General features: G+C 38.1%; 1 protein-coding gene across 1 annotated transcript; it reads right to left on the minus strand.

The window, feature by feature from the left end:
* Positions 1–34,736: 34,736 nt before the first annotated feature.
* On the minus strand, positions 34,737–58,691 carry MTPAP (mitochondrial poly(A) polymerase). Its single transcript, XM_037510515.2, has 9 exons — positions 58,509–58,691; positions 53,924–54,096; positions 53,178–53,411; positions 51,566–51,790; positions 49,015–49,226; positions 46,602–46,828; positions 39,912–40,004; positions 39,759–39,832; positions 34,737–38,171 (listed from the first exon to the last, which is right to left on the minus strand). The coding sequence occupies exons 1-9, from the start codon at positions 58,654–58,656 to the stop codon at positions 37,806–37,808; spliced, it is 1,752 nt and encodes a 583-aa protein (XP_037366412.1). The 5' UTR covers positions 58,657–58,691; the 3' UTR covers positions 34,737–37,805.
* Positions 58,692–60,948: the final 2,257 nt, after the last annotated feature.

A 60,948-nucleotide genomic window follows, 5' to 3' on the forward strand; every position in this document is an offset into this window, starting at 1 on the left:
TGTAGTTTGAGAAGTCTCCACTCCAAGGTCACAGAGCAGGACACAGAGGGTGGCCACAGAGCTAAGACAGTAGGTACATAAAGACACTTTTAGCCAACAGTATCAATACACAACCATTACCCTTACTTGAGATTTCACACAACATAACTACTTTCTTTTGCTCTATAAGTGGCATCAGTCTTTCTTTTAGATGAAGACATTCTCACCCTCTTGCCGAAAAGGTAAAACCTAGGGCCCAACTGGCATCTATCCATCTCAAGTTACTGTGAATTCCTCTTCAGGTTAGTCATAATATCATTTGAACTTATGTAACCTAGAGACAAAATTATGACATTAACCACTGACAGTAAGTTTTATATAAAATGGTGCTTTAACAAGTCAGGAAGACAAAGCATAGCTGCCATAGTCTACATAGCTACAACGAGACACAAGGCCATTGTTGATTTCTCTAACTTTCTTCATTCATTACTCATTCTATGGTTCATTTCCCCAAAACTAGAGAGCCCTTGGAACCTCTAGGGGCTTAAGTCTCAGCACTATCACCTTAACAGCCTGAGTTTGATCCCCAGCCAGGGAGCTAATCCACATAGGGCACAGCAGACCTCTCCTGTCTCACACACTGCTCCCCTTAGCAGTGTATTGCAGTCACTCTGCCTGTTCTGCTCCCCATTCTGTCTCTGGTGAATCCTCTCACCCCTGCACTTCTAGCCTATAGGCCAGTTCTTTTATGTATAAATAAAAATAAAATCTAAAAAAATAAAATAAAACTAGACAGCCCCTCACTTGGTCAGAACTCTACACTTTGTTTCTTTAACTTTCATTCCTAAGACACCGAATCGTCTACATTCCTACTGTTCTTAGGTTACTGGACTTTCCCATCAACTCTTGTTATAGAACTTAATGAGACTAAGTCTTTCCTCAGAAAATCCCCTTGCTTCCACACATGTCCTCCAGCTCTTTAAAGACACCTTATTTCTACATTGTAATCATGATCAATTGTTCCAGTGCCTGCTAGTTCAGTGGCATGAAAACTGAAAAGTGTCCAGGTAGAAGCCTCAACTTTCAATTCAATGGAACCATTGTGTCCCCTGGTGGAAACACACATCAGTTGTTAACTAAGAACTACAAATGCAAAGTTGTTGAGATGAGAAGAAAAAAATTTCCAATGGGCTTACTAGTCATGGAAGCCGGATCCATCCTTACCCTTTGTTTTGTAGACTCCTATACTCTGGTTAGCAGGGGAATAGCACCACGTATCGATTACCATACATTATATAATAGAAAGGTGTCCCAATATCTCAGGTGTTGTCTCTCAACTTGCACTCCACTTTTCTTATCTGATGACAATTCTATTAAGCCAGATGCTTCTGGGCGATGACAAGACTTGTAAATATATTAGGCAAAAGCCCACTGTTCATTTCTTTGCTATGTTTCTTTGGCCAGAAGCAAAGTTGTGTGGGACACCATGACTGTGAATCAAATATTCCATAAGTTCATGGATAATTATGTTGCAGAAGTATTGCAAACAAAAAACAAATCCCCATCTAGAAAAAAAGCTATTCTAGAAGTCTAAGCTAGAAAATGTTCCTTCCCCAGTCCCATAATAGAAGGAATCCAATGTAATCAATCTGCTGGTGGTGGCCTTCAGGAGTAGTGTAGTATCAGGAACTCAGTTTATACTTTACACTACAATTGGCAGGTTAGGTACTTAAATTGTTGGGGGAATGTCCATGCTGTAGAATATATACAGGGCTCCCATCCCAGGCAACACAGTCCCTTTGTGCATGGACCCACTGACTAAGTACCAGCGTGGTTGAGGGAAAAGTTGGCCAACATCCACTGAGTGTGTCATCCTACTCACTGACTGGTGAGTGCCTCTCAGAGATGCTACTCAGTGAGCACTGACATAGGAAATAGCCTCACTCTGGGACCGTTCTGAGATGAATACCTCCATCCCTCTTCTCCAGTTTCTAATGAGTGCAGCACTCAAGAGCAATCAGGATATCATCTCCAAAGTGAATCTCTCACAACTAGGAGGGTTTTAAGATTCTGGAGGCAATATGTGTCCTATATATTGTGTGCTAGTCTATCAAGAAATAGAACTGAAATTTTAAAGGTCAGCTTCTTGTTTTCTCTATGGTTAGAAGCAGTTATCTGGCTTCTAAAATTCTTGTCTTAATAGGCGTTTTGCTGCAAGAACAACGGGCAATATTAAAGAATCATGATGCCAGTGAATATGCAGGGGTTGACAGTGTCCATTGTTTCACTGGCAAGGAGCTCAGCATTGCTTTCAAGGCCAAAGATTGGCAAGTCAAACCCAAATTTCCTTCCTTGAAGTTCTGTTTCTTGGAAACCACCCCCCCCCCTAATATCCTACGTACTATACCAACCAGGTTGCAGTCAGGAAAAGAGAAAGCACATAAGATATTTCAACAGAGAAATTAGTAGCCTGAAAGAGCAATAAGCAGGTGCTAGAATAACTCCATGCTTAAGCACAGCAAGAAGGAATGGCCATGCAGATTTGGGAGGGTGATAAAGGAAGAAACTTAGGATAGGAGGAGGACTCACTCAAACCTACAGGATGGTCTCTGTACAGCTGGTGCTCTTGCCTGAGCACAGGACTTTATGCTCTGGAGAGCAGATTTTTTTGTTAAAGATTTATTTATTTATGCATACAAGAACTGGGGTACAGGCCAGAGGTATGGGGGGGTGAGAGGATTCACCAGAGACAGAGTGGGGAACAGAGCAGGCAGATTGACTGAAATACAATGCTGAGGGGAGCAGCAGGCGAGGAAGGAGAGGTCTGCTAAGCCATGTGGGTTAGCTCCCTGGCAGGGGGATCGAACTCGTGCTGCAGTGGCTGCGGACAGCTTTTTAGGTTGTGTCTTAACCCCTTGTGCCACAAGGGAGGCTGGAGAGCAGATCTTGAGGGGAAATATTTGCACTGCTGGCTCCTAGACCACCGAGTAGGGCATAGTGTCTGACCACCAGAATTGGATGTGTTGCTTCTGTTGTGGGAAGTGCTTATACCTCTGAGAAAGGGGTCTGGCCATGGCTAGGATCTCTGGGTGAAGGCACAAGCCAGTAGATACTCAGATCACTGATACAACTGGGAGTGTGACCTGCAGATGTTCAAATGTTCCCAGTGGCCTGGCCAGGGCATGAGAGAGTGTAGCCCAGCTGGCATCTTAGAGCTGCTGATCCTCAGCTGCACAGCATGACCAGCGCTGGCAGCAGGAATGACATGGGCAGCTGAAGCTTTCTCTGCTGTAAGAACAACATCGATTGATCAGAACTAGAAACAAGTAATGCAAGCCTCTTTCACTTTCCTCCCCTAAATGCACCATATAGGAAGAAACTAACAAGTAACCAGTTGACTAGCAAGTTGAAGAAATACAGCTTGAAGAGCTCTAGCCCCAATTTAGAAGGGTGAGCTAATAAGAGACAGCAGGTTAACTGAGAGACGAGAGCAGAGGATTTGGAGCCCAAAAGTGTGAGCTGTGGCTCCATTTCTGCCACTCGTTGGTTAAATAGTCTTTGAGAACTCATTTGACTTCTATGTACCTTAATTTCCTCAATTGGAAAAGTGGGTAGTATCACTGACCTTACATGGTAGTTGTGAAGATAGATGATAACAGGGACCCAGATCTCAGCAGATGAGTTCTAGGTGAATTTGGGAATGAGAAATCACTCTTAACTGATTTGGCCCAGACATGAAGTCATGAATGACAATGACATCACCAAGAAATGGATGAATATGTCAAGAGAAAAAAATAAAAAAATGGAGTCATTTACAGTTATGTAGTCCTCACAATACAATAGTTGCACAAACACACACACCCCCTCCCCCACCACCACCACCAACAACAACAACAAAACCAGGACAGTCACAGCTGCAGAAAACAAGGGAGACAGGATATAAAAATGCTGTTGAAGACACTGGATGGAAAAGTGTCCAGTGGGTCAGGTAGCTGGAGTTTACCCTGAACTGACTGAAGTCAAGGGGCAGGTGAGGAAAGCATCTGGCAAAGTGTAGATGGAAAAAAATCTACACAGCATGTGAGAAGTGTGGAAGCAAATGAAGCCTAGAAATGGGACACATACTGGGGGCGGAAACCAATTTTGGAAAACTTTGTTGAAGGTAGAGAAATCTGAGAATATTTGCAGGAAAGGGGGCAAAGCTACTGGTAAGACAGCAGCCTTGCAAACAGAATAGGAAGGGAGGAGAACTCATGAGGAAGAGGAGGAGCACTCAGAGGGACAGAAATGAGACCCAGCTGCAGCCTTACCAGCCTTACAAAGGGAGCCATTAATAACTGGTTTGTCAGTCCTGTCATATTTACCTATCTTGTTCACACTTCATATGTAGCTTCATGAATGAGAACACCTAACCACCCAGTTTCTATGACAATGATAACTGGCCTTGGAGCTGGAACAAAGGAGGGAGGCTCTAAGTAAAAGCCCTGATGTGATGGCATCTATTCCTACTTTCTCAACATTCCATTCATTCTTAAACTATCTTTAAGAAGGTGGGACAGGGCCTCCCCGGTGGCGCAGCAGTTGAGCGCTGGGCTGCGAAGCTGCCTGCAGCCTCTGCAGCGCCGGTTCAATCCCCGCCTACCAGCAAGGGTCCCACATGGTGGGCAGACCTCTCCTGCCGCCCACTGCTCCCCTCAGCAGTGTATTTCGTCAGTCTGCCTGTTCTGCTCCCCGCTCTGGCTTTGGTGGATTCTCTCACCTCCCCGCGCTTCTGACTGTACACAGTGCTTGTATAAATAAATAAATAAATCTTTAAAAAAAAAAAAAAAATGTGGGACAGGTATTGTTCTACCAGTTGTGAGCACCTGAAATGGAAGAGCAGATTTGGATGACCAATTCAAAGTCACACAGTGTAGAAAGGGGGCCACATTTCTTGTTTGTCTCCTGCATATCACCACATTGCTCTGTAAATAGCAATAGACACTTAACCCCTACACACACACACACACACACATTCATACTAAAAGAAGGTAGAACTACCTTCCTCTTTATTTACAAATGAGTAAACACCGTCTTGGAGAATGTGAGAAACAGATCAAGCTCATAGTTATTGGTGTTGGGATTTGCTAAGTCTCACACCAGAGTTTGCTTGCAATTTTTTTTTTTTAATTTGAACAGCAGGTTTATTAGGGAAAGGGACAGAAGAGTAAGAGACATTTGCATAGACACAAGCAGGCAGGAAGAGTTGCCCCAAAAGGGACAGGTTTCCTAAGAGAGGCCTGCATGGTTGCAGGGGAGAGACCTTGAGGAGAGCTGCCTCTGCTGAGGGAGGTCAGTGAAGAGAAGTCCCAGCATCACTGGCAGGCAGGAGGCTGCTGCCCTGTGGAGGTAGAGAGTTAGTGAAAGGAAGCACCTGCATAGTCACATGTGGGCGGAAAGACTGCTGCCACCAGAGCTTGCATCTTAACCACCATGTGAGACCATCTCAATAGACACATACGGATCACTTTTCTCATTATAAAATTTAATTTGAATTTTATAAGACTATTTCTACATATGGTTAGGAGCCACTTATAGCACAAATAAGTGTTTATGTCTTTTTTTTTTCTTACTCAATGAAGAATAGAGCAGGTAGGTCAGTCATTCAGCTAAAAAAGCTAACTCAGTGGCTTACCTGGCACATCACCACCATTCTTGCCTTTGGTATATCCAAAGACAACTAATAAAGGCTGTAAGACTTGTACTTGGGCAAAACAGGATGCAGTAGCAATTCCATGGGCTTGTCATACCACACGGGCTGCAGAGTGATGTCAGTTTCTAGAGCAGCAGTTCTCAAAGCGTAGCCTAAGGAAACTTTGCAACATACTTACTTGTGGTACTTATTTAAAATGCACACTGACCATCCATTCTTTTACATGTCAGGCGGGGGTTGGGGAATGCGATCAGAAAACATGGGCGTTAGAAGCCAGGTGATCCTGGGCCTCCCCGGTGGCGCAGCGGTTGAGCGCTGGGTTGCGAGGCTGCCGCAGCCTCTGCAGCGCCGGTTCGATCCCCGGCTGCAACCCGGCCACCGGAGGAGGGTCCCGCAGGGCGCGCAGACCTCTCTTGCCGCCCGCTGCTCCCCTCAGCAGTGTACTTCGGTCCTTCTGCCTGCTCTGCTCCCCACTCTGGCTCTGGTGAATTCTCTCACCCTCCCGTGCTTCTGACTGTACCCAGTGCATGTATAAATAAATAAATAAATAAATCTTAAAAAAAAAAAAAAAGAAGCCAGGTGATCCTTAGCAAGGCAAGGTATCCTTAGGCACACCCAAATTGTGACCCACTATGCTACAGTTTTGTTCTGAGTAAGTCACTTTTGAAGAAATATGGAAGTAAATATCATAAAGGGCAACACAGAACACTTAGTAAGAGCTGCATGTTTGGAATTCCTCACCTAGTCATTATAGCCTAAGGAGGATAAAGGACAAAACAACAATTTGCATTTACTATTTCTAACTAAACCGGGATCTCCAAAATGAATCAAAAAAATAGATGAATCAATAAATAAGAATATAATGACCAGGCATAGGAGTTAAGGAAAGGGTGAGGGAAAGCAATGGATTGTAGAAATAGAATTTAATAAATATTGACAGTGAGAAAATTTTTTTAATTGAGAAAATTAACTAAAGATATAGAAAGTTAAACATATTATAAAGCATTACAAAGGGGAAAAATGGGAAACTGAAAACACATCTATAAGCCATATAGGAGAATAAAATATAACATAAAATAATAAAGACATAATTAAAAAATTATACAAGGAAAAAGATAGAAATAAAGTACAGAAATGGAAGATATTAGGAATAAGACTGAATATGTCAATTATTAAAAATGCATAGATATCTCACCAGGAAAATACTCAGATTAGGTTAAAACAACTAATTTAACTATATAACAAACAAAAAAAGCCATATCTAAAATTAATTTAACCAGAAATGTTTAAAATAAAAGAATGGACAGACATAATGGTGCAATGCTAATAAAAGTCAGTGGAAATTATAACTTTAATACCAACTGAGGTTGAATTCAAGAGAGAAAGCATTAAGTAAAACCAAGAAGGCAATTTTTAACGATAAGGGAATGATTCAAAATTGGGATATAACTATCCATTCTTTGTGTACAAAATTACATAGCAACAAAAACATTTTATATATAGCCAGAACAATTAAGGAAAAATAAATAAAAACACAATAATAGTAGAATTTAGTTCATTCTCTTCAGTCCTGGCAGCTCTCATGGACAAAAGGGTAAGTTTCCAAACCTAATCAACAGTCCAATTTAACACACCTCCACAGTTAAACATACGCATGTATATAATTTATATTTTTATCTCTACATATGTGACTTTGTACCTGGGCAAGGAGTAAAAATTGTTTGCCTCTAAATTTACTCAGTAAGGTTATCACCAAAAAAGGTAAATCGAAGGCAGTGATTCTCAATCCTGGCTGCACGTTAGAACAACAAATCACCAGAGAAGCTTTGGAAAACGACTGATTCCTGCCTGAGCCCAAATATTTTGATTTATTCAATCAGAGATGAGACTTAGGGACTTTAATTTGTGTGTGGTGCTCGTGTGTGTGTGTGCACGCACGCCCATGCACACGTGTGCTCATCTTGATCAATTTTAATTCCACTGTCATCAGATTTTTCTCAGAGTGGGTTTCTGTCCTTAGAAAGGAGCCCTGGTAGACCAATTTTAAGAGTTCATGGGAACTGCATTGCTCCCACCCTTTGAGATTTGCTTAGTACAATCCTGTTGCATGGGATGGCTATTGGAGGAGCAAAACTTTCTTAAGTCTCTGCTGCTGTTCTTAAATTAATTCAAAGCTCTATTGATATTTTCAGGGTTGTCTGGTTTTTCAGGTCCCTCAAAAATCACCCCTATTGCTTCCCTCTGTATCCTCCTGCAGAGATGCTTCTACCTGCAGGTCTTGTGGTGATTGGTGTGTCTCTACCTGCTGTATCTGGGACTCATGGAGATTCCTTGTCATCCAGTTTATTGTAAATGTTGTCAACAGAATCTTGGTTTTGCTATCTAGGTTCTCTGTTTTAATGCAGAGACTAAAAGAACTGAAAACCTGTTTTGCCTCAGTCTTTCCAGTATCTCCCAAGTTACACTAATGTGCACAGATGAGAACCACGAGGCTGGGAGGATATTTAGAGTTTGGAGGCCAGTTGCTAGGAATAGGAACTCCTAGGTTTGAAGGCCATGGTTAAAAAGGTCTCTCTGGCTGGGGTATCTATCACATAGGACTGGAAACAAACTCTTAAAAGTCTGCTAATATTTTAAGAGGTACTAATGTTTTAATAGATTATCTCAAACCTGGACAACAATCTGCTATTGGTCAATCCTGAGGTTTACAGTCACATAGTTCTGCAACTCCCAACAACAGAGACCTGCTAAGCTGTGCAGACCCAGAAAGGTTATCCTGCCAATGTCTTTCTAATGGAGGGCAATGTACAAGAAAGATACTTTTCCTCTTTTCTCTTTACCCAAAGGGCAAAACTAGGAAGAACCCACCGATCCAGGATGGTTGAGGGAAGGGGTTCCAGCATCAACTTCCAGAATTAGCCTCAGAAAAGGGGTACAGATATAGTTCCACATGTTTGTACACTTTTGGTAATCCTGGGGTTTCAATTATCCGTATCTGTCACTGAGTGTTGGCCCCAACTTTTCTTCTACTGGAAGAGGCTTTGAGATTTGCTGTAATCTTTCTCTGAAGACAGCTACCTGCAGTTCCAATGGAAATTACTCCTCTCCCATGCAACAAGAAGTAAGTTCTTCCTACCCACAATATTTTGATTTTTTTTTTTTTTTTTGGAGGGAGAGGGGAGGGTTGAGTTGGTTTGAGTTGTTTTTTTTTTTTTTCTTGCCAAAAAAGGCAAAATGAAGTTCAACCACATTAGACACCCTATTATAAATTTATTTTGCCTTTGGTTAGAGAAAAGCAATCCATATCTTCTAATGACAATAATACAGTAGATTCTCCTTGGGAATGATTTCACTCAATTACTAAAGTTCTCTAAAACATTACCCAGAATGCTGGGCCAATGTAAAGTCTTCAAGAAAATGGTAGAGTAGGGTGGGCAACCCATAAAATAGCCTTTAATGGGTGCTTGTCTTGGTTATCATACTCTTGTATAAACCCCTAGATCTAGTGACTTGTTTTTAACAAAGGAATATGGCAAGTGGTGGGCTACACTTTTTTTAAAAAAAAAAAAGATTATTTATACAAGCACTGGGTACAGTCAGAAGCACGGGAAGGCGAGAGAATCCACCAGAGCCAGAGCAGGGAACAGAACAGGCAGACTGATGAAATACACTGCTGAGGGGAGCAGCAGGTGGCAGGAGAGGTCTGTCGCACCATGTGGGACCCTCGCCGGTGGCTTGGGGTCAAACCGGCGCTGCAGAGGCTACAGGCAGCTTCGCAGCCCAGCGCTCAACCACTGCACCACCAGGGGAGGCCTGGGCTGTCACTTTTGATATAAGTAACAAAAAGACTTTGGTTTCCCTCTTATTCTCTGCCTCTCTCTCTGTGTGTGTGTGTGTGTGTCTCTTTCTCCCTCTCTTTCCCTCTCTCTCTGCCCTTTCTCTGGGAAAAGCCACTTGCCATGTTGTGACAAGCCCTGCGGAGGAGCCCACACACTGAGGAACAATGTCTCTGGCTAACAAGACCCTGAGACTTGCTAATTGCCACATGCATGAGTGGGAAAGTAGATCTTCCTTCAGTTGAGCCTTAAGATGTCTGCAACCCCTGGATGAAACCTTGATTTCATTCTTGTAAGAGACCTTGTTTGCTTTATCTTATAGAAATACAAAATATCTTTATCTTAGAGAGATACTTAGCAGAAATGTTCAGAGTCTTGATCACAGAAACTCAAGATAATAGATGGTCTCTGTTTTAATTGTCTTTTTTTCGGGTTAGTTTTTAGGCCGGGATACTGACACACAGATATAAGTAATTCAAGGAGCTTGACTTTAAGAAAGATGCTGGTTTAAAGAGTATTTGCACGCTTCTGGCCATACTTGACTGTGAAGGAAAGATCAATGACTCTGGCCCAGGAGTCTTTCTCCGAGCCCCAGCTCCATGACTGGTTGGTCACATGTCTCTAGGTTAAGAATCTTCAGTTCTTCATCTTTTAAAAAAGGCATAATAATTCCTGCCCTACTTTCAGTGTTACCATAGCCACCAGTTAAAATCACACATGTGAAAACACTTCTAACAAGTAGAGTACTGTACAAACATGACATGCATAGTTTTTAAGAGTCAGTTCTGTCCCTATTATCATTTTTTGTTCTGTTCCTTTAAACACATCCATCCTTTGTAAAATCTCAACTGGGCTGTCAAATGTAGCCTGAGGAATATGACTGATTGCACCATGGGGCGAGGCTGAAAGACAGTGAGATGCCATCAAAATGCAGTGTAGTTTCAAAGAGTCCGTCCCACCTGCCTCTAGGGAGTTGGCTACATCCTGGCACATGAGGATGAGCACTTCCCCCTGGGAACTGGGGTGGGCCCACCAGGAGGTACTTTCTGGTGTTACTAGTACAACTAGTTCGACTCTGTTTAGTAGACAAAGAAAATACCTCATGACTTCCTGTATTCTATTCTCTGAGGTCTCATCCTTGTGAGGAAATGCTGAATTTAGAAAGGAAATGTGTTTGCTAAAATAGAAATAACAATTAAGTCATGTAAATCAAAATAATAAGATATGTATGGGATTTAAAAAACTAAAGAAAATTCCAGTGAACCAAATCTAAATATAGGCATTGAGTATCTGACTAAGCTTAGATAATTAAAATGAATTTATCAAACAACATGTGTCTAAGTTGTTTTTGTGCTGCTTAGGAATTTTTCTATATTTTGTGAAATGTCTGCAGTGAACCTGCAATACCTTAATGGTCAAGAACAGAGAAGGTTCAAAGAAACACAAAAATCTTAAATTCAAAAATAATTAGTGGGTAGGAACAGGATGGGGGTAGAAATGGCAGTGAAATTTCTTAGACTCTACCTTCTTAAATCCTTTTGATTTTTGAGCCATATAAATATTTTATATATGCAAAGGTAAATCAAAATGGATTTTTTAAATACTAAAATTGAATATAAACAGAACCAAATAGACTTAAATATTTGTCAAATTGTTGAAAACAACCATAAAAGGAAAAAAAAAGTAACTGCTTATTTCAAAGAACTTTTCAGGGTATTTCAGATGAGATTAACATTTGAGGAAAGCAGATTGCCTTCAAGAATGTGGACCTTACCCAGCCCACTGAGGGCCTTAATAGAACAAAAAAACAGACACTCTGTTGAGTGAGAGGGAGCTCCTGTTCTCTGACTGCCTTTGTTAGGGGGAAAGGATGTCCTGAGTTAATCCCATACAGGCTTTGTGGACCCCACCCCCACTCCAGACTAAAGCCATCAAGACATTAGGAAAGACAAATCCCATCACCACCAAGGGAGGGTGGCTGGGACCTGAGGGTGGAGTTGGGCAGCCAGGTTGGATATAAAAAACCAAACACGTGGGCCTTGGGCTCTCTCTGGCTCACGATCGCTCGCCTCCTGGCTTCACCGCTCCTGGCTGGCGGCCAACTCTGAGAGCGCCATTTTGGGATTCCTGATCGGCGGATCGGGTAGGACTCATTTAAAACTTTGTCTCCCACTTTTCTCCCAGAGCTGTACATTTCCTCATTTCCCCTTCCCTTGTAAATAAACCTTTTTTATTAACCTTTCACGTGTGCCTGCAGTAGAGCATTGATAAGTCCTTTTAAGCGCGCGGGTGAGGACCCACAGTCAGGCACCCCGTTTTGTATCGGGGTTGTTCTACAACACCTTCAAGCTGGGACATCAGTTTTTTTAATCCTGCCGTTGGACTCAAACTCAACAGCAGCTCTTACAAGGACAACTCTGTTTTTATTCTGGAGACAGTAAATACATAAATATATTAATCATTTTTAGGAATAAGAGTTTCCCTGTTAAAAGAAATGAAAATATAAAAGAAGGTAAGGAAAATCCTTATACAATGGCATTTGTATAGGAAATATTAAAAACAAACTCAAGATTATTTTGAAAAGATACCACCTAGCTCGGTTTACTGAAATAGCTAGTAGCAAAGAGCATACCCAACATCCAGATTCTGGGTTCTAGGAGTAATTCCTACCTAAGAAACCAGGGACTCCTAGAGAAATGGCTGATTTCATATCTGGGCCAGGAAATGGTGAGATCAGCCTAGAACAACTTATGCCAGAAAACAAAGCAGCCCACATAGACATGTGGGGTCACATTTGGAGGGCACAGGCGCAGCTGAAGGCACCTTCACAGTGAAATTCACAGTGAAATTTCTAGGGACCAGAAAATGATGGGCATTGCTTATAACAAATTAAATTGCAAAAACCATAAAATTTTAAAATGATATGCAAAGCATGTATCTGTGCATGTGAGAGAGAGAAAGCTCTTCTTTCATAGAATGCTAGCTAGTAAATATAGAAAAGATTATAGATTTTAAAAACCATCATTTATAGCCACCAACATAGTAATTTATTCAGTCAGGGATCATGAAGGATTCTTAAACAAAGTGAGAAAATATTGCCACTGACAACACTTTCACACAATCTGAAAGCATTAGTCCTCACACCAGATTATTTATCAATTTCAAAAAGAAAACCACATAAAATGGAAGGCTGTTGTCCACAACCTTAGCCAAAAAATCTAGCTTACATCACAGATATTAGGAAAACAAAGGAGAATATAAACAACTGGGACTTCATCAAACTGAGAAGTTTCTGTACAGCAAAGAGAGAAGAGAATGTAACCAAAACAAAGAAACACCCGACTGAATAGGAGAAAATATTTATATAACATACATCTGATAAGGAACTGATATCCAAGATCTACAAAGAGCTCACACAACTTAACAAAAAGAAAACAAAGAATTCAATCAAAAAATGGGCAGAAGAAGTTAATAGGCACTTCTCCAAGGAAGACATACCGGCACATGAAAAAATATTAATCACCACTTATCATCAAGGACATGCAAATCAATACGATACATATAAGAATGGTCTATGTTAAAGAAAAACAAACAAAAAACCCCAAGTTCTAGCAAGGTGCAGGAAAAAGGAACACTCTTACAGTGTTGTGGGAGTGAAGACTAGTCCAGCCTCTATGGAAAGCAGTTTGGAGGTTCCTCAAAATGGAATCTCTGTCATACAACTGAGCAATTCCACCCCAAGGTCCCTGCTATAAGAACACAAAAACACCAATTCAAAAGGAAACCTGCAGGGGCCTCTCCTGGTGGCTCAGCAGTTGAACGCTGGGTTGCGAGGCTGCCCGCAGCCTCTCCAGCGCCAGTTTGCTCCCCGGCCACCGGCGAGGGTCCCACCAAAAGGAAACCTGCACTCCTATGTTTATGGCAGCACAATTTACAGTAGCCAAGATATGGAAACAAGCTTAATACCCCAAAACAGATGAGTGGATCAAGAAAATGTGGTACATATACACAATGGAATACTATGCAGTGATCAAAACAGATAAACTTATGCCATTTGGGGAAACTCAGACAGAACTGGAAGGGATTATTCTAAGCGAAGTGAGGCAGAAGGAGATGGGTAAATACCAGATTGTGTTACTTACTTGGGCAATATAGAAAACCAAACAAAGGGTAAAGGCAAACTTTAAAAGCAACCCTTGAAAGCTGATCATAGATCCAGACTTGCAGAATAGAGAAGGGAATGGGAGGAAAAGGAGGGGGTGGATTATGGTGGAGGACTATGGGTGCTTTGGTGGTGGGTGAGCTAAGGTAACCACACATGAAGGAAGAAAGTTTATTTATATATAAATAAATAAATAAATAAATAGGGGCCTCCCTGGTGGCACAGGGGGTTAAGTCTCAGCACTATGAAGCTATCAGCAGCCACTGCAGCATGAATTCAATCATAGGCCTGGAAGCTACCCACACGGCGCAGCAGACCTCTCCTGTCTTTGCCTGCTGCTCCCCTAAGCAGTGTATTTCAGTAGATCCGCCTGTTCTGTTGCCCACTCTGTCTGTGGTGAATCCTCTCACCCCCCCCCCATACCTCTGGCTTACACCCCAGCTCTTTTATGCATAAATAAATAAAATCAATCTTTAAAAAAATAAACAAATAACAAAACAGAAAAGAAAGAAAAACTTAGGAGCAATAAAAGTCACATAAGTGTCTGGCCCTTTAATAGGATCATGGATTGAATAAAAGAACGTAGACTCTACATGAGATGATGTAATTAAATGCTCATTTTTAGGTATGATACCATTGAGGTATGATAATGATATTATAGTTATATATGAGAATATTCTGATTCTAGGAAGATTCATGGTAAAGTTTTTATAGAGGTGAACTGTTGTGATGAGCACAATTTGCTTTCAAAAGGTGCGCAGGGAAAACTGAATATAACTGAGAAAAAAAGATGAAGAAAGGTAGGGAGGGAAGGACAGAGCAAGGGGTGGGGGAGAGAACATATAAGAGTACACAGGAGAAGAAACAAATGGGCCAAAAATGAATACAGGCTTTGTCTTAAAATTTTTTCCATTTTTCTGCATGTTTGAAATTTTTTTAAGTAAGAGTTGGGGGGAAGTGTTGTTGATAATACTTTGAAAATTCTAGTTAAATTGCTGAAGGAAAGAGAAATGATTGATCCATGTTCTTTGATAAGAATAGTACTTCGCCCACAGCTGGGAGGCACGCCCATCACTGTCAAGGTTCACTCTGATTCTGCCTGTGCCTCATTAATTTGAAAGGGCAACCCTGATCCACCTCCTCCCAAGCAATTGCTACAAAAGCAAGGAGCACTTTTCCAGGGCAGCCAAGAGTTCCAGGGATGCAAAGCTTGCAGGATGAGAGGATATTTCTTTCAGAACAAAGGGCAGAGAAGGAAATAAATTAGGCTTTCCTTTGAAAGATTGCCATGTCGATTGCACAACTAGGAGGAGAAAACCACAGAGAGGACAGGAACAGGAATGTGTGGTTGAAGGAAGCAATGTGGGCTCTGAGATGGAAGTTTGGTACATTTAATGCATGAAAATGATGTTTCCCAATTTCCCCAAGAACATCCTCACTATGGTTAAAAAGGAAGACTTGGGCCTCCCTGCTAGCCTAGGGGTTAAGTCTCAGCCCTATCACAACTACACCTGAGTTCAATCCCTGGCCAGGGAGCTGGCACAACAAACCTCTCCTGTCTGGCCCGCTGCTCCCCTTGGCAGTGTATTTCAGTAAATCTGCCTGTTCTGCTCCCCACTCTGTCTCTGGTGAATCCTCTTCCTCTACCCCCACCTTGCACCTCTGACCTACACCCCAGTTCCTCTACGCAAAAATTAGAAAAAAAAAGGAAGATGTGATGTGGCCCCTCAGTGTTCTACTGCTTCATCTGTCTCTACTTGACCCCTGACCCCTACATGCTTTATTATCTCCAAGATCCTCTTGCTCTTCCACAGCACTCAAAAGAAATACTCAGCAATTGTTTTCCCCCTTGCTCACCCAGGTTTTCAAGTCCAGGTTCTGCCCCCTTCAGTTACTGGGACTTGAAAGAACCACATGGAACCCTTAGAAATTTCCAGTGAAGCACAAAGGATCATGGTTTCATGGCATGATCTGGAATTGCGTATTTTTCAAGATCCCTGCTAAATTGACTATTTTAATTTAATGCAAGCAAAAACCTCAATAATTTCGAAAGGGCAAAATATACATACTGGCGTTCAACTTTTGGGTAGAGTTGCTACATTTGCAATCCTATGCCCAGTTGCACAATGAAGGGAAGATTAGGTTGAGGAAAACAAGTAGGACACCCTGACACTTCATTAGCTCCCATGAAATCTTGTTCAAAATACCTTTCATTACAATTTCTCATAAACTTATCTCGGTAAGAAATCACAATATAAATGTATTGTGTTTAGGGATTAAAACTGCTACTCTTACATAACCCAATAAGTACCCATTTCCACAGACACCCCAGTATCCCACGGGCACTTAATACAGGCTAACACACTTTTTGCTCCTTCTCATCCTGAGGACTTGACTTTACTGGGTATTTGTGGAATGGCATCTCAAGTTAAACTGGCTTTCATTTTCACACAGTCTGCTAAGGCACCCAATCAAATTTGAAACCCACGTCTATCAGTGTGACCAAAACCTCCATCTCTGGATCTGGACCACTGTGCTTGCATCCTCATGACTGTTAACCTTATATGGGGTGCAGTTCTGTATGTGGCCTCTGCGGTCCATCTGTCTCAGGAGAGCGGGCATTTGTTCCACCAGTGCAGTGCGGGTCATGCTGCGGCACTTTCCTCCCCTGACTGGTTTCTGGGACAGGATAGCTCTGGTGCTGAAGCTACTTCTGTTCCACCCCTGAAGCTGTTCCAGTCCTGATGCCAACACCCCGCTTTTCCTCGTTTAAATGAATAAATGGTAACACACATCAGACAACCAGCAATGAACAAGTACAATTTTCATCTGACTGTTCTCCAAGGGGTAGCACGGGCATGTAAAACATTCACTGGGTACATGGGTGGCCTTCACAGAGAGAAGAGGCTCTGCCGTCTCATGGAACTGCAGTAAATATGTGACTTACCCTTCTTCTTTTGGAAATTATACAAAAGCAGCAAGTAGAAAAAGAAATAAAACCAGCCAGCAGTGATCTGTCTCCTGAACCAGTGTATAAGGAAGGGCTACCTAAGTGATGAATGTCAAAAAAAGGCACGAGACCCAGGAGAGAAGCATGTGGGCAGAGTTCAGGGCTCCAAGCTCCCCAAGGGACACCGGCATTAGGCCTTTGTTTTGAGACAACAGGAACTATATTGTGTAGTGGTGTCCTTCTTTGGACTTTATTTGGCCTCAAATTTTGAGATGCCTAGGAGCCTCAGTGCTGCACTGAGGGGAAGTATAGCAAGTCCTTATTCCAGGGGGCAGTGAAAAAGTGTTCTAGGAACTCACAGACCCTGGTCAAATGATTGCTGCTCACCTCGAACACAGTTCCAATGCTTCCAACACAAAACTCTAGGAAGGTTCAGGAAATACTTCACTCAAAGATGAGAAATACCTGAAAAAGAATAGCCAGCCCTTGGGTAACCAGATGCCAGGCTGCTCAGAGTTGTGGAGTAAGATGGCTGTGTTGCGGCTGAGGCACCTCAGCCTGCCTGTGGACATTCTCTCCTGGGGCCCAGTAAGGCCCACTATGGCCATGACTCCCTGGTGCCCACCAACCCACCAGACTGCCCTGACCTGAGTGCAGGCCTAACTGTACCTTTCTCCCTTTTATATCTGGCTCTCAGATGCTAAATGGACCAGTAAGTTGTGAGCAACACAGACCAATCAGGTACAAATTAAATGGACCAATCGTGAGCTAAAGGGACCAATCAGGTGTGAACTAAACAGCCCACTTCATTAATTATTCTGGTTGAAAAATGGAAAATGAGCTGATTGGTGCTAAACAGTCCAACCAGATGTTTAGGATTGAAAACAATCCAATCAGGTTTATAGGGTGCAGGACCCTGAAGGAGGTAGAAGGCAGAGCAAGAGCCAGCTTGAATTAGAATGCGGCCACATACTCCCCTCAGAGCTGCAGGCAACACCCTGTGTCCAGCTTTGCTTTGGACCTCTCAGAAAGGGAGATGACAGTGGGGGCTGAGGTTGGAGTCAAGGAAAGCACAACCAGCTCTTCAAGAGGACTCCATGAATCAGGCTATTGTTGAACACATCCTTGGAACTACCTGGAACCACCTACCTCTGAAATTATTGTTATATAAATAAACTTTGATATTTTAATAGGAGTGTTCCATTCCTTGGAGTCAAAATCTTAGTAGCTAAAAGTTGTACAGAATGTGCCATTTGTAAAACATAAACAGATAAGCAAATAAACAATGAAAACATGTTCATACATGCATAAACTATAGAATAATACCTAAGAAATGAATAAGTGTTGCTTGGGGTTGAAAAACTGGCTGTGTTGGGGATATGTCGAAGTAAAGTGCTTTGGCACATTGGAGTCTTATTCCCGATGTGTACACTGCCTATTCCAAATAATTATTTCTCAAATCAGGGTAGTCTTGCTTTTAAATCTTGCTGCTTGTTTATTCTTAGGGCTCCAGGTCCAGCTTGCAGCTTCTCCATTTGTCTCCTGGTCCTTGTGCTGTCAGGCTCTCCCTTGTGGCCTCTTTCCTCACCTGCTTCTGATCCTTCTCTTCCCAGCCTTCTGGTTTATTGTCCCATCTAAGTAGAGCATCTACTCCTTAGCAACTGGCCCCAGAGACAGTGCTTCCTGCTCCTAACATTGGCCACAGCCAACCCCTCAGACCCCACTGTCCTCTGGGAGCACCTGAGAAGATCCTGACTCCTCGGTGGACCTACCCTACTCGCTTCATTCTAGCTCTCTGGAAGCAAATTGGACCCTGTGAGAACTTAACTCTCCACTGTCAGTAAAGACACACCCAGCAGTTCAAGAGGCAGTCACAATACAGGACAGAGAACGCAGCAGGAGGTATGTGGATGAGCCTACAATGAGCTATTGATGGTGCTGGGGGGAGAGGATGTCCTGAACGAACTCTACAAACTCAGGGTTTTTGGACCCTGCCCCTACCTCAGGCCAAAGAGTTCCAGGGCACCAAGGACTGCAAATCCTATAATGCCATCACCACCAAAGGGAGGATTGCTGGGAACTGAGGGTGGAGTTCAGCAGGCAGTCTTGGTATATAACCAGCGACATGGGAGCCGGGGGTGAGGGTGGGGGGGTTGTTGGTTTTTCACCAGTCTTTACTGTGCTGATGGAGTCCCAGCTCAAGGGAACTGTAGGGTGCCTTCACTAATATGCATCTCTCTCTTTCTCCTGGGTTATTCCTATCTTTTCTTCATTTCCTCTTTTTGTAAATAAACCCTTTATTATCCTTTGTGTATGTGTGCCTGCAGTTGAGTCTCATTATAAGTTCCTTTAGGCCAACCCATTTCACATTGGGGTTGCCTTGTAACAATGGGGGATCCACTCCCAGAAAATAAGGTCTTTGCCAAACTTCTGTCAGATCCATGAGACTGAGGAGAGCCAGTATTCATAAAAAGAATGAAAATTATGATTTTTTTTTCATAATTTTCATTCTTTTTATGAATACTGGCTCTCCTCAGTCTCATGGATCAAAATTGGGCCTCCCCAGTGGTGCAGCGGTTGAGCGCTGGGTTGCGAGGCTGCGCGTGGCCTCTGCAGCGCCGGTTCGATCCCCGGCTGCTCCCCGGCCACCAGAGAAGGGTCCCACATGGCGCGCAGACCTCTCCTGCCGCCCGCTGCTCCCCTCAGCAGTGTGCCTCGGTCCTTCTGCCTGCTCTGCTCCCCGCTCTGGCTCTGGTGAATTGTCTCACCCTCCCACGCTTCTGACTGTACCCAGTGCTTGTATAAATAAATAAATAAATAAATAAATTTAAAAAAAAAAAAAAAAGAATGAAAATTTCCTGGAAATTTATCAGAAACATAAATTTGTGGATTCCGAGGTACAACACACTCTAAGAAAAATAAATAAAAGAAGTACACTCCTGAACACCTGAGCTGAAATTTCAAAACAAAAGGTAAAAAGACCTTAAAAGTAACTAGAAAGAGCATCCTTTAGACTGATAGAAAATGTACTATAATAGCAGCAATAAAAGCTGAAAGACAGGAGAATATCTTCAAAGTGAACATTCATTTCAAAGTAAAAGGATATGACTCTTAATTTAGAATTTTTAATTCGCTGAAACTATTGTTCAAAAGTAAGGAAAATAATATTTTCATACAAACCAAGATTGGGAGCAGTTAGTCCATTAATTCACTGAAAGAACTACTAAAGGATTTTCTGCAGGAAGAAGTTATCAAACCCAGAAGAAACAAACATGAATAGCAGCAATGGTAAACAATAAAATTGGTAAGCATTCAGGTAAATCTAAACAACAGTCATCATTGTAAAAAGAAACAATGACAGATTTTAGGAAAGAAATAACATAAGTGGGATAAAATATTAGGTAACATTTACATATTTGATTGAAGAGAAGCAGGAAGATTGAAGAGTATTAAGTATTCCAAGGTCCAAGCTTTGTGCAAGAGGAAGGCAGAAAGAATGAGCATAGACTTTGTTAATTCAAGTAGAAAGCTGAAAAAACCTTCAACTGAAAAAAACTGAAAAGTAGCCACTAAAAGAATACAGATAGAATATATAATTTCCAAAGCAGCAAAATAAGAAAAGAAAGTTAAGAATATGCAGTCATTTCAGCCGAAAGCCGAAAAAGGGAAGAAATCTGCATCTATACATATAAACAGAAAACAAAATATGGTAGGAATAGTTTTTAAATCACAAAAGGGATATATAAAATATGTATTAAAATATAACAAGTATAATATAAATGGATCATATAAACCATTAGATAGATTTAAGTCATGGAAAAGGATGCAACCACAAAAGATCTAATACAATTGACCGTAAACATATGGAAAGAATTTTCATTCTCACTAGTAATTAAAGAAACAATGCATTCACATAACGGATTTTAATTCACATATGGAATTCACATATGGATGACAACACTTAGTGTTGAAGGGGATGGATAAATAGGCATTCCTTTAAAATGGTGACTGTAAAACGAACTGGAATAAATTTTCTGAAATAAAGTTTGCAACATGTATCTGTGGAACCAAATTTACTTGGGCACAACAGTATCCAAAGCTTTAAATATGCACACCCAGCAATTATACGTTGAAGAAATAATCAGGTACTATATTCAAAAATGTATCTATAAGAATACAGTAATAAACTTGAGGTCTAAAAGCTGACAATTAGGAGAATTGTTAAATTTATTACTAATAGTAATGCTACATGTCAGGTATAATTCTAAACTCTATTGATTAACTCATTTTAATCTCAATTATAACTACATGAGATAGGCATTATAATCATCATTACTTTACAGAGAAAAGTTAGACTCACAGAATTTATTAAGTTGCCTAAAGTCACTCAGCAATCAAATGGAAGAGCCAGCATTTGACCCAAACGAGACTGTCTCCAGAACCACCAAGGTACAGGGGACACTGTGTTCTCAAAACACTAAACACATGAAACAATATGTATCATAAATCCTGATAAACATATACACATAAATGTATATTAGTGTAGTAATCATATATAAGTATATTTCCGATGCAAGAACAAGAATGGATACATCAGGTAATGAAACATTAACAATCTGTTAATGGGTACCAGGATTACGGAAAACTTTTTTTCTTTGTATTTTACTTCTCACATTCCTACAAGAAATAAATATTACTCATGCAATTTGAAAAAAGAATTTGCACTATCAAAGATAAGGAAATTGATGAGGCTGGTGGGGTGGAGTTAAGTCAGAGAAGAGGACCAGCTGGGGCAGTAGGAAGTCTCTTTATTTTTGAGATTCCTGGTTACTTGCTGCCTAACATCACATTCCCCCTGCCCCCAAGCTAGCCAGGTTGCTTTCCATCACCTCCCAGCATCTCCAGCTGCACCACATAGATATTTCCTTTATGTAATCTGAGGAAATGGGCCCAGATGTGCAGTTCATAGCTGGAAACAATGGTGATTCATTAAATTCATTCAACAAATGGTGACAGACAGCATCTTTCAGGTCAAGCAACTTAAATTCGAGGAGAGTAATTTTAATCAGCTTTTTCCATTATTCTCTTCAACCTTTTTTTTTTTTTTAATAAAGATCATGACAATAAAGTTGCCTTTGACAGAGATATAAACCATAATCTTGTCCTCTGGCAAGATTATTAAAATTTTTCATCGGAGAATAAGACCTCGTGCATACTAACAAATGTCCAAGTAATTATCTGATTGTGAATCATGCAGATTTCTCATTGAGTTCCTCAGTCTTTAATTGAGCTCTATGGCATCCATTCCCATCACCAAGAGGATTGAAGGTTGCAGCACACATGAACTCTTGACCAGCATTATTTTCTGGTCCCTCTTAGCAGTGACTGTTAGTCCCACTAGGGAAGGAAATATTCTGCATAAGGGAAGACTAGAAAATCTTTCTCCTGAAAGCACATTTCTTCATCTCAAACTCACCCTAGTCTGAACGAGGTCTGATGGAGGCTGACCGCCCATTCAGATTCAAACCATCCTCAGGAAAAGTCCTCAGCTTTTGGGATGCAAACCTGTGGGGATTCTTGAGCAGAATCACTTTTTTTTTAACTTTCCCCCTAGCACCTCTTACTACAGCTGCATAGTTCATCCTGACCCACAGAAGAATGTTCCAAAACTTCCAGCAGGTGCCTGAAACCACAAATATTACAGAACCGCTTTTCCCTATATACAAATAGTGATGATAGTTTAATTAGACACAGTAAGAGATTAACAATAACTACTAATAAAATAGAATAATTATAAGCATATACTATAAAAAATGTTAGTGAATATGGTCTCTCAAAATACACTTTTACCTATTTTCTCAGATGGCGGTTTACCACAGGTGACTGAAACTCCACAAACCATGAATCAGGGAGGGTGGGAACCACTGTGTGTAGACTGATAGTGTCCAGATACTTTATGACAAGTGCTCTATTCCTTGAATTAAAATGCTACTCGACCATGGAATTTAGCTTTTTATGTTACAAATTCTATTACTCTTAATTATTGAAATGCTCTAGTCATCTCACATTAGTTAAGCAGGTAAAAATTTCATCAAGAAGTCAATGCAAGAAAATGTAAGCACATTTTAAATGATTGTTTTTCCTTTCCCCGTGGCCTATGTTCCACACTTATTTTAAAATGTTATTTATGATTTATTTTTATAAGTTTTACTTCCTTAGAACCCCTTCATTGGTTTATACTAAATTAACATAAGTTCTGAGTAATTATTGACTGGGTTTTGTTTTGCCCGTAGTTATTAGACATACAGAAGATAATTTTAACTAAAAAAATGTTTACATTGTAAAGACTGAAAGAAGGGAATGTACTCCCTGCTCCATGAAGAAGTCTCCTAAGGTATTAACTGGACAAAGGAAATCAAGAAGCATAATCATTCTCAATCACTTTCTACTTTTCTTTTAATCCCTTTCTACTTTTCTCCCTCGTATAAAGAAGTAAGTGGGCAACTGGAAACCAGACTGAACAATCGTACAGTGGTCTACAGTGTCCATCCCTTCAAAAGCAGAAGATGAATAAACGTCAGATCACAAATGTGAAGGAACAGAGGAACTTGGTGCGTATATATCAATTTTCACTGAAGACTTTGCTGCTCAATTACTCTCTACCACTTACAGTTTCTTTTAGGCAAAGAAACATCTCCTCTCTCTGGGAAGTGTGGGTGATATATTTTTTTTTTAATTCACATTTTTCTCTCCATAGAGATCAGCAAATGGCAATGTTACACTTCTCTTTACCTCTTGCAAATACACAAGGACTGGATGGCCTGGATGGTGCAATGAGCAGACTTAGTGGACTATGTTCAATATGCGGTTCTCAATAAACATTTGTTTCATTAAAAGTTAAATAAGTTCTGTCATTCACAGGAAATCTCAGAGTTGTGACCAAAATTGTTCTTTGCCATTGCATAGACAGCAAAGGACTTATACATTAGCCTTTTAGTGTCTGGGTAGGATGAGCTATGAAACTGAAGCAATAGGTAGTACAACGTTCTATTAAGAGACTGAAGAGACTAGAAGGAAATGTACTAACAGTGGTTAGCTCTGGGTTGGAGATTATGGGTGACTTTTTTTTCTTCTTTAATGATTTTGATTTTTGATTTTCAGAATTGTCTACAATGAGTGTATACTACATACAAAATTTAAAAAAAAAAAAAAACCAACTGATTTGTACAGGGTATGGCGGACTATACAGAAAACAATGGCTCTTTCCAAACACCAAGGATGCTGAATTCTCAGGGAGCCAGAAGATTTCTTATGATCTATCCCTAGACGGGGGATTTTCCAAAGCCTTTCAGGAGCACTATGGAGTACTTTTGAATAAAACTCTCTATGCACTAATCTCAGTCCTTGGGTGGTAACCCATGCAAAGCAAAGCAGAAGGGAAAGGAGAACCTACCTTGACTCTCTAAAAATACATAGTTCATAAGTAATTATGTAAAGGATACACAGCTCCAAAATTTACTACATTAACCAACCGACCAGCAGATGCATTGGAGAAAACAAACAAACAAAAAACAACCACTGAGCTCCCTCTGCAGGTCTATGGTGGTATTAACTAAGCTCCTTTCCATTCTTGGCTTCCCTGAAAGTACCCAACACCCTAATCAACAAAGGTCTGGTTATTTTAAAATGAAATAAAATGTGCTGACACCAAAAACACCAAAATAAAAAACATTTCTCTTTGATTCTATAGTAGCAGAGCAAGATGGTATTTTAGACAAGTATAGAAAGTAGAAACAGCCTTTAATTTCAGTTCTGTGAAAAAAATTCAACAGGGTGATTAAAATAGCATTAGTTATTAGAAAGCAAAAATCAGGGCTACAATGCATTATGTCCAGCCCCAATGGAGAATGTGCTCAAGTTGCTATCTGGAAAAGAAATTGGTACACAGAGTTGACAGCATCACATGGCAACCTACTTTTCCTTGTAAATTTTAGTTAGCTCCTTGATAACACTGCATCCTGCTCATTGATAAAATGAGAGTGGGTTAGATCATGTCTTGAGATTCCTTTAAGCTCTAATTGGAAAGGAACAAATATGCAATAGTCATAATATGTATTTGCTACCAAAGTATATATTAAAAAGTGAATGATTGCTATGCAGAACCAGTGTGAGGAATATAATCAGAAAACCTAGAATCGAGCTCCATCTCTGCCACTTGCCAGTGGTGAGATTTTGAGAGTGTCACTTTTCTGAGTGCCAGTTTACTCATTTCTAAAAATGAAAATACTAAAAACGAGGACACAATAGAAGAAAAGACCCCATTGTCATAGTAGCAACTAAAATGATACACTTAATAGGAAATGGACACAATTTATGTCAAGAAAACTTTAAACACACAATTGAGGGAGACAAAAAAAATCTAAACAAACAAAAGGGTATATGCCATGTTCTTAGATAGACAGACTCACCATCAGATAGTTAACACATACTAAATTAATCTATCACTTTAATACAGTACAATTAATCAGTCAAGTTTTGTTGAAAGTTGGCAAGCTGATCCTTAAGTCCTATACAAAAGTAAACAAAAAGAAAACAGCTAGGGATTTTCTGGAAAATAAGAGTAATGAGAAGGAAATAGGCCCTTTGAATATTAATATATGTAAAACAATATTAATATATATTATATATATATATATATATATATATATATAAACAAAAAGAAAACAACTCAATCTAAAAATGGGTGGAATAGCTAAATGGGCACTTCTCCGACATACAGATGACCAACAGGCACATAAAAAAGTGCTTAAGGGCCTCCCTGGTGGTGCAAGGGGTTAAGTCGCAGCTCTGTGAAGCTGTCTGCAGCTTCTGCAGCAGGAGTTAGATCCCCAATGAGCCACCTGGTCCGCATGGCATAGGAGACCTCTCCTGACTCGCCTGCTGCTCCCCTCAGCAGTGTATTTCAGTCAGTCCGCCTGTTCTATTCTCCACTCTGTCTCTGGTGAATCCTCACAGCCCCTGCACCTCTGGCCTGCACCCAGTTCTTGCATGCATAAATAAATAAATCTTTTTTTAAAAATTCTCATCAAAATCACATTAAGATACCGCCTCACTTCTGTGATAATGGACTATATAGAAAAGACCAGAAGCAAATGCTGGCAGGAGTGTGGAGAAGAATGAATCCTAGTACACTGTTGGTAGGAATGTAGACCGGTCCAGCCCCTATGGAAAACAGTGTAAAGGCTTCTCAAACTATTAAAAATAGATAAACCATATGATCCAGTAACTCCACTCCTAGGTAGCAATCCAAAGATTACAAACACTAACTTCAAGGGAAACTTGCATGCCTATGTTCACTGTAGCACTATTTATAATAGCCAAATTATGCAAATTACCTAAATGCTCCAAATCAGATGAGTGGATCAAGATGTGATATAGATACACATCAGAATACTACTCAGTGATGAAAAAAGACAAACTCATGCCATGTGCAGCAACATGGATGGAGTTGGAGACTATGCTAAGCAAAGTAAGTCAGGAGAGAGAGAAATACTGGAGGGTGTCATTTACATGTGAAATACAGAGAAATCAACCAAAGGGTCAGATAAAGAAAGCCACAATCAAATTAAAGCTTGAAAACTGACTAAGGAACAGAGGCTTCCAGAAGGAGAGGGGGAAGAGAAGAGACAAGAACAAAGTGGAAGGAGAGCACAATGAATGACAGTGGGGGAGGGTATGGGCATTCTGGTAGTGGGTGAGCTACGATTACACTTGAAAGGGGTGGGGGTTGGATCCTATACTTCCAAAATACCAACAATGATGTAAGCCAATATTACCTCAATAAAAAAACTCAAAACAAATATGCAGAAAGCGCAGGCAAAAAAAAAAAAGTACAGAATCATTAAATTTCAGTGTTGAAATATAGTGTTCAGTATCTATGATCCAGTCCCATTCTTCAATTCTTCAGCTTAAAACCATGATTTGGTTCAAAGATGATGACCTGTGTTCCCTAATTTTTTTTACTTAGTCTTTATTATTGCAAATACCAAAAGAAAAATGAATTAACAAAGAGGACAATGATTGATAGTCTGAGTTTCTTATTCATGATACATGCACTGGATTCCTTTTACCTAATAGCTTGTCCATACCAGAGAACACACATAAGCACCCTCAAAGCAAAACAATATATCTAATTCAATGTAAATGGCAAGGCAAAAATCTCACAACTAGAGGTTTTAAGTTGTTAAAGTGACAATTAAAAGTACTTAATTTTACTTAAACATTCACTACCTACCGAGGGCCTCCCTGGTGGCACAGGGGTTAATGTCTTAGGACTACCACTGGGAAGCCCAGTGACAGCCTGAGTTTGATCCCTGGCCAAGGAGATACTCATGTAGCAGACCTCTCCTGGCTTACCCGCTGCTCCCCTCAGCAGTGTATTTCAGTCAGTCTGCTTGTTCTGCTCCCCACTCTGTCTCTGGTGACTCCTCTCACCCCACTCCCCCACCCTTGGCTTAGACCCCAGTTCATAAATAAAATTCAATCTTTTTAAAAAAAAAAGGACATTTACTACCTATCCAGAAACTTTTTTTTGCCAGATCTTAACCAAGTCTTTTTGAAAATTTAATGTCAGGTCAGAAAAATTCTTTGTATTAAAATTATTGCCTATACCACATCCTTATTTCTCTAAGCTAAAGATTCTCTTCAATAGCTATGGACATTTAAAGTTTTTAAGCCTTTGGATTACTAATGCCAAAAATTGTGGATTATATTAACACTAATATATTCCAGGCAGGTGTGGGGAGAAATGGAATACTTTTTCAGAAGCAAGTCTGTGTGGAAAGATTAGAACTTACTAAAAAAGTGAAAATAGAGATGATTCCCACAGTTTTCAATAAAAAAAATTATAATGCTACAATGTTAAAATAGTGAGGTATTGTTACATGAATGGGCAAATCAACAGAAGAACATAGACAGTCACAGAAAGACCCTAAAACAAATGGAATTTATTATAAAGAGAAAATTTAAAATCCATGAAAAAGATGTATTATTTAGTAAATGGCATTGAGACAACTAAGTAACATCTAAAAAAAATAATGGGTACCTATTTTATGTATGTTACTAGAAAATTCTAAGTTCATAAAAAATTTAAATGCTAGGGGCCTCCCTGGTGGTGCAGCGGTTGAGCGCTGGGTTGCGAAGCTGACCGCAGCCTCTGCAGCGCTGGTTCAATCCCCGGCCACGGGGAGGGTCCCACATGGCGCACAGACCTCTCCTGCCACCTGCTGCTCCCCTCAGCAGTGTATTTCATCAGTCTGCCTGTTCTGTTCCCTGCTCTGGCTCTGGTGAAATCTCTCACCCTCCCGCGCATCTGACTGTACCCAATGCGTGTATAAATAAATAAAAAAATTAATAAATTCTTAAAAAAATTTAAATGCTAGCAATAAAACATATTAGGGAAATTAAATAAAACTTCAAAATAATTCTGAAATGGGCAAGACTTTAAGCCTAAACAAAAATTCATATACTTCACCACGTAAAAATTGAAAACTCACAGGGCAAACACTTAAATAGCAAAGGCAAACGATGAATATCAAGCAAGAGGAAAACACAACTGCTATATGGTCAAAGAGCTAAGCTCCCTAATAAATAAAGAGTTCTTATAAAACAATAAAAGACAATTTTTCTTATCAAGGAAGTACATAGTTCACAGAATATTCAAGTGACTCTCAAACTATAAAAGATAGTCAACTTCACTCAGAAAAGTAAACACAAAACTAACAACATTTTTGACTGATATTAACAAAGATTTTTTAAAGTATACCCTTTTGGTGAAGATATAAAGTAATAGGCACTCTCATATATTGTTGGAGGGCATTTTGGAAGTATTCACAAAACTACAAATGCACCAACTGTTTGACCCAGGAAGTCCACTTCTATGGATACATTATCTGTACATTATACATTATTTATCCTACAGATACATTAATACATAAAGCAAATAACAATAACACATTGTTTGAAGCATAGCTTGCAATTACAAAAGATTGGAAATAAATGTCTGAATAAAGGAGGCTGGTGAATTTATAGCTTATCCATTCAATGGAAATTTATGAGGCTACAAAAATGGATGAGGAAACAATATCTGATATGGAACAGTTACTAAGTCATGACAAGTGGAGAAAAAAGCAGCAGAAATTATGTATACAAATGCTTTGGCATATGGATAAAAGATGTGTGGGGAGATACAAAAGAAAATATGAAATTGGGGGCCAATGGCAAGAAAACTTGAGTGGGTGGCATAGGGAAGTAAGAGTAAATTTTTCTGATACATCCTTTTGCAAATTTTGAAATGTGAGAAAATTTTACCTCAAAAATATATTAAAAAGGGTGTATTGTCAAGCTCATCTGGGGAGCAGGTTAAAGGTAATAATCTATATAAACATAGCAAAAATTCAGTACTCAACAAAAGGTTGCTGAAGAACGAGTAAGCACTGCTGCCTGGGATGGGGTCACTTCTTGTCACAGTGACTGTTCTCAATGTTATTCTTTCCCTGGAGGAGTTCCTTCAGGACACTCAACAAGGCTTCAGACAGGCTTTCTCACTGATCTTTCAATGTATGAATTCAATGTTAAATATGTCAAACTCTAATTCCCAGCTATGTATTTCTTTTAAAGACAGGAAATTGAAACCCTACTCTGATGGAGTTCATGCTAAGATTGAGAGGGCTGGCTCTGACTTTAAGGCTTGGAAAGCAAAGACAAAAATAGATTAACCCAAACTGAGAGATACTGCGGACCATACAAACAGAATTTGTGGTGCGTGTGCACAGATTTGTTTTCTGGACAAATTATACCTGCACTATTCCACTATTTACAGCAAAAGCAATGCTAAAGGCCTCACTGGGGATTTTGAGCAACAAATCACCAGTCATACTATCTTGTTAGTCAGAAGTTTAGGAGCTTAAAACAATATACATTTATTTTCTCACAGTTTCTGGGGTTTAAGTCAGAGGCCAATGATCTAGTCCTTTGCTCAGGGTCTCAGAAGGTTAAACTCAGGGATTGGCAAGGTTATGCTCTCACCCGAGGGCCAGGGTCCTCTTTAAAAATCATAATTTATTATCTCAGTCTCCTTTTCACTAAAACTGAAGTCTCTGCTTTCTTGTTAACTGTTGGCAGGGAGTGTTCCCAGCTCTTAGAAATCACCCTCAGGTCCTAGCCATTACTTTTCTGTGCCCTGAACAAATACAGGCTGATAATATGGCTGAAAAATCAACCCATATAGTCAAGCATTAGAGAAATAACTGATGCATAATACAGAAACACCTAAATTATTTCACTAGTGTAGAAGCTTACATTCATGAGTAAAAAGCACTTCAATGTGAGCCAGAATCTCTCTCCCCAGTCTGCTCAAGTCTTATATCATGTACAGAATCACAGAAATGATTCAATTATCACCTTTGCCATTAAATGCAAAGGAGTGACCATTCTATCCTACTCACAGGTCTGAAACCACACTCAGGGGAGGGGAGGGATTGGATCTTGGAGGCCATCATAAAGTTCTACCTACCATACCATGCACTGAGTTTGAATCTTTCTTTAAAAAAAAAAAAAAATGTTTAAGATTTAAATGGAAGTTGAGCTTATAAATTTTTTCTTGGCTCCAGTTTTATTTCTTAATCCTTTTTAAATCATGAGCCACAAATGTGAGGAGGAAAAGGGAAAGTGATGCTCCTTGATTACCAAGTATATATACTAGGTCCTTTATTCTGCATCAGAGCAAAGATACAAGGAGATTCAAATATTAGAGTGCTCTTATGGTTTTTGAGTATAGATAAGAAAATCAGAGAATAGCAACTATCCTTTTGCGAAAAGCTAAAACTATTATAAAATTTTCCCAAATGTAATTTTATATGCTTTTGATGGTCCTGGGAAATACATTTCCCAGTATAATGGACTTTTTTAAAAAAGCAAAATAGATTTAGTTGCACAGAACTTAAAACAGACTGTAACTTATATAACTAAATTTAGTGACCTAAAATATTTGCTGCTAAATCATGTTGCACATACTCAATTAATCTATGAATAATATTTATTCTCTGACAGTCAACTATAAATCAGAGACTTCTGCAGGGAAGGAGAGGGATCAAAACGGGGGAGAGAAGAGCACAAGGGATTATGATGATGGTGCACGGGTGAATTGGTGGTGGCAATTTTATAGTGACTATACCTAAGAGGAGAAAGCACACACTGCACAAAAAGGAAGAATGATGTAAAATATATACAAAATTTAAAAAAATAAAAATAAAACTTATTCTCTAGTAGTACTGCATATATTAAATAGTAAATCTTTCTTCATCTAGAAGTTCAAATTAGCTAATATTGCTTAGAAAATAGGAACAAAGGAGTTTAGAATTAAGAAACATTTTAAATCACATTTAAATTCAAATGTTACTTAATACAACTTTCATTCCGAAGCAGCAAGGAAAGTTTCAAAGTACTTCTTTGGCTAGAGGAATCAAGATAAAAACATCAATATTTCAGTTTGTAAATGATTTTATTAAAAATACTATTACTAGAATATTGGTAGCAAATTATAAACACAAGCTGAAAACCAACTCAAAGACAGCTATTTTTACCTGCTACTTCTGTTTCCTGAACAAATATAGACTGATAATATAGCCAAAAAGTAACCAAGCATTAGAGAAATAACTGAAATATAGCATCACCTAAATTACTTCACCAATGTTAAAATATGCTCAATTCTATATTCATGAATAAGATATGCTGATAATAACACATCCTTCAAGTTTAAAAGAGAATTTCTACAGTCTTAAAAATTCTAACATTTTCAAAAGCATATTGGCCTAAATCTTTTATTCTTGGTCTCAGTCCAGATAAATATTTTGGAAAACTGGAAGAAAAACTGTATTTTAGAGTTGTTTGAGGTACTCAGTATTGTTGGAAGGATATTTTCCCCATTCTCACATGGGCATTTGCACTCCTAGTCACACATGGCATAAATTTAAACTTTGAATTGGTATGTACAAAATCCTCTATGAGGAATTCTCAGTCCAGAAATAAAAGCAAGCCATTTCTGATTTCTGAAGCAGAGCACAAAACATTTGCAGTGCCCTGTTTGCTTAGTGGGTGAACTACATACTCATTCCAGCCAGGTGTTTGTAAAGTCGCTCAAAGGCCACCTAGGCACACACTGGCAACTGAGAAATCAGCTGAAAGCTCTTTACAAGGAAGCAAACCAAATGAATGCTATACATAATTCCTGTGAGATTAAAATATACACATATGGGCCTCCCCGGTGGCACAGCGGTTGAGTGCTGGGCTGCGAAGCTGCCTGCAGCCTCTGCAGCGCAGGTTCGATCCCCCGCCACCGGGCGAGGGTCCCACCTGGTGCGCAGACCTCTCCTGCCACCCGCTGCTCCCCTCAGCAGTGTATTTTGTCCGTCTGTCTGTTCTGTTCCCTGCTCTGGTTCTGGTGAGTTCTCTCACTCTCCCGCGCTTCTGACTGTACCCAGTACTGGTACAAATAAATAAATAAATCTTTAAAATAAAATAAAATATATACATATACAAAATATATTTGTTATATAGGGATGGGATTGGAAGCTGGAATCAACAGTTTGAACTCAACAGTTTCCCATAATGGCAAACTAGGTAATATACACTAACTCTTGCTGAAAACAACCAGAAAAATAGGGCAAAACACAGCAGAAGCTGAAAAGCGTCCGTGCTAACAAGGGAGTGAAAAAGGACTGTAGACTTTCCAGGTGAGCCTAACATAAAGAGCAGTTTTCCCGCTTGGCACATGTGCTGATGAGGCAATTCAAAGATGAGCAGAGCTTTCAAAAGACCAGAGGAACTGGGGACAAAAACTACAGTTCAGGACCTACCAAGAAGGGGCCATGGTACACATTCCTGGGTTTGGACTGGGTTACACTCAGGGTAAAGATGAACTAGAATCTGCAATTGAATCTAACTTCAAAATCTCAAGTCCTTTCTAGATTAAGGTGATATAGAACTGTGTATACTACTCATCCATCTTCCAGAAGCAAAACTAAAGCCATTATGAAGGAAGATTAACATCCTCCTCCCTCCCTCAAATAATCTATTATTTATAATACACATATCAACATACAAAATAACAGTAACTAGGCATATTAGGAGAAAAATCAGCATCATGGAAAACAGAAAGAGTCATTAAGTGTTGCTGAATGACTCCAATGCACAGTCACATGTGCTGACAAAATCAGCACAATCCATGTTGTGGGCTAACTCCATAAGACAGACAACACAGTATCTTCAATAAAATCCAAGGTGGGCAGAGAGAAAGAAGTAGAAACAAAGATTCAAGAGACTTCAGAAACAGACCAACCAATCACAAATATTAGGACAATTGGAGCATGATTCAAGCAAATGCGCTTGAGAAAAAACAATTGTGACATCCTTGAAACAACAGGACAAACTTGAATACTAACTGGATGGAGTATTAAAGAACTGTCAGTTCCATTTAGGTTTGATAGAGGTTGGTGTTAGGAAAAAACTCCTTATCTTTTGAAGATAATGATATACTGCATTTACAGATGAAGTGGCAGAATGACTGGAAGTTGCCGAATAGAGAAGGGGATAACTAGACGGGGCTGTAAACATAATTTGTCATGAGTTAATTGTTGAAACAGGCATTGAAATTTATGTAAGTTCATTATACTTCAGTTTACTTTTGTCTATATTCAAAATTCTCTAAACAGATTCATAGAATTATTGGTTAGCTTGGCCACTTTTACTGTTTATTGTCCATTTAAACAGCTATAATGTATCTTTGTTTTACCTAATATAGACTTGTAGAGTTCATTATTATTAAATTGGAGGGGAAAAGGGATATTATCACATAAATCATTAACAAAATGCTTTTCTAAATCACTAGAACGAACTTGTTAAAGAAAAAAAACAAGATGTAGGAGCCTCCCTGGTGGCCAAAGGGGTTAAGCACCGCACTATAAAGCAATCCGTGGCCTCTGTAGCACGAGTTCCATCCCCAGTTGGCCAAGGAGCAACCCACATGGCTAGCAGACCTCTCCTGACTCGCCCGCTGTTCCCCTCAGTGGTGTACTTCGGTCAGTCTGCCTGTTCTGTTCCCCACTCTGTCTCTGGTGAATCCTCTCAGCCCCCGCATCTCTGGCCTGTACCCCAGCTCTTGTATACATAAATAAATAAATCTTTAAAAAAAAAAAAACAACCAAGATGCACCTGGGGCATTGTGTCGATTTGTGTATTTATAGACTACTACTACTACTATTAGAGTAAAAAAATCAGGTTTTGAGTTTCAGTCTTTAATAAGACATCAAACAGCTTCATAACCCATTTTTTACTATCATTTGAGACAGTTTTTGAGTTCTGAAATTGGCAATATGATATTTCACAGCACTATCAGCCCATGTGTAAACTTAGCAAAGAGAAATTAAAATTCTAATTACGAATTTGCATTAATGCAACCTATGTACTCATAACTCTGTATAGGGAAAGTTTCCAAAATGTAAGACTTTCATTTCATTGTACCTAACAAGTTTAGCAAGTTAAAGGATCTGTGGTGGCACAGAATATGAAACAAACCTAATCTGTAATCTTTTTGTTAATTTGCTCCATTTTATTAGACAACATCCATTATAGAAAAGTTCATTGTGTCATGCTTCGAAATAAACATAGAAAAAAATAACAACCTGTAATTTATCGTTATTAATTTAGACACGGCCCATTCCAAATGTGGTATTTTACCATATTATGTATTCTTCATATTGCAACAATTCACTGCTCCACGTTATATACAGCTTTCTGATACTCATTAAAATATCATACCATGGGGCCTTCCTGATGGCACAAGGGGTTAAGACGCAAACTATGAAGCTGTTCACAGCCTCTGCAGCACGAGTTCAAGCCCCCTGCAGCCAGGGAGCAACCCACATGGCACAGCAGACCTCTCCTGACTCACCCACTGCTCCCCTCAGCAATGTACTTAGTCAATCTGCCTGTTCTGTTCCCCCACACTGTCTCTGGTGAATCCTCTCACCCGTCCCCCCCCCCCCCACACCTCTGGCCTGTAACCCAGCTCTTTTATGCATAAAATAAATCTTTTAAAAAAAAAGTCATACCACATTCTAAAAGTTTGCATCTTTCTGTGAAAAAAAGAACGGTAATGGGGCCTCCCTGGTGGCGCAAGGGGTTAAGCACCACACTATGAAGCAATCCGAAGCCTCTGCAGCACAAGTTCAATGCCCGGCCAGCCAGGGAGCAACCCACATGGCGCAGAAGATCTCCTGACTCACCCGCTGCTCCCCTTAGCAGTGTATTTCACTCAGTCTGCCTGTTCTGTTCCTCACTCTGTCTCTGGTGAATCCTCTCATCCCCTGCATCTCTGGCCTGTACCCCAGCTCCTGTATGCATAAATAAATAAATCTTTATTTAACAAAATGGTAATGTATTGATGTAAAAAGTTTGAGGGCCTCCCTGGTAGCGCAAGGGGCTAAGTCCCAGCACTATGAAGCTATCCATACCCAATGTAGCCACTACAGCCCCACACAAGTTTAATCCCTGGCTGGCCAGGGAGGTGACTCACATGGCGCAGCAGACCTCTCCTGTCTCGCCTGCTGCTCCCCTCAGCAGTGTATTTCAGTCAATCCACCTGTTCTGTTCCCCATTCTGTCTCTGGTGAATCCTGTCATCCCCCGCACTTCTGGCCTATACCCCAGTTCTTGTACGCATAAATAAGTCTTTTAAAAAAATAAAAATAGTTCAGAAAACTTATGTCCTTAATCTAGCTTTGACTCCACAAAGTGCTTAAAAAAATGGGTGGACACACACACACATACAGAGAATACCAGGATTCACACTTTAAAATACCAATAGTGCATTTTTAAATAATTTGTGATTTTATATATTCTGTATCACAGAATTAGATTAAAGGTGCTATCTAAAATAGACATTTTCTGGGAGTTGCTCCATGGGAATTCCAGAGGAATGTTATAATGTTTATATTCTTTGGAATATGTGTCCACAAGTAATTGAACTCAGAGTGGAAACCAAAATAAGTCTTTTAAGTATTTAAAATAAATTTTCCAACATCATACCAAGGTGAAAAGTGATTTCTCATCATGTTTTTCATTCCTTTCCAAGTATAAATTGCAAAGAATTTCTCATTATGAAGACTTTACATGAAACTATCTGTCATGACAAGATATTTCGTAGAGATTACTGACCTTTCTTCCTTGTTAAATATTGAGAACAAAAACTGAGGTATATGAAAGTCAGTTTCTGAAACTTTGTGGAAAATTTCATAGCCAAATTTAAACTAGCTTAATGCCAGGACCTATAGTACTCAAAATTTGTTAAAAAATAAAAGAGTAGTGATCCAAAACTAGTTTGTCTTGATAGATAAATCACCCAAAAGCACTGTTTTCAATTTTTATGAATTCACTTTTACACAAACTTTCAATGGTTTACTACTGAAAATATATTTAATTTTCTTGTCACTGGCAGTCCTTTCCAGTTTCACTCAACCTTGACTCTGCTGCGTATCAGAGTAAAACACAAAATCTCAGCCAGTCTGAATAATTTGCAAGTTATCCAAACAAGCTATTTCCACTGTGCTCTTTCCCCTGAATGACAGTGCCTGTGCCCGTCTGTCTACCCACTATCACTTCAATGCCTACCCTATCATATTCCACAAAGCCTTTTCTGATTACCTCAGCCAGAAATGGTTTTTCCTGTCTGTAACATTTTGATGGTTCTACTCCTCTGTTTCCTGAAAGACTAAGTTGAGACACAGACAGCTATCAGCCAATGGAATGTCAAACTCTGGAGAGCTGCTACCTGGACAAGCTGCTCCTGCTTGGTTGCTTGGTTGTCTTATCTGCAGATGGTCACTATATTGGTTTAAGTTATACATGCAAACGTGCCTTTCCTTACTATACCACCAGTAAGCTGTAAGGAATTAAACACAGCCACACTTTTAAGGCCAAAGAATTTCCAGAAATATGAAATGACTTACAATAATCTGATTCTGCTTTCACCTGACAATAGTCCTAGAGCAAATGGAAGAAGTAGTAAGTGGTAAATCACAGCAGAAGAAAAGTCATTCTAGAACTCTTTTTTTTTCTAAAGAGGGATCTTCTTTAAGAAGAAATGTGTTTGGTCCTAAAATGTGTTTGGTCAATTCTTTAATTCCCTAAATATGTGTAATAATTCCAGGAATTATACCAATGGGCTATATGTACCCTGTGCCAGACTCTTGAACTAGCACTTTCCCATACACTTCACTTAACTGTACAACAACATGTTGAAGTAGACACTATTATCATCCCCATTTCAGAGCTGAAACAACCAGGGCCAGAGAGACTGAATGACTTACCATGAAGACAGTCTGGCTTATGTCTGCGTTTTCAAGCACTATGCTATTTGCTCCTTAAACTGAAAGTGACTCCACAGGGAACGTAAAGGAAATCATATCTCAGTATCTATTTCCTATCGGGAAAAGAGAATTACCAAAAGAGATGAGAGAAGATTGGGAATATTGGATTTTAGTAGAAATAGGGTTTTATTTTTGAAAATAAAAATGTAACTACTTAAAAATACAATGTACTAATATTTTTATATTTCTAGCTTACAAAACCTAGAAGTAGTGACTGAAGTGTCTCAAAACATTAACATTTTTGGAAATCAGGAACAAGCTGTTTTAATTAATATGTGAACGAGTACTTTCTTTGAAGTATATAAAAATACATATTAAAGAACACTACCAAATTTTCAAGTTTTATTGTATTCGTTGCCTGGTTATTTACAGAAATCTTTTAAAATGATTTCCACTCAGGGACTGATGTGTATATCATAATGGTTTGATTCTAAAACTGATTTTTACAGTTCACTCTAGATAGTTTATCTATTTAAAGTATATTCCAATCTTCTTTTACTTGTTTTTTGCAGAGGCCATTTTAATAAGCTACCATTGGTTATAACACTGATGAGATCAAAAATATCCCATAACTCTGAACCAGGTAAAGAGGTCCACTGATAAGATTGTGAAAAGTGATATCCGATGAAAATTGAGATATATCAAAGTTTCAGAACAGTTCTTCTTAGTAGGATAAAACCAGTTAAAGCAAAGAAGTAGCCTCATTAAGCTTGAGTATTAACTGTTCTTTTCCCATGAGGGTGTGTGGAATTTTCTATACTTTTACTACCTTTTATGGATTCCAACAAGTTTTTAATTCTTTCACTTGCAGGCTTCTTCTTTTTCTTCTTAGCAAAAGACATATTATTTGCTATAGAAGGTAGTAGCAAGGCTGCCAGACCCCAGGGCTGATTGCTTGATGGGGAAGGACGATCTTTATCTTCCTGATGTAAAATCCAGGCACTTTCTCTGGCCAAATCTACAAATTTCTGCAGCTGGCTTTGACTTACATTTTTGCTGATATTAAGAGAAGTTTCAAAAGGATTCTGAATGTGCAGAGGAGAAGATTCAGGCTTGTTTTGTTCCTTTCCCTATAGATTATTACAAGAAAAAAAAAAGTAAAAATAGATGAAGGGTTAAGATGTAAGATCACTTTGATTTAATAAAATAGCAAAAACATACCAGCATCAATTTTACAGAGTAAACAATTTCATTCCTAAAAGGTCTGGGTGTATATGCATGTTACGTTTTTGTATGAGCTTCTGATTGACTTTTTTACCACTGCAGTTGTTTGAGTATTCTTCAAAGAAATATCAAATAGGTTTATGAGCTATGGATGATGATTTCACTGCTTAGAGCTATCTCTAAGCATGTCAGTCAATAAAAACACTTTTTAAATAACCTAACTTATCTAATAAGATAGGTCTGGGAAAGAAAAAAATGAAAAAGAAAAATGGAAGAAAATAAGACAAAGATACACTTATTTTTGAGACTTGCTAAAAACATATTACAGTGGAAATAGAAACAAAAAGAATTCTTCAATGAAAAACAGTAATTAATGCTTTCTAAGTATAAAATCAGGAAGGGAAGGAACAAAGGATTATTTATCTCTCACCTTAAAACATTAAAAGTTTCTTACTATATTACTAAAGATCCAACTTAAGGTTCTGCCAGGTAAGACAACATCTCATAGATACAAAAGGTTAATGACTCCATATGAACAGCTGAGATCCATTGGCCTATATAATCATTTCCTCTTTCAAATGCTATCACAAATATTACTTAAATATTTTAAAATCAAAGGTCAGGATTCTCCAATGTGAGCAGCACCCATTTACCCCCCAATTTCTCTCATGCCACCACCCAGCATGGGTCCTGTCTGTCTGTCATCTCTGAGCCCCATGGGTTAAGAGTACAAAGAGGATAAACTTCCCATGTTTGGTGATCTTTTTCTTCTAGATGCATTCCAGAATTCTATGTCCCTTCCCCCTAAGCCTTTTATTTTTAAAAGAAAAGCTCCATGAATAGGATAAAAGTTAGGAATGAATAAAATAAAGGAGACTTTAAAATACAACAAAAAGAATATCTGTGTGTAGTTTATGAAGCTAATCATATAAGGGTTGAAACTATGCATCCAAATTCTAGAAAGAGTTATTCCAAACGAGAACTATCTCAAGCATCCCACCGCCCTCACCCCGCTTGTAAACAAATTTTGTTTTTGACTTTTTTCTAAGAAAAAAGTGTCTAGCACTCCATCTACTCAGATGGAAAAAATCACTAATTCACCTGCCTATACAAATTCTAAGGGCTCAAATTGAGGGAATTACTAAAATTTATCTTTGGGACTATGTATTCAATTTTCCCCACAGGAACACAAATCCAATTTAAGAAGATCTATATGTAAAATTGTGCCTTTCAGGAAACTTTTCAGACTATAGTCCACATTTTGAAAGATACAGTATTAGATGTTAAAAGAGCTGACTTTTGTTCTTCCATGTACCTAGATGACATCCCTAGTCAAGTTATATAGTTCCATTAGCAATCAATTTCCTTACTACTATCTATTATTGCAGGAGTGAAATGCAATAGCATATTAGTGGTTTTAAAACTAAACAAATTAAATATTAATACAGTAGAAGACCACATACCTAATAACCAAATACTAAAATACTACTTACCTGTCTAATATTTATGGAATTTTTATTGAAAGCAAAATTTCCAAAATACTCAAAAAATTCTTTTAGTAGTAATTCTGTAAGAAAATAAAACAAGGAAAGTAAGAATAAAGTCTATTTCTACCCAAAAAGGGAACAATGAAAAAAACCACCTACCTAGCGTTTCTGTGTTTCTGGAAGGTTTAATTCTATTCAAGTCACAAGTAAATGTACAGTTGTGGCCTTCTATTATACATTTATCTTCTGCATCTTAAACATAAATGAAAAATATCTCACATTATATTTCAAACATATTCCCTACTTCAAAAAATCTATAATTAGATAAATCAGTTATTAGATCAATGTGTCCCATTATTAATATTATATATACTTGCAGTTAACAGCATTAAAAACGACATTAAAAAAAAGAATTGATATTGGGGCCCTCCTGGTGGCGCAAGGGGTTAAGACACAACCTATGAAGCTAACCACAGCCATTGCAGCACAGGTTCGATTCCTGCCCAGGAAGCAACCCACATGGCGCAGCAGACCTCTCCTGTCTCACCTGCTGCTCCCCTCAGCAGTGTATTTCAGTCATTCTGCCTGTTCTATTCCTCACTCTGTCTCTGGTGAATCCTTTCACCCCCCTCCCCACATCTCTGGCCTGTAACCCCATTCTTGCATGCATAAATAAATTTTTAAAAATATATAAATAAAAAATTTTAAAAAAGAATTGATATTACATTTACTTTAGCATACCAGAATTGTCTACAACAAATGATTCATAATTTATCTTTTGAAGTACTAAGTTTTTTTAGTTATAAATGAAAATGCAGATAGTTCCCATCTTTCACCAATTCAAATCTTTGTACTACTTCTGATGAATAATATTTGATTTATAGCTCCATTTCCATTCCTACCCCCTCCTTTAATGCATTTATTTTCAACAATTCATTCAAAACGCAAAATGTACGCTCTAAGAGTTTTCAAAAAAACCACAGGTAATTCACTACAACAAATGGACCCATATTCTGTATAAGTATTCTAATAGTATTTCTAGCTTTAGAGTTAATCATTTCCCTAATTATTGACAATGATATAGCCACCATGAAATCCCTTGCCTAGTCTACCTTCCACTGTACAACATGCAGGCAAATCCCCACTTTTCAAAAATCTAATCAAAGGTCATCTCATCCTGAACGCACTCCTAGCTCCAAGTTGGCACTCCATCAGCACTTATCTGACTGCATTTCGAGCACATGCATGCTATCTACTCCCCAAGTCTGGGACTACAAAAGGCATTGCCCTATTCATTATTATCCGCACCCCCTCTCCCCGGGCCCTCTCTGGTGGCCTCTCTGGTGGCCCTGTCTCAGCCCTGTCACTGCTATGGCCTGAGTCCGATCCCCCACTAGGGAGCTAACCCACATACAGTGGTGCAGCAGACCTCTCTTGTCTCACCGGCTGCTTCCCTTAGCAGTGTATTTCAGTAAATTTCATCTGGTCTCCCTGCTCTGCCTCTGGTGAATTCTCTCATCCTCCCGCGCTTCTGACTGTACCCAGTACTTGTATAAATAAATAAATAAATCTTTAAAAAAAAAAAAAAAAGCACTAAGCACAAAAGATAACAAAAGCCAAAAAAGAAACCGGAAAGCCCAAGAAAATAAGAGACTTTATGTTCTTTCAGGGAAAAGTACTTTCAGGAAAGTAGTAGAGATTATAATAAAATGCAATGCAACAAAAATTCAAAAGTAATCTAAACATGAAAGTCACCATCAAGCTCAGCTTACAAGTTTAAAATGTCCAGCTGAAATCCACTAACTGAACTATGGACCTAATACTATGCTAGGAATGAAAGATGCAAAGACGAATCAGAGCCTGCCCCAGAAGAGCTCAAGAAAGATCTAACAGCAAAGAAAGATCTAACAAATGAGATGTTCAACTGGGGTGGTTTTCTTTTTTCCCCAGCTTCTTATTAAGAAGTGTTTCGTGTGAAAAGAGGGAGGAAGAAGGTGGTGGTTTCAGGCAAAGGCACAAGAATGTGAGGACCATCAAGGAGTTAAGAGTGTTAAAGCTCCTCATCTGCATACAGGACAGAATGAAAGTAAGAGAAACAAAAGGAAAATCACAAAGAGCCCCAAGCATAATGCTAAAATGTTCAGAACTAATTCTAGGTTCATAAAATAGTTTACAAACTCCTAGTAGAGCTGGATGGTATTCCAGGAATTCATACTGCCTTTAACTAATAAAGAAACAAGCAACAAATGAATAATTTTCTCTGAAAATATATAAATCAATAGCCTTTATATGTATTATCAAATGAGACTAGAAGAAAATGATTGTACAAATGATTGTATAGTAACACTCAAGTCAGTCAGCTGATTAATCAGAATATTCAAAATTATTTTCACTGTTTTTATTTTGAGCCATGTACATTAGTATGGGGCCACAGATTAAACTTAGGAAGTATATGGGTTGTTTCCAGGTTTAACCCAAATGCCTGAAAATAGATGACTGGATCAAGATATGGTATATGTGTATATATGTGTGTGTGCCACACACACACACACACACACACACACACACACACACACAGGAATATTACTCAGCAATCAAAAAAGATAAACTCATGCCATTCGCAGCAACACGGATGGAGCTAGAAGGAATTATGCTCAGTGAAATAAGTCAGAGGAAAAAGAAAAATATTGGATGGTTTCACTTACAGGAGGAATATAGGGGAACCAATTAAGACATAAGTGTAAAAAAATAACAATACAAAACACAACAAAAGAAAAACAGACAATTATAAATCAGAGACACCCTGCAGGGGAGGAGGAGGGAGAGGGAGCAGAGGGAGGAGCACAGGGGACTGTGGTGATGGTGCACAGGTGCATTGGTGAAGGAAATTTTATGGGGACTACACTGGAAGTGGGGGGAGCAAATATTGTTTAAAAATGAACAGTGATGTAAAAAATAAATTTAAAAAACTAGGAAGCATAAGTAACAGAGTTTGAAAAATTAAAAAATCCAGAATTGAAGCCCACCAATGAAAAAAAAAAGAAAGTAACAGAATCACTAGGGAAAGCATCCAGAAAGAACAGAGAGAATGGAAAAAGAAACAGAAAAATATAACAACATGTATTATCAATATATGTAAAACAGCATGTATCAATTATCACCCCAAAAATAAATGGACTGAAATGACTAAATTGGGCTCAGACAGCTTAAACAGCTCAATTACAAGTGCTGAAGGAGAGTAATAAGTCTCCCTATAAACAAAAGCCCAGGACCAGATGTTTTCTGCAGTGAATTCTACTAAAACTTCAAAGAGTACCTACTACCTATCCTACTCAAACTCTTCAAGGAAAATTGAAAAAGGAGGAAAACTACCCAATACCATTCTATTCTGTTCTTCTGTGTAATCTGTTTCTTGTCCCACTACCATACTGTTTTGATTATTATTTCCATATTTAATTCCTTCTCCAGGTTTGGGAAGTTCCCCTCTATTATTTATTTAAATGAGTTCTCTGCTCACTTCGCTCTCTCTTCTCCTTCTATCATTATTTTTATATTGCCCTTCCTTATGGAGTTAGATAATTCTCAAAAGTGTTTCTGCATTTTGTTTCTCTTCATATCTTTCTTCTTCTACCTAAATTCATTGTGCATTATCATCCTCAAGGTCACTGATTTGATATCCCATTTGATCTATTTTGCTTCCATAGCTTTCTCCAGAATTTATTTCCACTATTGATCTTTTAATATCCTTCAATCATTATTTCTTTTTTAAGGATTCTCTTTCAACCTTTTTTTTTTTTTTTTTTTAAAGATTTATTTATTTATTTATACAAGCACTGGATACAGTCAGAAGCGCAGGAGGATGAGAGAATCCACCAGAGACAGAGCAGGGAGCAGAACAGGCAGATGAAATACACTGCTGAGGGGAGCAGCGGGCACAGCAGGAGAGGTCTGCATGTCATGTGGGACCCTCGCCATCAGCCTGGGATCAAACTGGTGCTGCAGAGGCTGCGGGCAGCTTTGCAGCCCAGCGCTCAACCACTGCGCCACCAGGGGAGGCCCTCTTTCAATCGTTTGACTGTTAATTTTATTTCTGATGATAATTTTTCATCACGGAAAGCTTGAATTCTATATCTAAAAGGAAGAAAAGATTGCTGTGCCCTAGTGGTGGTTGGCGTCTGGCGATCCGTTCACTCTGTGGTACAGAAAATATTTGCACATCACACATCTGACAAGGGGTAATCTCCAAAATGTACAAGTTCTCATATACCTCAAGAACAACAACAAAAAAACAAATCAATCATAAAATGGGCAAAGGACCTAAATATTTTTCTAAAGAAGACAGTCAGATGAAAAATGGTTCATTACTTATTATATGGGAAATGCAAATCAAACCACAATGAGCTCACAATGATTCTCATCCCTGTGAGAATAAAAAACAATGGAATCAACAAGTGTTAGTGGGGATGTGATGAAAAAGAAACTCTCATTGACTGCAAGAGGCAATGCAAGTTAGTGCAGTCTCTTTGAAAAATATGATTTCTTTAAAAAATAAAAAAGGAAATTCCTTATGATCCAGCAATACCTCTATTAGGTACTTATCTAAAAACAAGAAACCTTTAATATGAAAAGACTTAACGAGGGGGCCTCCCAGGTGGCATAGGGGTTAAGACTCAGCACTACCATGGCAATGGCCTGAGTTCAATCCCTGGCCAAGGAGCTAACCCACATGGTGCAGCAGACCGCTCCTATTTCGCATGCTGCTCCCCTTAGCAGTGTATTTCTGTAGATCTGCCTGTTCTGTTCCCCACACTGTCTCTGGTGAATCCTCTCACCCCCTCCCTCACCTCCCACACTTCTGGCCTGTACCCCAGTTCTTCTATCCATAAATAATAAATAAATCTTTAAAAATTTAGCTATAATAAATAAATCTTTAAAAAATATTTATCTATTAATATGCAGACAGCAGCACTGTCCATAATTATCAAGTCATAGAACTAACCTAAATGCCCTTCAACAAGTGAACATAAAAAGAAATTATAGAATATATACCCAATGGAACATTATAAAACTATGTAAAAAAGATTAAGTATTGGCTTTGCAACAAAATGGATCAACTTTGCAGTGATTATGTTAAATAAAACAAGTCAGAAAATGAAAAATAGGTATTAGATGATTTCACTCACCAGTAGACGTATAAAATAACCAAAAACATACACAGGCAAAATATAGCAGGAATAAATCTTGGACTAAGTCAAAGAAGTTAATGATTACCTGAGGGAACAGGATGAGAGAGGCAGGGGGATATTGGCATGGGTGTTTTGGTGGAGGGTAACTGGAATGTGTGTACATATGGAGAACAAAATTATAACCGCAAAATTAAAATAAAAATTATAAAAAAATTACCATGGATGGTACTTATTACATATTCTTTATTTTAGACATAATCCACATTCCTAATGGGAAAGTAGAATAGCTATTTCACCAGACTTAATTTTTTGTCTCATAAATGGGAACAAATATCCATTTAATTTTAAAAAAGGGCAGAAATTGTAAAAATAATAGGAGCTAATGAAGGATGAATTCAAAAGACATGAATTTTGGAAAATCCCTATGTTAGTTAAAATGGGTTAGGGGGAAGCAAGTGGAGGCAAGGAGAGTAGGCCAGGAACACCAAGGATCTGACTTTGGCATGAGTGGCATCACTGTTAGATGAGAACTTAATTTGAACAATTCAAATGTTAGGGGTACTCAAGCCTCTACAATAAGTTTGCCTCAGTTCTTCCTCCTTTTTATAGCTTTATTCTTTCTTAGCTTCTAAACTCCAAACCGTCCATGATTTTTCTCTCAAAAAGCTTACCAGGGGGGATTTTTTAACAGGAAGGAAGAGATGACTTCTAATTTAGATAATAAAAGAAGTTGGCATACAAGATAGAGCTTACAGAAGAGAAGGCACACTCCAGGCAGAAAAAAGTGTAAACAAAGAAACTAAGATGAAAAGTTATGAGAACAATCATAGTATTGGCTGAAATTTGGGAAGACAAGAGGATGACTACTGGGAGAAGGTGCTAGAAAACTAAGTATGACTAAATAAAGGTCTTAAACAGCAAGCAAAAATAAACAGCTTGAAATTTTATTATTGGAAATTAAATCTTTCAGTGTTTTTTAAACAGGAAAAATTTGAGGATATGCCTTTAAAAGAATTATCTGGTAGTATTATATAGAAGACTGAAAAGATAAAAGAATATTACATATACATTTTGACATACCCTTTAATTATCTTCCATTTAGAAATTACAACTATAACACTGTAGTATCTAGAGTAGTCTATCAAAATTTCAATATAATTAAATTGCATGCTAATTTGAAAACAATTCTAAGATCACTTATAACTTTTAACTGAAAAACACATCTAGGTTATTTAAACTTCATGAAACAATTTTTACCATCTCTAATACAAATCTGGAAATAGAATGAGAACTGAAAAACCATATCTGAAGTTGTGAGTCAATCAAAAATTATAACTGGAATTTTGAAAAAGATCATCTTAGGTTTGGTTAACTAGGGGAGAGATTTCAGTTTGTCTGACAGTTGCTAACAAGCTTGCAAACTGACACAAACATGACAGGACTGAAGGAATTCTAAAGACCTCAGCTTCTCAAATCTGCTGTCATGACCCCTGGTGGGCATTTAAAAATTAGAAGCACTTAAATTTTAGATTCACAGGGCTTTAAAAATACAGAAGACAAATGATGAATATTACACAAACACACATGATTTTGACAACACATAGTAATTATGTTGATTCAAAACATAAGGAAGAGAAAATAGAGAGGTTGCTTCTATTCTTACCTGCTAGGGTTTTTAGGTAGTCTAGTGTTGGAAGAATAGGGGGTGATCTCCTCTGGAGAAAAAAAATGACCATCATTGTAAGGGAGAAATTTGTAATCCAAGCTCCAGGAATACTGCTTGTTAAGGAATGTGCTCGAGCCCAGCATCGAATACTGAACACCAAGGCTCTCACTCGTGAGTCCAGGGCACCGTATATATATAGGAGTTCCGAACTTTTCAAGGCAATACTTCAAAAAAGAAAAAAAAGTTTTCAAACCTCTGAATTATGATCCAGGAGTAGAATAAAGCACATATCTGGAAACATATCTAAATATCTTAATAGATCTGAACATATTCAGAAAACCAATACTACTTATTTATAATATAAAATGTAATGTGAATGCTTAACTATTAAATACTTCCATTACATCCTTTAAAAATGTTAACAATGATGTTTTAAAAGGTTAATAATCAAAACTTATACAAAATCACTAAAAAAAAGGTTCTCTAACATCAATAAAAATATAGATGCATTTATAAAAAGGAGGCTTTATATCAGAATTTCTAATCTTGGCTTTCTAGTCCTGGTGGAGAAGTTAATTAGCCTAAGAATAGAGGAAAACATTTCATTTTATCAAGACAGTATAAACTGTCTTAAAATTCAGTCAAAATTACTTAAGCCTAATAGTTATAAAAACCAAAATCCATGAAGAGCAAGCACCTATTAAGAAATCAAACTTTAGAGTTTATTTTTAATATATTTTCTAGTCATAATGGTGTAATGCAAAGAATTAGTAATCCAAAAAAATTTTAAATTAAATTCCTATTGATCAAAAGTTTTGTAATTTCTAAAAGAACCAATAGAGGGCACAAAGTCATCTAACAGTATCATCTTCAAATGTCTATATAGTCCCACCATGGCATTCACTTCTTGAATTTAAAAAGAATACAAGAAATGATAAATTAGAAACACATGGTACCCAAATTGTGTAAGGCAGCTGATATACAGAAACACTACAAGAGTTTAAAAATATAAAGCGAGTTAAAACACATTTTTTAAAAATCTGTCCCAACAAAACTGGCAAGCTGACCTAGATCTGAGGCATACAGCAAGGGAGGGCAAGAGAAGGGGGTCAGACATGGGGGAAAGAGCACAAGGGACTATGATGATGGATCATGGGTGCTGTGGTGTTGGGAGAATTACGGGGACTAAAGCTGAGGAGAGAAATCAAATACAGTCCAAAATTAACAATCATATATGATGTAAAAAATTAACAATGTACAGCAATATAAGAAAATGAATTTTAGAAGCAAAAACCTGCCCCAAAGCCAAATTGAAATATTGAGAAAAAGTTACTGTGTCCTATTTTGCATACTAAATAGAAAATATATTTAACGATAAAGCATTTACATGTTTTCATTTATTTTAATACAACGAAAGAAATTCAGCAATACTTAGAACTGACTTGTTAATGAACACATGAATTTAATCAAAACTGCTCTAAACTGGATTTCTGGATCGATCTATTTTTACTTAATAGTTATCTAACAGATAATACGGTGAAATCAAATGCACACAAGATTACTAGTTAAGAAATAAACTCAACTGGAAAACATTTCCTCTTGAGAATTTTCTTGCGAACCAAAGAAAAGTATCAGAGTTATGAAAGAACTTGTTATTTTTACCCTTTTTTAAAAAGATTTATTTATTTATTTGTTTGTTTGTTTGTTTATTTGTTTATACAAGCACTGGGTACAGTCAGAAGCGCAGGAGGGTGAGAGAATTCACCAGAGCCAGAGCGGGGAGCAGAGCAAGCAGAAGGACCGAAGTACACTGCTGAGGGGAGCAGCGGGCGGCAGGAGAGATCTGCGTGCCATGTGGGACCCTCCTCCGGTGACCGGGGAGCAGCCGGGGATTGAACCAGTGCTGCAGCTTCACAACCCAGTGCTTAACCACTGCGCCACTGGGGAGGCCCTTACCCTTTTTTTTTTTTTAAAGCAAACATTTTTCTAACCTAAGCAAAGACTGCATGTTCAGTACACAAAGTTGACTATTTGGAGATCAGAGGTCATACTCAAGTTGCTCTTCTCACCTTCTAAGAATACTCATAAGACTTATACCATAAATAGGTATTTTCATTGTTATCAGGCTATATAAGGAAGAACAAAAAAAATACAGTTCTTCTTAGATGATATTAGTTAAGAAGATTAACATTTCAACATAAAATCCTATCATTTTATTTAGGAAGATCAAAAACCCAACAGGCATAATAAAACAAAAGATAGTTCCTATTTTTTAATCCAAGTGTTCAAATTGTTAAAAAGGTATTTTTAAGCATGTCTTAAGAGCCAAAGCCATTGTATATGTACAAGACAAACTATGTCAATATCCTATAATATTCACATTTAACATGATAAATTTAAGAGACCATACCTATTATTAGTCGTCAAATCACACTGAAATCCAGAGGCTTGGTGTGAGAACCTCACAAGTGGACACCGAGCATTTAATATTTTTTGTACACCCACGCAACCAGGGCCAAAGTGGTCAAGGCATTCTCCTATCACAGACAAGATCTTCTGGGTTGCAATTCTGTCCGAAGGAACATTTTTCACTTGAAATTCCATCAGAAAATTTCCTGAGGTCTGAATAATAAAAACGTAAGTTTTACAAGTAAATAGAAGTTTTACATAGCAAAGAATTTCTTAAACATTTCTAAAAGAATGCTCTAAATAATTTCTGGCAAAAACAAAACACCAGAAAATAAAAATTCTTTATTCAATCACAGGTAAAAACAGACTGAAAAGTCCTTGTCTTTTTTTCCTCCAGAATATAAAATGCTAACTTATAAAAATCTTTGACTTTTTATAATTAAAGCATATGCCACAATATGTATCATAAATTAGCAGTATATGTAAAACCACTGCATCTATAAATTTATGGAACACACATCTGCTCTTCCCTAGTATACTGTAATAAATGCTATAAACCCACAATAGTCATAATACGGAGTACAGAAACAAAAATAGTACACATCAATAGAAGATTGACTGTATAAGCAGATTTATAATCAGGATAAATAAAAATATACAAATATGACATGCATACAAACAATGCCCCAAATAAATAAACATGTTTTTGCCTACTGATTTCTGTCATCTAGACAGAATATTTTACATTAAAAGGAATAAAAATGGATAATTTTATTTTAAAGGGAATAATAACGGATTTCCTTAAAAACACTAAAATTTCCAAATCTGGCTTAGCGTCTTTGTTACAATACCTTTATAACTTTTGGTTTCCTAGTCCCTCTATTTTAAAATACAAACACATACACATTTACATAAGTTTTTAAAATACAAACACATACACATTTACATGTCACTTGCTCTGACCAGTGAAATGTGAGCAAAGGCTTTAGGAGTCATTCCTAGGCAGAAGCTAAGGAACTGGCATTCAATTCTTCACTCTGTCTTTCCAGTGCCTCCGTGATAGCAGAAGCACAAGTGGAAATGAAGCCTTGGTTAGCCTGGGTGTTTGAAAGATATAGTATCTACAGTGTCTCTGCTGACCACCTTGAACATACGGCTTCGGCAAGAGATAAACTATGTTAAGCCATTGAAATCTGGGACTTATTTATTACCAAAGCATCATCTAGCACAATCTGGCTGACATACAGTGCAGGAACCACATGAGATAATTAGATAAACACATTTTATACAGAAATAAGACCCTGTAATTATGGAAGCAGCAGATGATGAAAAACACTATCTATGATGAGCAAAAGTAAGACTCTCAAAATTTACTTCTCTTTATCAAATAAGTAACAATTCTTCGTAGATAGCCAAATCGACATTTATTAGTGTTGCTATTCCTATTGCACTAGTTTCAGGTAAATTTTTTAAAATATTATTGCATATTCTTCCTAATTATTCTAGTGTTAAGCCAGTAGCAAACAGAGACAACACAGAAGGTAAGAACCTTGCCCTCTAATAAAGATAAAATAGAAATCAACCAATAATTTAGATAACTGAAAATAGGACATACGAGTCAGTCACCAAGTTTTACTACTGTTACCTAAATCCTCTACAGTAAAGAACTCTATTAGAAAAAAAAAACTAAATGAAAGACCAAAGGCAGATCTTAGCTTAGGATTTTGTGTTAGAATGATATTTGCAGTAAATCAGGAGATATATTTCATATAGAAGTATCTTTCAGACATTAAAAATATCACGAAAATTCATTGCTTTAGTTAGTAAATAACTTAGGAAGTCATCTGGTACGCAGGATATTCTATGTGGTATTATAGAACACATCAGAGATGACCACATTTTTCTCAACTGCCCTCAACTCACACTGCTGAACAAGCACACAGAGAATTTGTAAATCAAGGTGGAGTATTAAGAGAGACCAACAAAGTGCCAAGAAGTAAAAGGAAGGATTAAATACAGCAAGTGGTCATCTTTTAGAAAACATTTAAGGAAAAGCATTTACAGAGGAAGAACATAATTTAATGACAAATGAAAAGCCCAAATGAAGAGTTAACAAGTATTTATCTATATACCTATGTATAGCAAACACAACCTTTAAATACTAAAACAAAAATCAGAAGAATTTCAAGAAGAAATCAGCAAAATCATTTAGATTTTTAAATATTTCAGTAACTAGAACATGCCGATTAAAAAATTAGTTAAGATAAATAATTTGAATAAAACAATTGAATAACCCTGACCTAACCAAAAATCTTCTGAAATCTTGAAAAGATCAACCATTTTACTGTGTACATAAAGAATATTCACATATCAAAAAATGATCATTTGTTAGGCCAACACAAAGAAAGACTTCACAATTCTAAATAACCAATCTCAAATAGACTTTTCACAATGTTTGCCAAATTTAGGAATCGACAACTATCATTTTCTTAAGACCAAAGATGTCCTTTACTTTTCTGGTAACTTTAGTGATATAAAGAAATATAATTTACCTTGGGAGTATTTAATTTTCCAGGTTCTTCTAGATCCAAAAACATATCCAAATCACATCCTAATTTCCCAAAACTATTCACTGAAGAGCCAAAGGGTTTGATTGCACAGTCTGGAAAATACGCAGCTGCTAAATCTTCAATAAGAGAACAGGTGAGGTATCGAAGCCTGGTGTTCTCCTCTGTTAGCTGGAATTCCTTCAAAAGAGTGCTCAGCTGATCATCTATCTAGCTGACCAAAACAAAAATCACAAAATACAGGAAATGTACAGGTCATATAACATAATTATCTTACTTCTAGAGATATGATGGCTTTGGCAACCTCCGTCAAAAGATTTATTTTTTCCCCTTCAGTCTTAGAAGTAGATTTTTTTTAAATGCCCTTTAAAAAACACTGGGGAATGGGCCTCCCCGGAGGCACAGCGGTTGAGCGCTGGGTTGTGAAGCTGCCCGCAGCCTCTGCAGCGCCGGTTCAATCCCCAGCTGCTCCCCGGCCACCGGAGGAGGGTCCCACATGGCGCACAGACCTCTCCTGCCGCCCGCTGCTCCCCTCAGCAGTGTGCTTCGGTCCCTCTGCCTGCTCTGCTCCCCGCTCTGGTGAATTCTCTCACCCTCCCGCGCTTCTGACTGTACCCAGTGCTTGTATAAATAAATAAATAAATCTAAAAAAAGAAAAAAAAAGATTAAAAAAAAATTATAAAAAAAAAAAAAACACGGAGGAATGATGATACTAGCAAAATAGAGTTGACTAGAACTGAAATGATTAGTTTTCTTAAGCAATGATTTCAAAGCATTGTTTTAGGGAATGAAAATAGTAAAATACTCCAGAAGAGATGGTGAAAAACAAGCACAAACCTAGGCATTTCAAACTAAGTTGAGAGGAGGGTAGAACCAGTATTAAAGGCAAAAAACAGCAGAAAAAAGCAATGTTTCAAGTACTGAAGACCAAAGTTCCCTCAGTTCCTTAGAATAACAATCCTATATATTCACTACAAGACTGGTATTTAAATGATCACATTTTGAAACTGTGTACTGGAGTATTTAAAATAAAAATCCTACCCTCAAATGATTTAAAAACAATACTCCTTATTGATAAACAATATTGAAAATAATTGAACCATTCAACTCAAGAAAAAATTTTAAGATATGTAACATTAGAAGCAAAGTTTAAACAATTACAAAAATCAAACCAAAAAAATAGCATTGTGATAAATAAAACCTTGAACTAATTCTTTGAAAGGACCACCAAATTAGTTAAAAATCTTTGACAAATCTGAGTAAGAAAAATTAAAACAAATATAAACAATATTGAGCAGAGGCAAATTTTAAAACAAGATTATTTTAAAATTTACAGAATGCCATGATCAATTGCATGTCATTCTGTTGACAACAGAAAGAAAACCTGAATAGTCCAAAGCCAACCCCCTCTCAAAGCAGAAGATATAATTACCTCTGAGGTGTACAAATGGGGTATGGGGGCAAGTAATTAGGGTAGGATTACTTTCATTTTCACCCAACATATTCAGTGGTTTGAGGTTTTCATAATATATAGAATAATGTCATATATACATACACACATTTTTGAAAGATGAGAAAAGTATACCTATAAACTTACACTTTCTGCACAACAAAGTAATTCAAAAAGCTTCTTGCTTGAAGGAGGAGACTGATTACTGCATTGTATACTTGACTGTTCATCAGTCTGGTGTGTTGAATTCTTCAACTTTAAATTGAAGAAACGTGATCTGAATGGAATTGTGGCCTCTGTGCCCATGCTTGGAGTACGAGCTACATTCTGCAGTGAAGCTACACTTTCCTTTTGACAAAATTCTACAACAGCATAAAGACCCTATGCCAAAAACATAAGAAAAAGAACATATTTCAAAGTGCCATACTTATCATAGTATTTTAGTACCTATTTCAAAGCAATTATCATTATTAATTTTTAAATTTACAAATGATGTGCTTTAACATAAATTGGTTTTAATTATTAAAAGCAGATTAAAATGTTAAATACTATAAAGTGATATCAGTCAAGAAAAGCTCCAAAGAATCCCAAAAAAAGAAAATTAAAGGCAAAACAAAGATTCCCTCTCATTGGCCTTTCTCTTTAAGATAACCGAACTATTTGCAGTATTCAAATAATGGAATCATTCAATTATAAATTGCTTCTAATTCTGTAATACTCCTGTAAGGATTTTTATTCTCATATTAAAAAAAAAAAAAACTTTGTTAAAGAAATGACAAGAAAAATGTAGGCTATCAAGAGAGAATCTAACCAAAAGCAACAGAGGAAAAAATAACTCATGGGACCTCTATCCTTCAAAAGTGTGAAATTAGATTGCTTTTTCAAATACTTACAAAGCTTTCATAGAAGAAATGATTATTAATAGTTCCATGTTGGGATAAATATTTGAGGAACTTCTTTTCACTGATTTTATTTGGGCAATGAATTAAAACAGTCCTCTGTGCTTGTTCTTGTCTTTGTTTTTGAACCTCAGAGAATCTCCTTGAGGGGGTCCTGTCTTCAGAGCCTATGAATGAGACAAAAATATTTTCAACACCCACACACACAAAATGTAAACCCTATTTTGGTAAGGTATGTAAAGATTTTATAGCTGATGAAAATCAACTTCAGCTTAATTCCGCCTTTTCTTCTCTTCCTTATTAAAGATGAAGCTATACAACTCTCAATTTTCATTTTAACATTCTCCTGTGACTATCATAAAAATTTCTCCACGTCTGTTTGATTTAAAACATTCACTGAACAGTCCTGAAAAGAGTGCAACAATATTTGAAAAGCAAAACCAGGAAAGTAAATCACTTATTTTATACGCATACACAAAATATGTGTAAATTGTAACACTCCAAAGTCCAAAAGAAATTATTACATTCCTGAATGTAATGAGATGAATTTACAAGTTTAATGTACTAATGTAAGCTATGGTTTCCTTTTGTCAAGGGTCATAATCTGGCTCAAACAACTAAGAATGAACTACCAACTATCGTGTGTTCTGTGTCACAGGGAAATCAAAGAATTTAAAACCTAGTTGTTGCTCATAAAGAGCTCACGATAATTTTACTAAAGAAATAGAGGGTATTTTTCCTGCATTTAAAAACTATTTCACGGTCGTAGTTTTACAATCATAAGAAATTACGACAAGGACTGTGATAGTCAAAAATGAAATATTAATAATCCACTGGCCACAAAAAAAAAAAAATCAACAAGTGAAATAAGTATAGTGTAAAAAAAGGATTCAAGTTCAAAGAGCCAAACACTGAATTTAGCAACCTTTTTTTCCCCTCCAACATATTTAAGTTCTAGCTGAGTGGCTTAAAGTGTTTCCTCTAGAAGTCTGGGATGGCAGATCCTAGAAATTATAAACCACCATGTCTGATAACAAAACCTCAACAAATTTCAAAGAGATTAAATTCTTATTTTTTTTTTCCAAAAAGTTATAAAATTGATGGATAAAGAAAACACAGCAGGGGCCTCCCTGGTGGCACAGGCAGTTGAGCGCTGCACTGAAGCTGTCTGCAGCCTCTGCAGTGCGGGTTCAATCCCAGCGCCAGCGAGAATCCCACATGGCGCAGCAGACCTCTCCTGTCTTGCCTGCTGCTCCCCTCAGCAGTGTATTTCGTCAGTCTGCCTGTTCTTTTCCCTGCTCTGTCTCTGGTAAATTCTCTCACCCTCCTACGCATCTGGCCTGTACCCTGGTTCTTATATAAATAAATAAATCTTTTAAAAAAAAAGAAAAGAAAAAGAAAACACAGCAAGCACACTGTACTTTAGTTTTTGCAAACTTCAAGACATTCTAATGAATAGGACAGAGAAATGTGGGTTAATTACACTAATCACTATTCATTTACATCAACAAGTCAAATGGCATACAAGAGAACACTTGGCTCTGACCTATTCCACATATTCAACAACTGATGAAACACTGAGTATCTTTCCTACTTGATATTAAAAACACATCTCTTAACCACCTATCTTCATCTCCATTCCAGATACCAATTCTTCAACCTCAATCTCTTACTTCAGGCCTATATCACAATGGTCTGATTCCTAAATAGTTCTCATTCACTCTAGCGTCACCCTCCTCAAGTCACTCTCCACATTGTTAACAAAGTGATCTTTATAAAATATTTCTAATTTAATATTTCTATTAAGGACTTAATGGCTTCCCTGCCTGAAACCTTTAGTAGCATCCTTACTACATTCAAAATCAAGTCTAAACTACACAGCATGAATATGGTTATTGGCACCTTTGTCCCATCTTCTTCAATGTCAACTTTTACAATTTCCTCCTTCCTCACGGTTCACTTATGATCCTCTGTACACACAATACTATCACATAAACTAGGCACTCTCAATGTTTTCATTTTTCTGTCTGACAGAACACCACTCATCCTTTCAATTTTGCTCAGGTCTGTGGAGACTTCTGACTCTTCACAGAAGAATTTCTTCCACATTTGTTATTACTTCAATAGATATGAAAGAATGTAACTCATGGTATGCATACACTAATATAAAAATTAAGACTAAATGCTATCCTACATTTAGAATTTAGATAAAGTAGGGATTTACAGCCTGGGAAAACACTAATGATAACTCAGTCTTCAAAAACAATAGAGAATCTTCCATTGTGCAACACTTTACAGTTTTCCAAGTACCTCCACAAATATACTCTCTTCTGAATCACACAATAACCTTTTGAGATAGGGCCGGTATCATTACTGATTTAACAAAAAAAAAAAAATTGCACTAAGTCAGACATCTAGTAATAAGCTGGGTAGCCAAATGTAAACCTTAAGTGTTGTTTGTCTGCCTGGCATCTGTTCCCCCTTGTTCTGGAACCAACAAACACCTGGTAAAGAAATCACTCAAAGTGGTTGTTCTGGGGCTGTCAAAACAGGTACTTATCCAAGGCACCATACTTAAGCTCCATTAAATAGAAAGGGATATCAGACAATTTTGGATAACTTCTCTTTCATGTGATCAAGCAAAAGATATTTATTAGAGTTTTTCAAACCTGGGTAAAAGATTTTATTCTTCCCTCTAGAGAAGACTACAAGCATGTGAACAAAAAGATGATGGTAGTTATGTTGCCCCATATCAACATCCCTATCCAGAAGAATCTGAGATAATGAGCCACCAAATAAAAGCTGAAGAAAATATCTTCCAATGAGCACATCCATCTACTTGACTCTCAAGCAGCTCTATCTCCTTCTGAAGTTTGTTTATATGGGTGGGTATACCTTCCATATGAGTTAGTTTCTATCACCTGTATCTAGAAGCACCCAGAATAAACACTACATATTGTTAAATCAGAGCTCTTTCCATTACTCACATGAAAGCTATGTCAAAAGACCAATATAAAAAAAAAATTAGTACATTTTTGCTCATTATAAACATTTTCCAACCATTAGAGTAAGGCCAAAAATGGAATAGGCTGATTTATGAAAAAGTCTATTTCTAGAAAATGTTACAAGGTATGTTTTGGCAATGAGTTCTCATACTAAGGAAAAACATGGATATTTCCCCAGTTCCTTTCAACTATAAAAGTATATGCTTTTAAGAGCACACAGGTATACTTACCTTCTCTCTTTAAAAATAGAAAAGAAATTCAAGCAAGGATTTTGTTGCTTGTTATGCCACACAGTAGTTTCTGACTATTTAGTCAGTAATCTTACCCTAATGATAACAAATGAAACATTTCCTAAGACACAAACAGTAGTAAATGAATTGTATAACCTTGGAATCAAAAGGTTTTATTCTGATCTTTGCTATTGAATAGCTAGGGAAATTTGAACTAATCACTTTGATTAGCCTGTTTCTATAAAAGGAAGTTAAAATAATTCCTTTAATTGTTTTAGCGTTTTAGTCTTCAAAGAGCATATGAAAATACTGTCAAAATTACTCAAATTGTCAGGGTTATTTGAGATTTTTTTTTTTTAAACAGAGGCAGCTTATACTACAACAATCCAAACAGTATTTGAAGAAATGTCATATTTAGTGACATTTCTCACTCCCTATTAATATGTGTATGATATCAAAAATGAAAACTTAGGCAATGTGATGAGGAAAGCACTTTTATCATTTATTTCAGGGGGAAATATTTTACTTGTTTAGCCTCCTTTAGAACTATTTCCAGAAATACTTTCATCTCTTAACACTAACAGCAAGAAAGGGTAAAAATCAACACATTTTGTTTAACAAACTTGCCTGGGGGTCTACATTAGCTGTTCCGTCACCTCGCACAAGTTTAGTTCTTTGAATCTCTTTCTACATCAGCAAAATGGACATAACGATACACTTCTGGCTGGACTGTTTTCAAAAACTGTAAATAACATACACACTAGGAAGCTTTTAGGTTACAAGAAAGGTTCGATAACGGATTTCTCAATACACAAAGCATATAAACTCAGAAAGGGTGTGAGACAAGAGCCTGTAGCAATTGATGCATATCTGTTACCAGGTTGGTTTTGCTAGAAAAGGCAAAAAGAATAAAGCAGACGGCCGTAAATTTCACAGGCACAGCCCCCTGCTTGGGAGGCGGGAATCCTGGTTACTCATCAAGGCTTCACTCCATCAGGCCTCCTCCATCGACAACTTGTACACATCAAAATCAAATACTTATATAAACGCTGAACTAATGTGTACCACTACAACTTCATGATTGGGCACCTCAACAGCGCCCCAAAGAAACGCCAGACACACCCCACACCCCAACCCACCACCACCAGCAGCACTTAGCAACAGCGGCGCCCCTGGATGCCCTAGTGAGAGCAAAGGAGGACGGCACACAGCCTCACCCTATTGCAAAGGTTGCAGGGCCGTATCCACAGGCCACTCCTTGGCCCGCGATCCCAGTCTCTTTCCCCTTCCCTCGCCCGCGGTGGACTGAGGCTACCGAGCAAACCGAGGGCACGGCGCCATCACCTGTCTCCACGATCCCCTGCTCTTCTCTACTGACGTCTGCGGCCGCAGTTCCCGGGGAGCAAAGAAACCTGTGAATAGGCCGCTGGACGTGGCCTAGCTGAGGACACAGGGGCAGGCGGGTCAACAGCCCCATGCCGCGAGCCGCCATGATCAATTATAAAGGCCGAAAGGAAAGGGCACCTGGCTTCCGCGCCTGCGTGCTGAGGAAAAGGATGGGAGCCCTAGAGGGTCAAACTTAAAGGCGTTCGTTTTTGAAAGTAGAAATGGAATGGAGATTGGAATGGACAAGCTTGAGCTTTCAGAAACGTTCCCCGCCCGCCATTCTCCCACAGACTTTTATTTTTTTTTTAATTTTTTTTGTGTTTTTTTTATTTTTTTTTAAATAATAAATTTTATTTTTATATTCCCCATACAATTGCAGCCCCCCCCATTCTGACCCCAATCCCTCCCCTCCCGCCCCTGCCCCCCTAAAAGTGTCTCTGGTTCATAGTTTTTTGTTGATTTTGATTTTCACTTTCTTATAGTTATTCATTTTCCTGGTCCCTTATTTAAGTTTTCTAGATTCCTGCTATGAGTGAGACCATCCGGTATTTTTCTTTTTCTTTCTGGCTTATTTCGCTGAGCATGATCCCTTCCAGCGCCATCCATGTTGCTGCAAATTGCATGTGTTTATCTTTTTTGAATGCTGAGTAATATTCCATGGTATATATGTACCACATCTTCTTGATCCAGTCATCTATTTTTGGGCATTTGGGTTGTTTCCAAAGCTTAGCTATTGTAAACAGTGCTGCTATAAACATAGGGGTGCAGGTGTTATTTGGAATTGATGTTTCTGTGACCTTTGGGTAAATACCTAGGAGTGGAATTGCTGGATCATATGGAAGCTCTATGTTTAGTAGGTCCAGAAATCTCCACACAGCTCTCCACAGTGGTTGGACCAGTTTGCACTCCCACCAACAGTGCAGAAGAGTTCCTTTTTCTCCACACCCTCGCCAACATTTGTTGTTGCTAGTTTTTTTAATATGTGCCATTCTCACTGGTGTAAGATGGTATCTCATGGTAGTTTTGATTTGCATTTCCCTGATGACAAGTGATGTTGAACATTTTTTCATATGCCTGTTGACCATTTGCATTTCCTCTTCAGAGAAGTTTCTTTTTAGCTCTTCTGCCCATTTTTTGACTGGATAATTTTCTTTGTTGTTGTTGAGTCTCATCAGGTCTTTGCAGATTTTTGTGATCAGTCCTTTATCATTAGTGTTGGGTGCCAAAATGTTCTCCCAGTTGGTGGGGTTTCTCTTTGTTTTTGTTATTGTCTCTTTTGCTGTGCAGAAGCTCTTTAATTTGACCATACACAAAAATCAACTCAAAATGGATTAAAGAACTAGACATAAGACCTGAAACCATAAAATATTTAGAAGGAAATATAAGCGAAACACTACGTGATTTGCACATCAAAGACATCTTTACAGACACATCACCCAAAGCAGTGATAGTGAAGGCAAAGATAAACAGCTGGGACTACTCCCACAGCCTTTTAAAAGAAAATCATAGAGGGCCTCCCTGGTGGCTCAACGGGTTAAGGCGCAATCTATGAAGCTCGTCGCAGCCACTGCAGCATGAGTTCGATACCCAGCCAGGGAGATACCCACATGGCGCAGCAGACCTCTCCTGACTTGCCCGCTGCTCCCCTCAGCAGTGTATTTCAGACAGTCTGCCTGTTCTGCTCCATACTCTGTGTCTGGTGAATCCTCTCACTCCCCAACTCTGGTCTACATCCCAGTTCTTGTGTGCATAAATAAATAAATCTTTTAAAAAAAAATAAACTGGATATTAAGGAGCCTCCCTGGTGGTGCAGGGGTTAAAGTCTCAGGGCCACCACCACAAAGGCCTGAGTTTGATCCCAGACAGGGAGCTGACCTACCTGGCACAGCAGACATCTCCTGTCTCCCCACTGCTCCCCTCAGCAGTGTATTTCAGTCAGTCTGCCTGTTCTGTTCCCTGCTCTGTCACTGGTGAATCTTCTCACCCACCCACAACTCTGGCCTGTACCCCAGTTCTTGTATGTATAAATAAATAAATCTATAAATAAATAAAAGAAGATCATAGAATAGATCTTTAGATCATGGAATAGATCATCGAATGTGCAACAACCAAAGCTTTCAAATAGTTATAATGATCATCAGAGAGCAAGGTCATGAGAAAGACAACCGACTGGGAATCTACACTTAATGGGAACATTTTCTCTTTACCACAAACTGTTCTTAATGCTTTGAGTTGATTTTTAATTCTTGCAAAGGAACTGTTATAATCACCATTTTTTAAAAAAATGGAAAGATTAAGTCCTGGAGAAGCTATTTAATGTTCCTAAAGTTACACAGCCAATCAGGGGCAGAGATGGTATACAGCTTATTTTTTTCTTGAAATAGCTTCATTGAGATTT

Source organism: Talpa occidentalis, unplaced genomic scaffold, assembly GCF_014898055.3.
Source record: "Talpa occidentalis isolate TD23 unplaced genomic scaffold, MPIMG_talOcc4v2.1 talOcc4.14, whole genome shotgun sequence".
NCBI classification, from domain to species: Eukaryota; Metazoa; Chordata; class Mammalia; order Eulipotyphla; family Talpidae; genus Talpa; species Talpa occidentalis.

What these genes read in the sequence shown, in the direction of transcription:
- MTPAP (XM_037510515.2), bottom strand. Translation starts at nt 58,656, where the DNA reads ATGGCGGCTCGCGGCATGGGGCTGTTGACCCGCCTGCCCCTGTGTCCT. An exon ending in ATTTCTTCTATGAAAGCTTT is followed by an intron (nt 53,412 to 53,923) that starts GTAAGTATTTGA and finishes TTTTTGGCATAG; the next exon opens with GGTCTTTATGCTGTTGTAGA. An exon ending in ATTCCATAAATATTAGACAG is followed by an intron (nt 38,172 to 39,758) that starts GTAAGTAGTATT and finishes AATAATCTATAG; the next exon opens with GGAAAGGAACAAAACAAGCC.